At 44.5% G+C, this 71,864-nt stretch overlaps 3 protein-coding genes across 4 annotated transcripts; 1 reads left to right on the forward strand and 2 right to left on the reverse strand.

The window, feature by feature from the left end:
- Positions 1 to 14,565: 14,565 nt before the first annotated feature.
- On the reverse strand, positions 14,566 to 15,431 carry LOC103723370 (large ribosomal subunit protein bL12c-like). Its single transcript, XM_008814263.5, has one exon. It carries the CDS (start codon positions 15,338 to 15,340, stop codon positions 14,765 to 14,767), a length of 576 nt encoding a protein of 191 aa, XP_008812485.1. The 5' UTR covers positions 15,341 to 15,431; the 3' UTR covers positions 14,566 to 14,764.
- Positions 15,432 to 15,881: 450 nt separating this feature from the next.
- LOC103723369 (OBP32pep, putative (DUF220)) lies at positions 15,882 to 27,494 on the forward strand. Of its 2 annotated transcripts, XM_008814261.5 has the most exons (8): positions 15,882 to 16,152; positions 16,572 to 16,632; positions 16,747 to 16,768; positions 19,494 to 19,628; positions 19,704 to 19,868; positions 20,183 to 20,305; positions 26,568 to 26,711; positions 26,856 to 27,494. In XM_008814261.5, the coding sequence occupies exons 3-8, from the start codon at positions 16,751 to 16,753 to the stop codon at positions 27,294 to 27,296; spliced, it is 1,026 nt and encodes a 341-aa protein (XP_008812483.1). In that variant the 5' UTR covers positions 15,882 to 16,152; positions 16,572 to 16,632; positions 16,747 to 16,750; the 3' UTR covers positions 27,297 to 27,494. The 2 variants fall into 2 exon arrangements, with proteins under 2 accessions (XP_008812483.1, XP_008812484.1); XM_008814262.5 differs by lacking the exon at positions 16,747 to 16,768.
- Positions 27,495 to 32,632: 5,138 nt separating this feature from the next.
- On the reverse strand, positions 32,633 to 35,130 carry LOC103723368 (MYB-like transcription factor EOBII). The gene is made up of 3 exons (XM_008814260.5): positions 34,550 to 35,130; positions 34,320 to 34,449; positions 32,633 to 33,133 (listed from the first exon to the last, which is right to left on the reverse strand). Exons 1-3 carry the CDS (start codon positions 34,704 to 34,706, stop codon positions 32,815 to 32,817), a joined length of 606 nt encoding a protein of 201 aa, XP_008812482.1. The 5' UTR covers positions 34,707 to 35,130; the 3' UTR covers positions 32,633 to 32,814.
- Positions 35,131 to 71,864: the final 36,734 nt, after the last annotated feature.

The following is a 71,864-nucleotide window of genomic DNA, read 5'->3' on the forward strand; positions in this document are numbered from 1 at the left end:
GGATCGGATCCGGGTGGTCGACCAGGAGGTAGACAAACTCTTGGAGGCAGGTTTCATAAGAGAGGTGAGCTACCCCGAGTGGCTGGCAAACGTCGTACTTGTCCGGAAGGCGAGCGGGAAGTGGAGGATGTGCGTCGACTACACCGACCTGAACAAGGCGTGCCCCAAGGATAGCTTTCCGCTTCCACGGATAGACCAACTGGTCGACGCGACTTCCGGATATCAGCTACTGTCTTTTATGGACGCCTTCTCCGGCTACAACCAAATAATGATGGCTCCACAGGACGAGGAGAAAACTGCCTTCATAACAGACCGGGGGCTGTACTGTTACAAGGTAATGCCCTTCGGTCTGAAGAACGCTGGCGCCACTTACCAGCGCCTCGTCAATAAAATCTTCAAGGAGCAGATCGGCCGGAATATGGAGGTGTACGTGGACGATATGCTGGTAAAAAGCCGCCATGCAGACCAGCACATTGCAGATCTGGAGGAGACTTTCACCACCTTGCGAAAGTTTCGCATGAAGCTAAACCCAGCGAAGTGCGCTTTTGGTGCTTCGGCCGGGAGGTTCCTCGGTTTCATTGTCAACCAGCGCGGGATCGAGGCCAACCCGGACAAGATCAAAGCCATCCAAGATATGTCCCCTCCGACCAAAGTGAAGGAGGTTCAGGAGCTCGCTGGAAGGGTCGCCGCGCTCGGACGATTTGTGGCAAAGTCGGCCGAACGCTGCCAACCATTCTTCAAGGTGTTGAAGCGCCCAAAAGACTTCCTCTGGACGGCCGAATGTCATGCGGCGTTCGACCAGCTCAAGGAGTACATGGCGTCTCCTCCCCTGCTGTCCAAGCCGCAAGAGGGGGAGATGCTCTACCTTTACCTGGCGGTCTCCCCAACCGCAGTCAGCGCAGTACTGGTTCGGGAAGAGGCAAGACTTCAGAAGCCTGTATACTACATCAGCCGAGTCCTCCGGGATGCCGAGACGCGGTACACGAAGGCTGAGAAGATCGCCTTCGCGCTGCTGACTGCGACCAGGAGGCTTCGCCCCTATTTCCAGGCTCATTCTGTCACCCTTTTGACCGATCAACCACTGCGGCAGATTCTCAGCAATCCAGAGAATGCGGGACGGCTGGTGAAGTGGGCAGTAGAACTTGGTGAGTTCGACATCCGCTACCAGCCCCGACCAGCCATCAAGGCCCAGGTGCTCGCGGACTTTCTCGCTGAGTGCACTGTGCAGGAGGCGGAACCTAAGCCGCCGGAGACACCCAGCCTCGATCTCCCGATCTGGACGCTCCACATTGACGGGTCGTCGAACCCTGAAGGTGGAGGGGCTGGGCTGGTCCTCACCAATCCCGATGGAGTGATAGCCGAGTATGCCTTGAGGTTCGGATTTCCAGTGACCAACAATGAGGCGGAGTACGAGGCCCTAGTCGCGGGACTCAAACTCGCCAAGGAGCTCGGCATCCGGCGTCTGAAAGTCTTCACCGACTCCCAGCTGGTGGTCGGGCAGGTTCGAGGGGAGTTCGAGGCGCGGAGCCCGACCATGCAGAGCTACGTCCGGAAGGTGCAAACACTCATTCCCGACCTCGGCAGTGTTGACATTCAGCAGGTCCCGAGGAGCGAAAATGCCAGGGCCGACAGGTTGTCCCGCCTAGTGGACGCAGACGCGCACAACTTGTCGAGGGCAATCTACCTGGAGACCCTGGATGCCCCGAGCATTGACGGGGCTGGAGCGGTGATGGCAATTGATCCGGAGCCGTCTTGGATGGACCCGCTCGTCGCCTACCTCGCCGAAGGAATCCTCCCTGAAGACGAAGATCAGGCCCGGCGGCTTGTAAAGAAGTCCGCCCACTACGTACTTTATGAAGGGAGGCTGTATCGGACCTCGTTTACCGCCCCCCTCTTAAAGTGCCTCCGCCCCGCGGAAGCGGCCTACGCCCTCGGCGAAGTCCACGAAGGCATCTGCGGATCGCACTTGGGGGCTAGGTCCTTGGCGCATAAGATCATGAGGCAAGGCTACTATTGGCCGACCTTGTTGGAGGACTCGAAGGACCACGTGCGGAAATGCGACGCCTGCCAGCGCCACGCCAACGTCCAGAGAGTCCCCTCTGTCCCCTTGGCGCCAATCACCGCGCCCTGGCCCTTCGCACAGTGGGGAATGGATATCCTCGGACCATTCCCCGTCGCTTCGGCCCAGCGGAATGATTGTCGCCATCGACTACTTCACCAAGTGGGTGGAGGCAGAGCCACTGGCCACCATCACGGAGGCACAAGTCCGGAAGTTCGTGAAGAAAAACATCATTGTCCGATTTGGAGTACCTCGGGTCCTCATCTCGGATAACGGTCGACAGTTTGATAACAAGCACTTCCGGGACTTCTGCGAGGAATTCGGGATCGAGCATCGGTTCACATCCGTGTCGCATCCCCAAACCAACGGCGAGGCCGAGGTCACAAATCGGACAATCCTCCAAGGTATCAAAGCGCGGATCGGCCGGACGGGGCAAGCTTGGGTCGAGGAACTCGAGAATGTCCTTTGGGCGTATCGGACCACACAACGGACTCCTACTGGAGAGACGCCTTTCAGCCTAACCTATGGCACGGAAGCCGTTGCCCCCGTGGAGCTCGGACTCCCCTCGCCTCGGGTGGCCGCGCACCGACCCGAGGCCAATTCAGAGCAACTCCGAGGGAACTTGGATCTCTTGGAAGAGGCAAGGGAAATGGCTCAGGTACGGATGGCAATGTATCAGCAGAGGGTGGCCCGATATTACAACTCCAAAGTCCGACCGAAGCTTTTCAGAATTGGAGATCTGGTGCTGAGGCGAGCTAAGGCATCTCAACCTACGGAAGGTGGGAAGCTAGCGCCAAATTGGGAAGGCCCGTATAAAGTTCGTTGGGTAAACCGACCTGGCTCCTACCAGTTGGAAGCCCTAGATGGCCGAGGAATTCCAAGGGGCTGGAATTCCGCTAACCTGCGGATGTATTACCAGTAGAACAACAAGGCCAGAAAGACAATTTAAAAAGGTGCAATACTTTTCATTTCAATAATTTCTGGTTACAGTGGCGTGCTCGTGTGATTACAAGGAATTCCCAGAGGGGAATTAGGGAGTAAAGAAAGTAAAGAAGAGGTGGGGACCCAAACCCTCAACCCAGGGCGGCTGCAGTCCCACCAGAAGTGGGTGCTTCTAACCGGAGGCGCCATCCAGCACCTCACCAAAAAGAGGAGGAGCCGCCGCAGAAGAAGCTCCCGCTGCCCCCAGGGGAACGCCGCCTCCAAAGGATATTCCCATCTTCCCCAGTGGTAGGGAAGAGAAGGGATTCAAGGGGGAAGAGTATATGGAGGCGCGGTCCCGGATTGAGCGTCCGGCGCAGAGCTCAACCGGGAGGCTGAACTTCAAGGAGGGGAGATGTGATCCCGGATGAAACGCCTAGAGCGGAGTTCCGCCGGGGAGACCCTCCTTGTTGATCCCAGATGAAACGGCTAGTTGGCTGAAGTTGTAAGGGGAGCGCCTCCCCTTTCCTTCGACAGGAGTCTCTCAGTCATATGCCAAGGAGGAGGTCCGCGATCCATGGCAACCTGCAGCTCCGGCTTGGCAAATTCCATCGTACCTGCACCTGTATTTATAGCCAAGCTGCGGCCCCCTGGTAGTTCCGATACGGGTGGCTCCAATAAATGCAGGCGCACTGAATCCGGAGCCGTTCCGGCTCCCGAGGCGTATCTCCCCGCGATTTCCTAAGCGTCATTCTCCTTAAATCGCATTCTTTGTGCAGGACGATCCGGGTGACGTATACCCCTAGGTCCACGTGTCTCCGCTCGCGCCCAGGCCGCATCCTCCTCGAAGAACCCGCGTATCGCGGCCGCTCAACTAACACTCCTCACCAGCAGCAACTGGCGATCCGATTTCCCAGGTAACGCATTAATTAGCGTTTAATACCCTTCTCGTGTTCCCCCCAGGCAACGCTTGGAGGAGAGGAGAAACACGGTCGCGGCTGGGCACAGAGAAACCCCGATGGGCGGCGAGCGACAAGTGGCCGACCAACGAGTGGAATGTCCCGAGGCTCGGCCCTCGGATGCCTGGCTAACCCGATGATCATCCCGGGAGCAGACTAGCCGGAAGCCCCGACCGGTCGCCTCGGCTTGCGCCAGCCTTGGCCGACCAACGAGCGGAATTTCCCTGAGGCTTGACAACCCTCAGATGCCTGGCTAACCCGATGATCATCCCGGGAGCAGACTAGCCGGAAGCCCCGACCGGTCGCCTCGGCTTGCGCCAGCCTTGGCCGACCAACGAGCGGAATTTCCCTGAGGCTTGACAACCCTCAGATGCCTGGCTAACCCGATGATCATCCCGGGAGCAAACTAGCCGGAAGCCCCGACCGGTCGCCTCGGCTTGCGCCAGCCTAGGCCGACCAACGAGTGGAATCTCCCGAGGCTCGGCCCTCGGATGCCTGGCTAACCCGATGATCATCCCGGGAGCAGACTAGCCGGAAGCCCCGACCGGTCGCCTCGGCTTGCGCCAGCCTTGGCCGACCAACGAGCGGAATTTCCCTGAGGCTTGACAACCCTCAGATGCCTGGCTAACCCGATGATCATCCCGGGAGCAGACTAGCCGGAAGCCCCGACCAGTCGCCTCGGCTTGCGCCAGCCTTGGCCGACCAACGAGCGGAATTTCCCTGAGGCTTGACAACCCTCAGATGCCTGGCTAACCCGATGATCATCCCGGGAGCAGACTAGCCGGAAGCCCCGACCGGTCGCCTCGGCTTGCGCCAGCCTAGGCCGACCAACGAGTGGAATCTCCCGAGGCTCGGCCCTCGGATGCCTGGCTAACCCGATGATCATCCCGGGAGCAGACTAGCCGGAAGCCCCGACCGGTCGCCTCGGCTTGCGCCAGCCTTGGCCGACCAACGAGCGGAATTTCCCTGAGGCTTGACAACCCTCAGATGCCTGGCTAACCCGATGATCATCCCGGGAGCAGACTAGCCGGAAGCCCCGACCGGTCGCTTCGGCTTGCGCCAGCCTTGGCCGACCAGCGAGCGGAAGAATTTCCTGAGGCCTAACCCTCGGATGCCTGGCTTAGCGCCGGAAGAATTTCCTGAGGCCTAACCCTCGGATGCCTGGCTTAGCGCCGGAAGAATTTCCTGAGGCCTAACCCTCGGATGCCTGGCCTAGCGCCGGAAGAATTTCCTGAGGCCTAACCCTCGGATGCCTGGCTTAGCGCCGGAAGAATTTCCCGAGGCTCGGCCCTCGGATGCCTGGCTAACCCGATGATCATCCCGGGAGCAGACTAGCCGGAAGCCCCGACCGGTCGCCTCGGCTTGCGCCAGCCTTGGCCGACCAACGAGCGGAATTTCCCTGAGGCTTGACAACCCTCAGATGCCTGACTAACCCGATGATCATCCCGGGAGCAGACTAGCCGGAAGCCCCGACCGGTCGCCTCGGCTTGCGCCAGCCTAGGCCGACCAACGAGTGGAATCTCCCGAGGCTCGGCCCTCGGATGCCTGGCTAACCCGATGATCATCCCGGGAGCAGACTAGCCGGAAGCCCCGACCGGTCGCCTCGGCTTGCGCCAGCCTTGGCCGACCAACGAGCGGAATTTCCCTGAGGCTTGACAACCCTCAGATGCCTGGCTAACCCGATGATCATCCCGGGAGCAGACTAGCCGGAAGCCCCGACCGGTCGCTTCGGCTTGCGCCAGCCTTGGCCGACCAGCGAGCGGAAGAATTTTCTGAGGCCTAACCCTCGGATGCCTGGCTTAGCGCCGGAAGAATTTCCTGAGGCCTAACCCTCGGATGCCTGGCTTAGCGCCGGAAGAATTTCCTGAGGCCTAACCCTCGGATGCCTGGCTTAGCGCCGGAAGAATTTCCTGAGGCCTAACCCTCGGATGCCTGGCCTAGCGCCGGAAGAATTTCCTGAGGCCTAACCCTCGGATGCCTGGCTTAGCGCCGAAAGAATTTCCCGAGGCTCGGCCCTCGGATGCCTGGCTAACCCGATGATCATCCCGGGAGCAGACTAGCCGGAAGCCCCGACCGGTCGCCTCGGCTTGCGCCAGCCTTGGCCGACCAACGAGCGGAATTTCCCTGAGGCTTGACAACCCTCAGATGCCTGGCTAACCCGATGATCATCCCGGGAGCAGACTAGCCGGAAGCCCCGACCGGTCGCTTCGGCTTGCGCCAGCCTTGGCCGACCAGCGAGCGGAAGAATTTCCTGAGGCCTAACCCTCGGATGCCTGGCTTAGCGCCGGAAGAATTTCCTGAGGCCTAACCCTCGGATGCCTGGCTTAGCGCCGGAAGAATTTCCTGAGGCCTAACCCTCGGATGCCTGGCCTAGCGCCGGAAGAATTTCCTGAGGCCTAACCCTCGGATGCCTGGCTTAGCGCCGGAAGAATTTCCTGAGGACTAACCCTCGGATGCCTGGCTTAGCGCCGGAAGAATTTCCTGAGGCCTAACCCTCGGATGCCTGGCCTAGCGCCGGAAGAATTTCCTGAGGCCTAACCCTCGGATGCCTGGCTTAGCGCCGGAAGAATTTCCTGAGGACTAACCCTCGGATGCCTGGCCTAGCGCCGGAAGAGTTTCCTGAGGCCTAACCCTCGGATGCCTGGCTCAGCGCCGGAAGAGTTTCCTGAGGCCTAACCCTCGGATGCCTGGCTTAGCGCCGGAAGAATTTCCTGAGGCCTAACCCTCGGATGCCTGGCTTAGCGCCGGAAGAGTTTCCTGAGGCCTAACCCTCGGATGCCTGGCCTAGCGCCGGAAGAGTTTCCTGAGGCCTAACCCTCGGATGCCTGGCTCAGCGCCGGAAGAGTTTCCTGAGGCCTAACCCTCGGATGCCTGGCTTAGCGCCGGAAGAATTTCCTGAGGCCTAACCCTCGGATGCCTGGCTTAGCGCCGGAAGAATTTCCTGAGGCCTAACCCTCGGATGCCTGGCTTAGCGCCGGAAGAGTTTCCTGAGGTTTAACCCTCGGATGCCTGGCCTAGCGCCGGAAGAACTTCGGGAATCAAAAGTCAGCAAGAAGCAACCAAGAGTTTCCTGAGGTTTAACCCTCGGATGCCTGGCCTAACCCTCGGATGCCTGGCTTAGGTCTGAAGGGGGAAAGCGGAACCCGGCCTGGAGGATGCCCTCATTGATGGCGATCTTCCCTCGAGGAGGATGAGACATCCTCTCCTCAGGCCCTGGGAGCGTGACATTGCAGGCCTCGGGAAGGTGGTACCGAGCCACAAATCCGTCTAAGTCCTCGGCGACCAGTTTTGACTTGATGCTATCTGCTCCCACTTCGCCCATCCCTAATGGCCAATCTACGGTCAGGACGGGGTCAAGAAGGAGGGAAAGGCCGGAACGACTGGGGTGCACTAGTACAAAAAAAAAAAGTATGAAGAGCTCAAAGTAGAAGAGTGGAAACTCACTTGAAGAGGAGGAAGAACGGCTCCGAGAGCGTCAAAGGAAAAGCAAGCGAACGTTTCGGCGGCAACAATGGTAGCGCAAAGGAGAAACTCGAAAATGTCCGTAAAGAAGAAGACGGACGGGGGAGGGCCCCCGATTAAATAGGCGAAAGGGCAAGTGACACCTCGATGACGCCAGAAGACGCCTGGCCGCCGAAGGGTCGCTCGCACCCCAAAGGCGAATCGACACCATTAAGGAAGGATGTCCGCCGAAATCCTCAGGTTGCCAGGTCAGCAGCAACCGCCATACGCCATAAAGAAGGCGGGAAGCTTGAAGCGCGCGCGCCTCTCCGAAGGATGGCGGCAATCTCGAAACATCACTCCCTTCACCTGTTCCCCTTCTGGTTCCAGGCTCGGAAGCGGGGGGCTACTGTTATGGGGGAATTGAGCCGCCATGCCCCACGTGATCGGCACGCGTATCCAGGAAAGCTACAGCTGCCCTATGATCCAGCACTCCGACCCCGAGTCGGACCTCCTCGGCTCCGCAGCCCGACCCCGGGTCGGCTGCCCTATGATCCAGCACTCCGACCCCGAGTCGGACCTCCTCGGCTCCGCAGCCCGACCCCGGGTCGGCTGCCCTATGATCCAGCACTCCGACCCCGAGTCGGACCTCCTCGGCTCCGCAGCCCGACCCCGGGTCGGCTGCCCTATGATCCAGCACTCCGACCCCGAGTCGGACCTCCTCGGCTTCGCAGCCCGACCCCGGGTCGGCTGCCCTATGATCCAGCATTCCGACCCCGAGTCGGAGATCTTTTGATAACGACAGGCTATTCTCCAGAGGCACGCCGCGGCCTCCTGCTCCACTACTCCCTGCAACGGCTGTACCCGATGCTGCCCACGATCTCCTGTATCGACCGTACAAAGCGGAGCTCCACTACGCCCTGCCATGACCGTATCCAGCGCTGCTCCACGACGCCCCGTAACGGCCATGTCAGTGGCCATTCTATCGTGCCCCACGACGACAAACCCCCCTGAGAGACCTCCCAGCCAGGTATATATGCGGCTGGGGGGAGAAGGGGGGGTAAGCAATACCTCCCAGAGCACTCTCTCCCACTTGTGATTATCATCTCTCCTCCTCCAATCTCCTCTGACTTGACCGTCGGAGGGCCATCACCACCCTGGTCGTGGTGCAAGGCTTGTTTGCAGGTTCCTTGGCGGAAGGTGGAGCGCAACCAGCACCAACCAAGACAACTCAGGCGGAACCCCGTTCACACCGTCGTGTCAATCGTTCTCGGTTTGGACCACCAGCAACAATAAACATCTTAAAATAGATCTCATCAATTGGATAGACTTTATCCAAGACAACGATTTTAATCTCAAAAGATCAAGATAAACTAAAAATATGAATTAACTTCAATATTAGAAACATTAGAAACATGAATGCATTTTTCTTCAAAAAGCTTTATGAACAAGTAGACGTTATTGGACTGGCACTTGGCTTGACACAATGTCCCCTGTTGTGTCTCTGAAGAGAAGGAAAATTAAACGGCAAGCTAAGCTTTCGGTTCCGCACTTCATCTTAGACCATGGTACTTTTGGACTCCACAGTAGGCGCTTGTGTGCTGGTATTCTAGGGTTTTATTTTATTTTATTTTATTTTGACTACGGTCGCCTTACATAGTCCCGGTATAGATACATCCGGGACAGAGTCCATGTGCTCTGTTTCCTACATTAGAGATGACCCAGTCTGCTGCCTTACTGGCCTTTTATCGGTATTCCAAATTCAGAAAAAAACGCACAAGAAAAGAAATAGAGCAGTCATCTTACTTATTGGCGGACCCAGGCTCTAGGCCACGGACGAGCGGACCATCTTGGAATTTGAAACATGGAAATTATTAGGATGGATGCAAATTGAATGGTTCAAGGACTTGTGGCAATGTTGCTCGGAATCATGGTGGAGGGCTAAATTTAGGTACATGGATGGTTATCTACCAAGCCTATTTCTTTGAGAACTTAATATTTGATCCCCAAGGTGCTAGCGAATAGAAAATGGGCGGCCACACATGGACCCAAGACTGTCATGATGCACGCGAGCATGAGTTTGGTTCATCGGAGACGAGGTGAGCAAGAGACTGGAGGATCTGTAAAGCAAGAATTTTCCATCACCATTGATCATTCTATGTTCGGGACGACTCCGTCAAAAAGCTAAATTGCCTAGCAAATCAGTGAGGGAAATAGCTTTCCTTATGAACATCAGTGCATCACGTATACAAAAAATCTACTTTCCTTGGTATGTCTTAAATTTTGTGATAATGGCTGAGTGTATACAAAACGATCTGGCGTAGATACTCTTTTACTAGAAGAGTGGGATATTTATGAGTAATAACATGGCATCTTAAGTTGCGGAGTCAAATCATTATCCCCATCTTTCTCGCCCCTCTTTGGGCTACGAGGACTGGTTTCATATGCTCTGCAGTTCTAGTACAATGGGTCAATCAGAAAGCTGCCTAAACGATGTTGCATCCATACTAAAAGTATGTGAATCATCTGTCGTAGCAAGCAAAAAAAAAAAAAAAATCTTCCAAATTATCTAAGATTTGGTAGGTGATTGCGTCACCCGAACGACCATTCTTTTGCCAAGGGCCATTTCACAAGTTACATGAAGTCACGAAGGTTTATACTCTTTTCTTTTCGTTCTTCATTAGCAGCAGTGAGAATATACTCAGCCACATGGAAGAGGTTGCCACGTTGGTGGGGCTCCCCCGCGGATGGAGAGGGTATGAGTAAAATTTATCTGCCCGTATCGAACATTCTCCAGCGGGAAGGAGACCCAGTAGGAGTTGCCACGCGGGTGAGGTCCTCCTCACCCCCCCCCCCCTTTTCTTTTCCAAAGCAAAAAATAAAAATAAATAAAAATAAAAAAATCCAATTTCAGCCTGCAATTAGTGGCTTCACTATAAACATCTGCCGGTGCCTCTCCGCAAGGGCTGAATTCTGAGCAACCCAAGGGGTTGCCCAGGAGCATAATGCTAAGTTCTTTCTCCTTAAACCATACTATAATGGATAAAAAGAACTTAATCGAAGGGGTTGCCCCAGGCCGTCGAGTTAGCGACTTGATAGTCCCGGGCTGGAGCAGGTGGGATGAGCCACTGGTTCATGATGTCTTTGGGACACAACTGGCCGAGATGATCCTTGCTATTCCGCTATCCACAGTGGAGGTGACGGACAAGCTGGTCTAGGCGGCCACAGGCAGGTCCAGGATACGTACCACGGACATCCAAGAGGCTACGGGAGGAGAGATTGTTAGGCAGATGGATGGTAGATGGATCTGGAGGTTGCAGGTTCATCCACGTGTTACCCTGTTTATATGGAAAGTGGCGTGGGGCTGAATACCTACAAGAGGCGTGCTAATAGGGAGGGGTGTTCGGATCACTCCGTGCTGTGCCTGGTGTCCGAATGTGGAGGAATACATCAGTCATGTGTTGCTTGGATGCGAGGGGGCAGCACAGATCTTGAACAGTGCTGACCTTCTTCAGCACCGGGCTACCTGATCTGTAGATGACCTACTACACCAGCTGAGGAGACTATACGAAGCCCGAGGATGATGGCGTGGGGGGTCCGATTAGCCTATGTAGCATACCATATATGCTTGGAAAGAAATGCCCGGATCTTCAACGACAGACGAAGTCTTCGTGGAGTGTCGTCGAGAGAGCCCGTATCCAGGTAGTTGAGATCATCAGGGCTACTACAACAAGTTCATTTGGGATGGCCAGGGATATCTAGGACCCCAGCTCGACTGCTTCAACGCCCAGATTCCTCCTTATCTCCTGAGAGCCCCCACCCCTCGGCTATCTAAAGGTGAATTTCGATGGTAGTCGTCCTGAAGATGGTGGTAGGGTCGGTGTGGGGTTTATGATCAGAGGTCATGACTCACAAATGATTGATGCGGACGGGCGGAGTACCGATAGGCTATCAGCCATATGGGCGGAGCTCAGGGCAGCATGGAAGGCATCTCCTACACGAAGCGGAAGCTGGAGGCTAAGCGCATCATCCTTGAGGGAGACTCAGCCATAGTGATCGACTAGATATGGAAGGAGAGATTGAGAGAGGGTGGGAATCCCCTACTATGCGACATTCGTTTGATGCTGAAAGACTGTAGTGCCTTCCAGATAGTGTACGTATATCAGGAGGCGAATATAACTACAAACTGGATGGCTTCTATGCTATGCAGCACTCCAGAGAGGTTTTTTGGCTACATCAAGGAGCACCTCCTCGCATTTGCATCGGATTGTAGTCCTTAATTTTGCTGGCTGCACCTATACTAGAGTAAGGTGAGCAACCGCTGTACTAAAAAAAAAAAAAAAAAAAAAAAAAAGGGGTTGTCCTGATCAGATCATATGTGATATGGTTTTTAGTTATACTATCATGCATCGCCAAAATCATGCGGTGATTGACTTGGTTGTTTTCTATTGGCCGTGCCCCGCGGCTCCCAATGGAAACCCCTCTTTATGCCTGACAGATAGGATATCACTTTCTCTTTTTTTATTTTCAAGTGGCCTCCACTAAAGTTCTGTCAAGACTTTGAGCAGATTACTCTGATTTTATCTTTTCATTTTTTTATTTCTAATTTTATTAGAGGAGAGTCATTGGACTCCACCATAGGTTAACCTCAAAATCTAACCTAACCCAAAAGTTTCAATGGGTTTGACTTTGGTTCCACGCCCCACGCATTCATGATTGGGTTGGCTGTGTCAGGGTTATGTACCAGTTTGTGGATTGGAGTGAGAGTCCCAAATCCAAAAAAATGCTCAAGAAACTTTTGCATCCAAGCATCCTCCTCCCAAAAGCCTTATTTGCCGCCAAAGGAGAAGAAACCATAGAGATGATGAGAAAACCCATTTGTATCCCACCTCCATTGTTTGGTAGAGATATAATCTCAGTTACAATCAAGAAACTCATGCGAACACGGTCAAAAGGTACTAAGTACAACATAAAAGTTTCTTCAAAAAGATAGATTTTTTTCAGCACTCCCCCAACCTCACCCTCATCTGATGATCCGGACTTCCATAAAATTAGAATCACTAATTATTGAGGGGCTTGGGAGACACAAGTACAAAGGTGATCTCCCATTACGTAAAGACCAAATATATCTCAATCTCCCTACCTATGATAAAGAAAACTGGTTCAATATAATCCCTTGCCCTCACCAAATCACTCCAATTCCTAAATTTGATCTAATGTACTCCACCATTTGTTCACATCTTCAACAATAACAGATATTCAAAACCATTTTCCTGAATCATCTTCTACAGCCTCCATAATATGCAGCCTTATTCATATTTTCCGGACTTAGGCTCTGTTTGGTCGCTAAGATGATGAAAGATAGTAATAATGCTACAGAATAAGGTGTAAATAAAGTGGCCTATGGTATGGGAATCGTTCATTTGCCTTTCTTTAATTTAACAACAAATAGTTTAGACATCTTTAAGAAAAGTTTGGCCCTTCCTCTTCTACTTCTTTCCCTTGAATATTCTTTTTCCATCAAACAAAAAGAAATTTCGGCACCAATTTCTTTCTACATCACTACCTAAACATGGTGTTAATCCCAGACCTCTCACACATTCAACTAACAGATAATATCCCAACTAAACAAATAAATCTATGAAGGTTAGGGAGGCCCTTCCTATATATCATAACAACACTCAACTTACTCCTTACTAAAAAGAAAGCCTTTAGCACATACAGATAACAGATTAGTATATTGTCACATATTATGCAATAGTAACTCCTACTGGAGAAAACACTTTGTCCAGCCAAACAATCGACCTCTTATAAGAACACTTAATGATGATGATGATTAACTATGGTACCCAAACTCATCCCACATCAGGATGAGCCAAATGCATTAAAAGGTAATGTTTAGCCACGCTAGAGACAAACAAATCAATGCCACTTGCCTATCAAGCATTCATACATACAATTTCAACAAAAGCTATTACTAAAGTCAACTCTCAAAACCAGCAATAATAACATCAAAGGAAGAAATGATATGAGCAACTTCTTAAGGTTAGCCTCACAAGAGAATGGCTTCATTTCTAAAGCGAAGATATATCAAATCAAATCTTCAAGCCCCTTATGAGATCACACCTTCCCTTCCCCCTCTTAAACAATGTAGAAATGGACAATTGGGAACCCCTTCCCCCTCACAACTTAGTGATTTAAAAGAGCCCCTTAGGCAAACCATTATTGGAAAGGAAAAAGCATTCATCCAACCAATTCAGCGACCAGCCGAAAACAGCATCCTAAACAAAACCCTAAGCGACCAGCCAAAACAGTTTCCTAACCAAAAACCAACAGCAAACATCATTTACATTATAAAAAGCTTTTTCCAAGTCCACTTAATGCACAAGGACACCTAGATTCAGTTTTGAGAATTCATGCACCTATACATTCACAAGCAGATCAATATTACAAAAATTACATTATCCACTATCGAAGGAATTTCTATTTTCTGATCATAACCTGTAAATCTCTTACCTAACAAAATTCATTCCAACCCAAATGGTTATTGTTATCCGGAATGCAGCTAGAGGTTACCAAAGATATTACCTACCTAAGTTATTACCATTACAACTTAATATAAGCTAATTCCACTATTTATCTTTTAGCATTCCCATGAATTAATACCAACTTATTCCTTTATGTATCCTCATTATACATCACATACAAAGCACTCCTGTAAACAACCAATGGTATTGGCCCATGGAAAGGATGAGAATTCTCAAAAAATTAGTAGCAAACTATCAAGTGGTAGAGCTGACAGAAGAAAACCACGTAACCATATCAGAAAAAAAATTAACAACAACAAAATATATTAACAGAAAGATACTACAATCCTCCAGGACCTCCAATTCTTCCTACAAGTCTGATAACAAAGCCAGTTTATTTCTTATCAGCTAAAAACATGCAAAAGCAAAACAATAATAACAACAACATCAAGAATCATAAATTAACTACACTGGTCACAAATCACAAAACCCCACATAAACATTCTGATGAATTTTCACAGCCAACTTAACTACATAAACAAATTGCAAGGACTAAATCAGTAACCCCAAATAATAAGATGAAGCAATCACTATCAAATCTAATGACGCTATAATAAACACATAGCTTTCAAGACCATAACAGAAGCAATGACTCGAGTGGAAACAAAATTAATATCTCATGCTGAAACTATTGAAAGGAAAATAAATAAGTAAAACTACAATACAATGCATAGGTTATCCGCACGATTTTACAAACAAGAAAATTGAACTTATAGAGTAAAAAGAACAGATTTCGAAAACCTTGACAATGGCTTCTTGTCATTCTCTCTGCATTCCTCACCCAATCCAGAGTAAACTCAGACGATGGAGACCTTCGCTCCGACCTCCTCGATTTTCTTCTTCGCCTCCTCGGCCTCCTCCTTCGTCACAGCCTCCCTGAACTTCTTCGGCAGCCCCTCGATCAAATCCTTGGCCTCCTTGAGCGCCAGATTCGTCAGACCCCGAATCACTTTAATCGTAGCAATCCGGGCGTTGCTGGGAACGTCTTCGATCACCACGTCGAACTCGGTCTTCTCCTCCACGGCCGCGGCTCCACCAGCGGCGGCGGAGGCGTCGGCAGGGGCGCCGGAGGAGGCGACGGCGGCGGGGGCGAAGGCGGCGGCGGAGACGCCGAGGCGCTCCTGAAGGAAGTCGACGAGGCCGCGGGCCTCCTCGAGGGTAAGCTTCTCAATCTGGGAGGCGAGCTCCTCGATCTTGGGGGAGACGGCGGCGGCCGAGATGGGTGCGACGAAGGCGGCGCGGCGGGAGGGGAAGCTGACGAGGGGTTGGAAGGGGAATTTTAGGGTTTGGGGAGGGACGCGGAGGGGGGACGCGGAGGAGGTGGAAGAGCAAGGGGAGAAGAGAGAGAGGGCGGAGGACAACGTTGCGGTCATTTTCTCCTCTTTTCTCTCTCTTCCGTGCAAGCGGAGGAACGAAAGAGGGAGGGAGGAGGATAAGGCAGCGCCAAGATACGTTGGAAGAAGCGAGCGATATATCAGGAAAAAGAACGTATATCAAGTGGCACGAATCATAAAGTATCTTAGATTTGCACCTAACGCTGTTAGCGGGCTCTGAATTTTTCAGATTTTTTGGCCGTTTGATCACGGAGAGCTACATTTCACAATCCGCAAGTTAATTATCACAGATTCACCGCATTTTTTTTCTTTTACATGTTTTTTTTAGTTTATAAGTTTAATATATAACAATTTAATTTATTAAAAAATAACTACTAAAAACTATAAATGGACACCGTCATGGCCATAAGAGCACAAGTCTGGACATTATCATGTTTACATGGTAGGTTAATCAATATATGAACGGTCAAGAATCGTGACTTAAGCACTCTTGAAACCAAAATATCAATTTAGACTAAGAACTTAAAACCGAATCTTAAATTGTCTTTAAATGGCACCCGGCTGGGCATGCCTCCCAACTGAAACAAATCCGAACGGCTCTTCGTCGGGCTGGACGCGGTCCAATTCTGTCCACCCGCGCCGTTCGGACCGGGCGACCCGACCGCTAACCCCAAGCAATTTCCAACCCAGCCCTTCCTCTCACTTTCCACTTTCCAGTATGCCGCTGAGAGAGAGAGAGAGAGAGAGAGACGCGATCGCTTGGTAGAAATTTCTGCATTCCTGTTTTAATTGTTCGACCTCTTCGAGATGCTCCACCTCTTCTCCTTCTTTTACCGGTGGCCGCTGGCGAGGTGCTTGATGGCTAAACTTATTTATTTATCGTTCTGTTCGCTGATTCTCTTTCCAATGTGATCTATTGAATCCCATGCCCTTTGGGTTAGATTTCGTAAGCTTTAATTTGACTCAGGAATCAAGATTTCTTTCCTTTTTTTCCTGAGGAAAAAAAGTGATAAAACCATTTGATTTGGTATCCTTTTTGTCATATAAAATAAATCAGCGATTTTTCTACTTTTGTATGTTCTTTACTGGGCAATTTCTGCCTTTGTGATTTTTGGGGATGATGGCTTGTCTTTTAATGGGCTCCAGTAGGGATATTTTTGGGGATGATGGCGCGTCGCGGTTTCTTTTTTCTTTGAATTATTTTGGAGATTACTATGTCCAATCTCGTACTGTAAGAATGTTCTGTAGTTATGGTTGTTATATGGTGCAGAGATGTTTGTAACTTGGAGCAGGGAGGTACTTTAAGCCAAGGGTGAAGTTGAAGAAAATAGGTAATCATAAATTGCTTTTAGATTTTGATTGGGTTATAGCTTTGCTCTTTTATGCCCTTGTTACGTTAAATTGCATACATATTATAACGGTCCTGCTATTTTATCCATCTGTAGGTGGATGTTGCCCTTTTCGCAGGTAAGAAGGTTTTTCCCTCTCAGGTTTCTTGCTGATGTTGTTTCTAGCTTTGAAGTGGTTCCACATTTTAGCACATTTACTTCACCAATTGCATAAGAAGTATGGTATACTTGAATTAGTAATGCTTTTGCTCCGATTCGTGTTTGGGGTCTGATATGGTTGATTTTGGCGCTGTCAAATGAGCAAGCTGTTCATGTGCAATTCATGTTTATCTTGAAATTTGGCTTGAATCGGCTCTTTAAATTAGTAGACAAGCCAAGTTAGAGTGAGGTCTGGATTGCTCAAACTTTGCTCCATTAAGCTCCCAATATAAATAAATAAATGGATAGATGGGTAATATGATATTATTTTAGTTATTAATTACTGATAAAAATAATTATATTTATTTATGGAAGACTAATACAGCATATGTAAACAAGAGTGCATTGAGATATAATTCTGGAAATTAGCTCAAAGCCTCAAGGGACCTCAGGCTCTTTGTACATCTCTTAGATGAGTTGCTCATGAACAGCTTGCATTTGCTCAAAAATAAATGGTCTTAAGCCCAGCTCAATTAGAAAATGAGCTAGTGAAGGATATGGTTGCTTGAGCTTGGGCATGTTTACATCCCTAGTTGATGATCATGCTCATTTTGGGTGTCAATGATGCTATGTTGACATAGGGACATCCAATTATGCAAGTTCACATTAGTTTGAGTTTGTTACAAATATGACTATCTAGGTGTTGAGGTTGTAGTCAAAGAGAAAAGCCGGAGCTTCCAGAGGAATAAGCAATTTTTTATCTCAACAGTAGCTGATCTTGATGAAAGTTTTGATTTTGGTGCACTTCCAATTAAGAGCACTAAACCTGTTGGGTAATCACCAAATTCCTGATTTCTTTAGAAATTTCCTGATCTCATCATCTCTTTCCAATTCAAAAGGATATTATTGGCGCATTTCTATTCTTTCTTTTTGTCATATAGGTACTGTAGCCCGACTCTTTGTTCCTTTATGCAAGTCCTCCTGGTCATCGAACCTTTTGAATAGTATAGGTTGTCTAGTCTTTGTGTCCTTTTACATTACGTGGCTTTTGCAGCAGAGAAGGGTTATGCCTCTCAGCTGCATTGAAGTTTTTGGATGTCAGCTGGTTTGTCATCTTATGAGCACCTGAAGGGCATCCTTTGGCTTCATTATACATTATTTTTGAGAGGGTCAGTATCCATTGCATTATACATATCGGCTGCATTGTATTGTTCTTCTGCTTCTATCCACCAGCTGCGATGGGTCTCCTAACCATTGTTGCATCATCATGCTATAGAATAGCAAACATATTGTTTTTGTCTACTCCTTAGTTTTTCCCTGATGATCCTTCAGTTTGATATTTCTATTGCAACTCATATTGCTCGTTGGTTCGCTGGCTTGTGGGGATTATCTTTCCTTAATTAATACAATAGTAAGAGCACAGCTATGTTCCCCCAAAAGCAACACAAAAAAGGTGAAAACCTTTTTCTTTTCCCCTCACTATTTATAGTTGTTGGTGAATTTTTCAGGGCCAAAATTGATATTTTGTCCCAAGCACTTCTAAAGAATTGGATTTACACACCCTATTTTGGTAAGCTTATGGGGAACATCTATCACTTTTCTACAAATATTCGCATCTTCACTATTATTTGACTAAGTCAGATGCTTCGTCTGGTGAAAAGCTTGGTCTGTCTCATTTGCTGCCTCAAATTTATTAATGTGACATGCACTTTTTACGGATGCTTATAGATTGGTCCTGAACTAGACTACATGTGTACTAGTTTTTTCTATTCGAGAACTCCCTCTCCAATCACCTTCACGGTCTCATATGGAGAAAATGATTTGGCGTTCACCCCTAGCCATACTTTTGACATTTGCATTCCTGCCATTTTTCAAGTTCAATATCTAAGAAAGGAGTTCCACTCACACTGGGGAAAGTAATTAATGGATCGACTTAGCCAGTTATGCTGCTTTTGAAGATGGAAATCTGATCCAAAAAGGAAAAGATTTTTGGAAGTCATTGATGCTCTCCTTATGTTTCCTGAAGGCTCCCACAAACAAGTTTCTATGATATTTATGTAATGTCCCAGATCAGGAAAAGGAAAAGTTTGCTAGAGACTCCTTTTTGGTTTTGTATTCTGGCCTTTTTTAAAGGATATAAGCTGCCACAAATGACCACGTGTTGGTCCATTGTACGTCAAGTTCCATCATGCTGTCCTACCTCATATGTATTTAAGTAGGAGAGCATGATAACATCATTGTATCGTCCATATTAACATTTCCACAATGTGACTTAACTAAATCAAAGCCCTCGGTGAGAGTTTGAAAGGCCTAGGAGGCAAAAGACTTTGAGTTCAGTTGGGTGGCACTACCTTCCTTCCTTCCTCATGAGACTTCCTTATCTTACCTGTATCATTTTCGGATACAGAAAACCTGGTGGTTTGGACTATAGCAATTGTTCTTATAAGTAACTCCTTCATAGTAGACTGTTTTTATGACAGTCAAACAATAATCCAAATTGCTCAATTAGTAAAAACCAGATATAGACATTTAACATGAATTATTACATTTCCAATCTTAGATTCAATTTTATTCTCTTCAGAGTGTTTTTCTTTTGGTTTGGCTCGTATACTAAGATGCATGATACTATTTCAGAGGGTAGTATAATTCTTGAACAACTCATTTTGAATGTTTTCTGGTTTTTGACAAGTCATGGTCTACTGCAGGCCTTGATGGATGATAATAAAGTGGGAACAAGCTTTGACAACCATGCTGGCAAAAGAGAAGGGCGCAAATCAACCCTTAATCCAGCATTTGATTTTTTTGTGCAGATGCCTCAGAAAATTCAAAACTGTCTGAAGGTCAGTCCCATAGGATTCTTAAAATATTATGGTTGGTTCATGCTAACAAGATAACTTACTTTTTCTTATTTACAGACACATCTCAAGCACATCAGTAAGAATGAACAGAAATTTGACATTGCAAAACCTCTGATGCTTACTGAGAAAGAACCATGTACTGCTTTGGACGTTAACTTGGACAAGCAACTAGAAGCTTGGAGAGAAAATCCTAAATGGATTGATCCACCACCAGAAATCAAGGTGCTAAGAACAGTAATTCTCTGATGAATTTTTTCATCTCTCATGCTTTTGGTCTTTGTAAATCGTGGTATACTTTTTTATTATAAGAAGAAATATGGAACCTAATTCTTCATTTCATTGTTTTTGTATAAATAAATAACCAGAATAAAGACCTATTCATAAAGATAAACATACTTGTGTATGGATCAAGGAATATACTTATCCAATTTTATAGAGTTTGTGAAGAAGGATGTCTATTAAGAGAGTAATACCTTAGTTATATCAAAATGATATAGAAATTTTTAGTTTCTGAATCCCATGCATATTCCATGCAGGTTAGCGTACCAAAAGGCTCTCTTTGCAAGTTGCACGTGAAGTTCAAGGTTGGATTACCCCCAGATGCAATCTATAACATTATTGTTGACCCAGATAACAAAAGAGTGTTTAAAAACATCAAGGTATAATTTTCATTAATTACATGAGCTCTTAAAACTATTTCATACTGATGATGTAATTAGCTCTCTTGTTATATTGTTATTAAAATCATTATCAAATGCTTTTTACTTCTTATGCCACTATCACTGGTGGTCTCACTGAGAATAATCGTTAATAGTTGACAGAGAACAGCTGGTTGATAAACAAAATCATAATATGAAATACTTCTCTTTCTTTCTTCATAATAAGTTAATCAATAAGCATCTTCTTGTCTTGATTTCCATGCTGATATCTAGAATCCTTGTATGTTGACTTAGCAATAACCATACATGTTGGCATGCATTAATGAATGCATTGCAATACTTGAACAGTGGTACATTTGTAGAATCCTGGATCTCATGTATCTACTGATTAATCAAATTCTCAAGATTTGGGTGCTAGCCGTCAATGTTTATATATCTCTAAAGCCAGGCTGAACATAAACTAACAAATAATGAGAATAAGTTCTTTTCTTCTGTTTAGTAGCAATTATTGGACACATATAAAGACACATATCTAGTGGTATCTTGAGGAAAAAACACTTACTTATTGGCACAGTGATTTTATTATGGAGACTTTCAGATAGCTTCATGAATCATACTTATTCTAATACTGCATGTTCTCTCCTCTTTTCTCTTAGGCCTAGACATCATACAACTTCATATGCTTTATCTGTGACTTTTTGCTTGTGTTCCTCTCACTTAGACCTAAACTATAAAGAGTCCTCTTTAGCTATCTTGCATGGTGGGTTCGTGATAATTTATACATTTTTCTTCAGGCATGGTTATGATAACTCCTTACTTGTAAAACTTTGCTTAAGTAATCCTTTCTGATCTGCCATATGTTATATAATCATCTAAACCCTTCACATAGGCCAAAGAATAGGTAAAAGCTGTAAACTTGGGTTATTTACTGGCTCAAACATATGTATGTTCTCATATCTCGAGTGTTCCATTCATTGTACCACCATCTAGTCTGCAAAATATTTGGTACTTGCCATATATTTAGCCCTAGGCCAAAAATCTTGTTTTGTATGATTGTTGCACTTGCAGTGTTATGTGTCATTCTGGATGGTTATACAAGCTTAGATTGGCTGATAACTTGGCTTAACCTCTTCCAATAACTGTTACTATTTCTTGTGCCATATGACTTAGATTGTGTTGAATTTTTGACAATTGCTACTATACATTTAAGTTCTTACTTGAGTCTGTAATATGGCTTACCAATTTGACATCTACTATGATGCCTTTTTGATGATTCTTGAGATTTTCTATTATTCAATACTATGGCAGCGGTTACTTCTGAAATAGATGGAATTTGCTGGTATAACATGTTCTTGTGATATAGGAGGGGCCTTAACATCTCTTCTGGTGATGGCAGATTACCATGGCTTAGGAACTTTAGGTTCTTCACTTAAATTTTATTATATTTGACAGTGTTGCCTGGACTCTCGCATCTATCTCAAGAACTTCTATTTTCGTCTTTTCTTGTAGCTATATCTTGTCATTCAGAACATTAGGAATAGTTATATAGGAGCGGCCTTAACATCTTTTCTGGTGATGGCAGATTCCCATGGCATAGGAACTTTAGGTTCTTCACTTATATTTGATTATATTTGACTGTGTCATGTGGACTCTTGCATCTATCTCAAGAACTTCTATGTCAAAACAGTTAGTTGGATGCGCATGAGGCACATTACATACTTATAGGTTCTTTGATTGTAGATTTCCAAGATTGGTGGAGTTGAACCTACAAAATACTTGTGACACTTTGAGTCTCTGTGGAAGCAACTTCAGTTTAGCAGTGTATACCTTTCAATAGGCATATCAAAGAAGTCATAATCACTGGAAGTTCTGAAATCAAGTCTGATATTATGAATTAGTCAAATCTCTAATGTGTTAGCAAATAACAACACTTTTTAATCTTATGTTAAAGTTCTAGGAGTGTAACAAATATCATGTTTTAATAGTTTCATTTTTAGATACTTAAAAATAATTTGATTTATTATTTTTACCTAAATGTCCCTGTATCTTCTCTCTCTCTCTCTCCCCCCCCCTTCCTCTCCCTCTCCCTCTCCCTCTCCCTCTCCCTCTCTCTATATATATAAACCATTGTGCCTATATCTGTGTAACATTCATAACTAGGCCTAGTCTTCCTTCTAGTGACAAAGATTCTTATAGAAAATGTGGATGTATCATGGCAAATTTGCTGCAATGGCTCAATTGAGTGAGAAAAGGCTTGTTAGTTTATGTAGGGTTCACCTGGAGTAGACATTTACTTCAGAATGTCCTTTGCACATCCAGAATGGTGCTTGGTTATCATATTCTGTGGGTGAGCAGTTTGACATATGGCATGACCGGTGCTTTTCTAGATGGTGTTCTAAATTATTAGGTCCATTTACACGCTCATTTGGACTTTCATACCACCCCCTATGGTGTTTGCATCTTCAGCTTTCCATTTGCGAGCTCCCTGTTTCACCTATTTTTAATGATTTTGTTTCATATGTTGAAGCTATTATAATAATGTTTTCTTCGCCTGCTGTTCAAGTATATATGTTTAACGATCTCCTTTCAACCTCAGAAACATCTGTGGCACTATTACTTGCTTCCGTTTATCTTTCTTTAGGTTTGAAGTTTTGCGCCTAAGCGTTTGTGGATTAAGATGTTCCACATTTGTTTCTCCATCTTTTCTAGAGGAAAAAATTTTACTGCTTTAGCATATGGAGGTTGAGGATCATTGGGTTATTTAAGTATAAGCAAAGATGGTTTGCTTCATTATCTTCTCACGGACTTGCTTATTCTGCCTTGTCTTCTACCCTCTATGACATTATTGATGTTTTACTTGAATGGCTAGCGAAGCATTTTTTAGGAGCAAGTGAAGGCATAATGAGCTCTAGTTCAAGTTGGCAACTTCTTGTTCTGCTATTCATCATAAGATTATAACCTCTTTTTGAGTTTATATATTAGGCTATTGCTTTTGAACAATTTACATGTTGCATCAATGGGGTTTTGATGAGAATGGTAAACTCAAGCTTTCTGATGTTAGTTGTTGGTATTTCTAGCAAACCCCCTAGACATCCCTATGTCCCAACCCCCCCTTCTTCCTTTCCCCTTCTTCCTTTTCCAGAAATTCCCTTATTCTGTTTTTTCTTAATATTTTCACTTTATCTCTTCCTCCACTTTCTTCTTTTTCCATCTCTCTTTCCCCTACTATTTGGAAAATTGTATGTTGTTTTTGAGAAACTAATTTCAGATTTAGAGCTGATATTTGAACATCTCTGAAAGCCTAATTTCAGACCTAGCCTTGAAGGAACTCTCTGAATATCTCTTTTTGGGCTGTTAATTATTATCTTATGAATGTAGGTTTTTGCTCTCTTTTTTTAAAGAAGGCAATATCACACATTGACGCGGGCAAAGTGACAATGGGTATTTGTGAATTATGTGACATGTAGTGAATTTAATGAAATATGCAGTTGGAATCCTCTTATTTACCCATTAGGATCTGTGAGCCAATGGTAGAAATGGAGAAAAAGCCTTCTCTTGAAATGTATTCTGAGTGGTCGAATTGCATTTGTATAGTTACACTCTTTAGCTCTATTAAAAATGTCAAAGGAACTAAGGAGTTCCAATTGCTGTAATCAAATATACAAGCATGGATCACTTTTCTAAGATACAAAATGACTGCCTTTGGGAGTATTCGATGGTCAACACTTAGTTTCAGGAATCCACTACCTAGAGTAAGTTGCTCAATTTGGAAAATCCTTATCTTGAACAGACACCTGCTTCTCAAGTTCTTCCTTGAAGTGTTTTTTCAATATCCATTTCCCTGCTCCTGCACCTGAGTCTGCTCCCAATTCTAGCAACTAAGGATCAACCATACAAGTACCACTTGCTAGATTGAAAATTTGACTCTGAAATTAGGAGAGTAAATTTGTATTTTGAAAGCACTAGAGGTAAAAGTATGGCTTTGCTTCCTAAATGGCCGTGGCACTGAAGGTGGAAAGATACCACCATTGGAGGAAGGTCAAACTGGCCATGTGGAGGTTCCGGGTGGGTGGAGATGCAGATACATCAAGAAGTTTCTTGACACCATGGAAAGGTATTAATAGAAAAAGAGAATTTTTTGGTGATGGTGAATTTCTAACTCTTGGAATGTGAAGGTTTATAATTCTTGAGTGACCTTTAGGTGGTACTAGAATCTTCAGTATCTTTTTTCCATTCGCTGGAGGGTGGTCTATAATTCAGAATTTCTCTTTATAAACTCCTATGGGGAACTCTACATAATATAGTTCGGAATATTAAATTCTTATCAGAACTATGGTATTGTAATATACTCTTCACAATTCCCAAAAGGATCTTTATATATTTAGCTAGAGGAAGGATGAACTTGTTTGGGCTTTGATTCTACCTTAAAGCCAATCTTTTGTCAAATAATCTCAAAAAATGGAAGAAACATGTGGAACCCTTTTTGGCTTGGATTTGATGTGCACCACCTGAATTTTTCGTTTTATTACTTGTGGTCTCCAGGAAAAAAAATCTGCCAGAAGAGGGGATTTGTGTTTATAGCATGGTCTACAGTCATGGTGAATCTGTTGCTAATCTTCTTCAAATGGAGTCGCTTGAATCTTGTGATCTCAGTTGTATGTATTGATGGATGTGCATTGTCTATCTCCAGCATTACACTAAATTAGGAAGGATAGGAATGAAATTGATCATATGTGCGGTTGCTTGGTCTTTTAGAATTTTATTTCATGCAAAGATTTTTAGGGGAGCTAGGCACTTTGGTGCTTTTTTCAAAGAAAATTCAAGCTGATTGGTCTTTTTATCAAGAAGCTTAAAATGGATGTCACTTGGTAATTTCTAACACCTTCCAAAGAGTCATAGTTCATGAAATGTTACAGGCTCAAAATTTGACCATTAAGATCTTATCAGCAATCTCTCTCTGATAAAATTGTAGTCAGTTTCACGGACTCAAGTATGAGTGTCGGGTACAGGTGCTTGTTTAATTGTGCGATCGTTCCAATATATAAAAATTTCTCCTTACAAACCCATGTCTCATGTCATACTAAAGTTTGTTTTTGAGGTGTAGAACACTTACTGGCTCAACCAGAGTGTACAGGTAACATGGATGATAGTCAAGTTGTTCAGTTACTCCTGAAGTTAATATTGATGGTTCTATGGGCAAAATCTATGCGCATTCAGTATTGACGGGACATTAAGGGATTATTTGGGTCGATCTCATTAGCTGTGTCTTGTCTCATCAGTGTGATGCTATTCAGCAGATGACATTCAAAAAAGTGAAAGCCAGTAAAGAGTTTTGGAACACTAACACACAGATGCAAACACTCAATTCATTTTTGAATTAATGGTTTAGCCTCTGTGAAAGCATCTCTTTTTAGGATGAGCCTAGGGATGTGGCCTGTGAGGGAATTTGTTTTACCCATTTTCTTATGCATACCAAATATTTCATAATTCCTTGCTAGGGAAGTAGTAAGGTGGCCAGTTTTCCTATCAGGATGCATGTTTACCATCACGGGTCCATGTTTTAGAGCCAGATTAGTTTTTTATTTGTAACTCTATATTCCTTTCAATAAATTCATCTAAATTGAAGTCATCTTGTGTGAAGAATTGCTTGTCCATGTTGAACATGCTTGTGGCGGGGAGTGTCATAAGCATAGCAAAATCAAACTTCTGTCTTTCCTTGGCTTATCCATAATCAGTTATTATCAATTCTCTGCCCTTCTTGGGCTTAGAACCGATCTCTGCATTGCCACTTCTTGGTTTAACTAGCAGACCTCCACTATAATTAGAGGGCCCAATTCTGCAAAGCCAGAAAAGCACAATTTAAAGAAATTTTTCGATCTGTGTGATGCTGATAATTGTTGATGTAGATTTTAGATTGTGCCATGCACGTATCAAAACTTAGCTTGGAGGGGGTACTGTATATGATTATGCATGTGGTGCTGCCAATGCCATTCTTTTTTATAAAAAAAAAAAAAAAAAAAAAAATCTTGTCCTTGTGCAAGTAAATTCTAGTAGATAAGGCTAAACTGCAGTAAGTCCCTGGAATGGAGTTTGACATGTGGGTCTAGGCCTGCAAGTCTTCAATCTCTTAGCCTTACTAGTATTCCAGAAATGCGCTTTCAATTTAAGAAATGATGCTGGTAAAGCTTCTAATTACAGACATCCATGCATCCTTGATCTTCATGACTGGACAGCAAACATTTTAACTCACACCTTTTGTCAGGAAGTGATATCCAGAAAGGTCTTGGTTGATGAAGGCTTAAGGCAGGTGGTTGAGGTGGAGCAAGCTGCAATATGGAGATTCCTTTGGTGGTCCGGGACTATATCTGTGCATGTCTTAGTTGATCAAAACCGGGAAGATCATACGGTAAGAAAACTTTGGTTCGACCCACCAAAATTGTTCAGAATGCTAAAACCGTCATTATTGTAGTAAAGAAAAAAGGTTTTCAGAGCTATAGCCACCTAAAAATGCCATGCTTATGTGATTTGTTTCATGGTTTTCTGAGGGCAGGTGAGATTCAAGCAAGGTAAATCAGGATTTATGAAAAAATTTGAGGGTTGTTGGAAAGTAGAGCCACTGTTTGTTGATGAACAAATTTGCCTTCCTACCAAGTCAAAAACATGGGCCGACTATGATTTGTGCACTGGGAGCAAGGGGAGAGTGGGATCCTTTGTGAGCTTGGATCAACTGATCCAGCCAGCGCTTGTCCCACCACCACCTTTCTCATGGTATTTGAGGGGGATCACTGCAAGAACTACTGAGACGCTGATAACTGACCTTCTAGCAGAGGCTGCAAGGCTAAGGGGAGCTGGATATGCGGAGTCAAGGCAAGATATCGAAACAAGCTGTGATAATAGTGCAGAGTGTTTGGCACGCTGTATCAAAGAGAGATGGCGTCAGAGAAGAAGTAGAAAGGGACGGAGAAGTCGCAGAGCTCTGCTGGTTCATTAAACTCTTTTGGATCATGAAGATGAATGAGTGGACCCTGAACTTGAAGCCACTGTAACTGCTGGTTATCATGAGATGCCACTATTCATTTAATCCTAAAGTACATATTGAGTTAATGCTTCAGTTTGTGGCATACTTGAAATTACAGTCTGTTGTTTCTTTGATGAAGAAATGAGTAAATAAAGTGATCAGTTTCCATGATTTTTTGTTCTTTTCTCCATATCTATTGCAATGTCGCAGAATTTGTTTCATTATATTCCCTACAGACTGCAACATTTCATGATTGGAAAAATAAGGGTATTCTCTGACAATCAATGATCATGCATATCAAAGATTCTGTAGTTATATGAGTAGAAACATTTGTCATTTTGTTTGCTTTCTTTGATACCATTAATTTTGGATATTTAAGGTTTGCTTACTCTGGTTTTGTTTATACTAGCTATAGAGAACTTCAGCGAAGTGTTTTTAGCTAAAGATTGCATCATTTTTCTTCATAAGAAGCTCTCATTTCATCCTTTCTTGGTGTCATATTGATGTAGGGCGAGAAATGCTGGTCCTAGTCAGAATTGGGAGTTGATGAGTAAACTATAGAAGCAACTGGATTAATTTTCCGTGGTGGCAATAGAAAGCCATACATCCTCGCCACATATCTTCACCGAGTCCTAGGGTTCCTTCGCCTTCATCATGTGCTATATACCTCGTACAGCCGTTCTATCCTTCTGCCAAGCGCATGCCACATCCAATTGTGCCACAGACCAATGATGCTACTCACGAAAACCATGGAAGCCGAAGTGGTAGTATTATCTTATGAGGTTTCGAGCAAAAGATGACAGCCAGCAGAGCGGGCCAAGCACCAGTCAGTAAAGTTACATCGAGGAAAGAAGAATGCAGTCATTTAGCTCAGGCAATTAATTTCGGGGGGCTTGGAGAAGAATTAATATGAAGGAAAGCTTCATCCCAATATGGAAGAACGGATAAGACCATGTAGTAGGGAGCTCGTCATAGCTGGGTGGACATCTTTTCAGGGTTAGGAGGAGCATTTGGCCAGGGCGCTGCATTTTATTTTCATTTGCCCAGAAGAAATCTTTGTTGTCCTGCTGGGTTTAGAGAGCTTTCACTTTTGCAACCCCCCTCTCGCTAGCTCAGGAAAGCTATGAACTCGTGCTGCTTATCGTAACCTTTTGCATTCATCATCATCGTCGAGATCCTCATAAAACTTCCCAGCATTTAGGTCTCTTGATGTAACACTAGGAGGATTCATTTTGAATGTGGTACGAGTCTCAGAAGATTGAGTAAAATTTCATAGTTGAACAGAACAGAGCCGAGTGTCATAAGTAAATAAATATGTATACATGGTTAAAGTAAAATCCTACTTATAAGACAATCCCAAATCCTATGTCGTAAGTGGTGGCCTCTCCTACAGTTTTGCTCAGAGAAAAAAAAAAAAAAAATCTATATCATAAGAATTCTATTCATTCAAATCTAATCACAAGCACCACGTTTGGTCTATGGTCAGCCTCAATAAGCCTGTGCTGCAGTATCTCCTAGTCTACATGTACTATGGGCCCGATTCCCTCTGATACCATTTTATGTCACAATTCAGGACCTCAGCCAAAAAAGCTAGCTTAAAAATATTTTTTTGTTATTTAGTCTTAGGTAAATACTCAAGATCTTCTCAGCAAATAATCAATGTGGGACTAAACACACGCCCACAATGGTTCTCACATACTCTCCTTATTCAAGCCCTGATATTTTCATCGAGCTAAGGATTCAAATCCATTCAAATCTAATCACAAGCACCACGATCGGCTTTTAGTCAATCTTTATGAACTTGTGTTGCAGTGTTTCCTAGTTCATATAGGCTATGGACCGCGTTCGCTTTGATATCATTTGTAACAATCTAAAATTACGCCTAAAATAGCTAACCGAAAGGTATTATTTGGGCTTCTTAATCCTGTATAAGTATCCAAGATCTACTCAGTGAATCACCGATGTGGAACTAAACACACACCCGCACAGTCCTATTATTTCTTATTTTAGATACTGGTCTAATACTTTTACCCACAAGGCCTAGTATTCTCATCTGTTTTTATTTCATAAAACACAATGTGTCAATTCAACTCCATCTCGCTAAATAATAGTGAAAACCGAATCTCGGCAGGAATGTTTTGGGCATCTCATTCATAAAACACAATCCCTTTTTATTCCCATCTTCTCTCCTTACCACACGCATTGGGCATCTCATTCCAACTCTCAGTCCTTAAAGTTCCTCTCATTCACTCATGCGATGGGGACGTTTTACCCCTCCAACAAAACAGAAGGCCATGAGGCCCATGCTCTCGACCACTTTCTGACAACACTGGGCAGGTAACGAGCCCATCAACCAAAGGGATTATTATCCTTCCAGGAATAGCAACAACTCAACGTCACCTTCGTGAAAGACCCTACCTTCTGAGACGAAAGAGACGCCAAACCCTCCCTTAACTGCCCAAATAGAGCATGTGCACCCCTCACCCCTTTGCCTACCACCCCCCTCTACAACTTGTGGCTCATGACCACTCACTACAACAAGAAATTGGGAAAACTTTTCCTAGCGATTTTTTCAGCTGCTGCTATGCCGCTGGTAAATGTGCTGTTGCTGGGGAAAGCGAAGTTTCAGCAGAGGGGTTTCTCAGAATTGAGCAGCGTTTTTCCTCCGCTGCAAAAACTTTACTCAGTGGTCATAACCACCACCAAAGTTTTTTTTTTTATACTTTTAGCAGCGGTTCTGACCGCTGGGAATACATTTTAGTAGTGCTTTTGACCGCTGTGCATAATCTTCCAGTAGCTGTTAAACAGAGGACTGTGTGAAAAAAGAATGTCATTGAACAGAGGACTGTTCTTCCAGTAGAGGTTTCTGACTGTGACAGCAGAACTTGAAGAACTTATACAGTAAATTTTGAGCTAAAACACCTTACAGAATGGCTATAGAGGATGCATGAAGGAAACGCGGTTGGGGATGTTTCTTCGAACACATTGATACACAGCAGAAAGGCTTCCCGCTTGTGGCCACGGATCAGTGACTCATTATAATAAGTAAACCCTCATTTTTTCCTGTGGTTCGGATATCCTTTCACCTTAGAAATTCTCGACACTGGCTGCATTGGTTATACTAAAAAAGATTCTCAAGTAAGTGCAAAGTATTGCTTTAAGACATCCTCTGATCCTTTGGTTTCCTCTTATATATTTCTCATTTGTAATTATCGTTGGACCTACATGAATTCTGATTTACCTCTTAACGCAGTCAACCTAAGCGGCTCATATCTCATTTCTCATTTGTAAGTATATCCCCTTAGCTGCTCTCAGCGTACAACTGCCATCAAAAGTGAGGCAGGGCCAACTATTGCAATTCCTAACGTTCCATTACTTGTAGCATTAACTGAAATATAAAGCAAGAACGTAAAGCTAAAACACATAGCATAAATCATTTCATCTTTGCTTTTTCCAAAAGATAATGAAAAACAAAAGAGTCCATCTTCGTACCAAACGGTAAACCTCATCCCGTTTATCTCATTTAGATCGACCTACAAACATTTTTATCTGCCAAAACAGAGTAGAAGCTTCACCTTAGACGGTGGCCGGCCTTCTGGTGAGATCATGACTTGCAGTGCCAAAAGATTGGAAGGATGAGGAGATCATGACCTATAGGTGGATGGGGGTCCTTTGATTTCTTCTGTTATTCTTTCATGTGCGGTGGCCTTGGGCTGATAGTGAGGTTGGGACGCAGGAGGATGGATATTTGAGCCGTGAAGGGAAGGGTAAGTAGGTGTAACAACTTAGGACCTCATCCAAAATAGCTAGTCAAAAGATATTTTTTTAGCTCTTTAGTCCTGTATAAATATCCAAGATCTCTCCAGTGAATAACTGATATAGGACTAAACACATGCTCACATAGGTTCTTACAATAGAAGGCATACCAAAATAAGCGATAAGCAGTTTGGCTGCTAGAGGATGGATATTTGAGCAACTACGAGCTAGACCAGTTTGGCCACCGATGGTTTTTCTTCTTGGAGGCTTACTAGAGTAGGAGCAACGAAACATCCCTACGAACCGTTTTAGAAAATCCAAGGAAAGGAGGAAGGGAGACGAGAGAGGTTGGGAGTTTTAGGGTTTTCTTGGATACGGTTTGTTGGATGGTTTTTTTGGGTTTTGGGAGTTTTAGGCGAAAGAGGAGCTCAGCCACCTTTACTTCACCGTGGATAAGGATGATTTTCAACAAAACTCGGAGGTGATGATGGAGAAAAATTGCTGGAATAAATGTTGCCTAAAGTGTCTTGCAGTGGCGGTTTTATGGTAAAAATGTGCCGCTAATTCTCTAAATTGTTGCAGTGGATCTCAACTCCTCCACACCAATGTTCTAGATTGGCCGTATAAATATCTACAAGAGATCAAAGCCGCGTTATTATAGGACCTAATTAAATTAAGGTCCCCACAGATGGTGTTGGACAAGCACATGATCGATCAGGCCAGTCGGTGCAACCAACAATGTAATACCTAATAGTTAGGCTCCTTTCTTATATCTAAGTTCTCATGGCCGGGCACAAAAATGGCCAATGCTTAAAGGTGGGATCCGGTACGCTATGAATGGCTAGGTTGGCAGAGGTCTCAGTTGAGTGGTGGAAAATGTTTGAGAGAGGGGGCATGCGTGGGGGCATGCATGTGCATATGCGCGTGCATGTATGCTTTGATTCATGCCTGAGCTTGTCACGTAGGGGAAAAAAAAGTCTTTTGGGTAACTAAGTTTGAGATGCAGCAATAGTTTCTTATTAAGATAATAACATGATTTAGTGATTATGAAACGGGATAAAGATCGATCATCTATTCCTCTTTTCTTCTCAATATTTTTGTTTTTATATTCTCATCTTTCAATTTACTAGTTATTGTCATTTTTATTGACGAGCAATACTAATCAACACAATAACCATGCAAATGTAACTATAAGATTGATAGTGATTATTCTAAGAATCGAAATTTTTAAAATTCAAAGTGATGCAGGTGTCGAGATGATGCCAAATTTGCGTCCATGTTCTTAGCAGCCAGTAATGAGCAAACCCTTCAGTATCCACATGTGCTTAATTTTCAGGTGGGCCAATAATAAAAACTTAGACTTTACAACCATAGATGGTACGTATAAGCTCAATCTTAGTAACTGCAGGAACTGGCAATTTGCTCCAAAAAAAAAGGAGGGTGGTGAGGGAGAGGGGACTTGAATTCTACTTTATTCAAACATGCATGCATAAATATAATTTTTCACTAGAAATTAACCATCATATATTGTAATCATAACTAAAACCAATCGCTTACACCAAACTTATAACTAATAGAAGCCAAGCATGATCATTATATCTCACAATCCTTACATAATTAAGCTCAACCATAGCTATTTTGTACAGTAACCAAATACTTAGTGTAACAATATTACTTTTATGCTAGAGGATAATTACCATCATCAATATTATCCATAAGCATGATCTCTCTTTATTTAATCGCCATTGAATTGCTGCATTGACCAGAAATCCTCGACAGACCAGAAGTTATCGCTGGATTCAGTACTGGAGAAATGAGGTGGAAGTGCATCAGGATTGGTAACCTGGGTTTGAGCGTAACTCGGCTGAAGCCCAACATCTTCAACACTGTTTGTTTGGCTGGTGCTGTTACTGGTGCTAGTTTCATCGGTAACCATCGCTTGCTGGTAGTCAAAGGATTCGCCTTGCTTAACCTTCTTTTGTATTCTTGTCCTCCAGTAGTTCTTTATCTCGTTGTCGGTCCTCCCAGGCAGCTGTTTCGCAATTTTTGACCACCTCATTGCCAGAAAACAAAGACAGAAATTATCAGAGATGATTATAATTACCTCAAGTGCATGGATGATGCATGGATGATGCATGGTGATGTGCAAGAACCAATATGGTGCATATATGCAATTATGGGGATATTTTACAAGTATATTGGAAATGATTTGAGAGCTGATGCATGATAGATAATATCTTCTCATTTTTAGCATGTGATACCTGCAGCCATTCCTAATGAGGAAACATTTATTTAGTTTTCATTGTATTATCACCTCAACTGCATGGCCAATGCAAGTGTGATTTCAACATCCAAGTACTTTTTGTGATTTATTGCTAATAATAAGGGGGTGGAAATGTTTTAAGGCTAGCAAAATTTAAATTTTGAAGGCTACGGATTTTTTTATGTTTTAATGATTTTTTTTCTTTTTATTGGGATGGCAAACTATATTTTCTCGAAGTTACATAAATAATATACTAATATATCATCATTCATGCAGATGCACCTTGATTTATGCAACTTTTTCGCTCTTTTTTTTGATGTTAAGATTTATAAAACTTTCTCAATATAATTATCTTATGACTGCGAGAAGAAACTATATTATGAGACATACAATAAAGAAATATTTCGTGAATTATAGAAAGACAAGGAATAATGGCTAATTTTTCAAATGAAGTATTCATGATCATTGTACTACGGTAACAAAAAGGTGTTCTTTGTTGGAAATTTCTCTCCAAGCGGTTATTTTGATTGACATGGAAAATCCACATCCACATCCAAGTTCCAAAAGATAGATATTTTTCCATTGTGAGAAAAATAGTGAATTCGTGTTGTGAGCGAGAAGTAGCCCTTGCCAGTTTCTTTGGGTCCAAAATTCCATGCACGTGTTCTTTCAAATGAAAGTAGAGAGGGGAGGGGGGAGAGAGAGAGAGAGAGCTAGAGACCATGCACAAATCATTGAAATACAAACAAGTAATTAATAAGCTAAGCATCTTATCCGCATATATGTAGCCATGGCCATGCTTTTAGTTTCTTATGCACTAATTACTGGGTAATAGTATAATACAGACGAGTGATCAATAGGCCTATCATCCTGTCCACACATATATATGTTGCCATGGCCATGGCTCTTGCTCCTTATAAGAACCATGAATTCTTTCCAAACTGACAGACTTCCATTCCATTTGAACGTGGGCTCACCTATTTCCCCATCTGGCATGGAGATCCATGATCAGCAGCTGCTCCTCCGGCGTGATGTTCCCCCGCCGGACATCGGGCCTCAGATAGTTCAGCCACCGAAGCCGGCAGCTCTTCCCCGTGCGATTCAAACCTTCACAAGAAGTTAATAATGAAGAAAAGATAACAGAAAGTCGCCAGCAAGATGGAGAGAGGCCGAGATGAAGCAGAAGAGAAGAGAGAAGACGAGAAACCTGCAGACCGAGCGAGGTTGTTCCAAACACCCTCACCATGGTTTGCTATGTAGTTGATTAGGATGAGGTCTTCCTCCATGGTCCATGGGCCTTTCCTCACCTCAGTCTCTTGGCTGCTGTTTATGCTCTTATCCATCCTGTTAGCTTCTTCCACCATGGGAAAGAAGCGAGGAGAGAGCGGGGGGAGAGAGAGAGAGTGTGTGAGATAAATAGGAGTTTGGAAGGTGTGGATGGTTAGGAAGGTAAGAGGTTGTTGTAAGCTTTATAGACAAATAATTAGAGGTTTGTATCCTTATATCATCATTAATTAGACCGCAACAAGACTTAGCTTCCCCAGAGAAGAGCGGACCTATATTTTCTATATCCAAGTAAAAGATGTATTTCGTCTTTTTTTTTTTAAATGTGAGCTTGTAATGGTTTTCTACGTGCAAGAAATGCTTCATCACTCCATGTGGCATTACAAGAATTAATATCCATTTCCCAACATTCTGGCAAACTTCTATTAAAGAACAAAACCACCTTTAAAATAAATGTTACTAGAACTCTGTTTGGCACTGCCACTGAACTCAAGATTCAACCATTTAACCAAGTTAGGTACAGAGTGAGAACATACCACTACACCTAGACTACTGCTAAGAGGAGTGAATGTGATCTGTTCTCCTCTGAGAAGCTAAGAAGCTATTCTAGAAGATCATGGCGCTTGTATTTTTGATCAGTGGATAACAGCTATATTTTGTATTGAATGGTTTGTGTCACCGTTCAATCAACATCAACATATCAATGCTGTCTTCTATACATGCACATAGAGTATTCCATACAAATATGCTATCTTTTTGCTCTTCGGACCTACCATGCAATTTTTTAGGACTGGAAATTAACGGAAAATTTGCAAATGTTCTAGACAGGATATGCACAAGTCCCTCAAATGCACTCCATCTCTATCCGCCACAACATGCACAAGTCGACAGGATATGGATCTAGACACTAGTTTTGAAAATACAGTGAGAATGGGCACCACATAGGATTCAAACTTGGGTCCTCCACTCTGACTCTGAGAAGAGTCAGTGGAGACTCAAGTCCTATTGACAGGATGGCTTTAGACACCAATTTAAAGTTTATATATAGTTTTATTAATGGTGCGTTTAAAATGACGTGTTATTCTCTTCCACAACTATTAATTTTTTTGGTCCATGCATGGCATCATACATATGAAGTCATGACAATCCAAGAGTGATGCCAAAATGACTGAATAACATGGCAACAGTAACGACGAATAAATCCAACGCATTCATATATATAGAAATTTCCTTGCAAGCATCTCTTAATATAAGATGGCATGGACACAAATTTATTTGCAAATTGGTGGCTGGGAGGTTATGAAAAAAAAAAAAAAAAAAACTCGACTATTATGCACTCGGCTTTGTGGGTGGAAACTTCTCGATTGGCCTCATGCGTTTGAGAGAGAAAAAGTAGATCACGTTATGAGAGACACAAAGTAGCAACTATTAGCAGAACTCGAACGGGGTTTGCGGCATACTTTCACTCATCGATCATCATTCGCTTGCATGTGGACGTCAAGTCAATCCTCAATTTGATCTTGCGTTGCAAACATGTGGTTGTGGACCCATGCGTCCAATGTTTGCTCGGTGTCCATTCCCCTTTGCTTTACAAGGCTGTGGTTGTTGACATGAGAACAAGTTGACGGCAAATCCCTGTCTTGGTTTGCTGTCATTTCAGATATACGATAATCTTCGCTTGATCTATGATAAGAGGAGAGCTACGGTTATATATATATATATATATATATATATATATATATATATATATATATATATATATATATAAAGCTTGATCGAAGTGTTGGTGGAGAGAGCATGCTGAATAAATGACAATGATATGTGGCCAGCAAGGCTCCAAAGTAGTCTGAAAGAGATATGATGCATGCTGGATGATCATGAGTCTCTTTATTCAGTCAATGCTTTGTTGTATATATCGTTTTCAGGAGAGCAAATAATTGAGGAAGAGACCATTGATAGAAATGGCTTTCAGTTTTCCTAGTGATGTTATTCTTAGTGTTTAGAATCTTCAGATAAACATTCATCCTCTCTGTCTCTGTCTCTCCCAATTTTTTCTCTCTCCCTAGAGAACAAGTTATATGGAAGAGAACAACTTCTTATATACAATGCCTGGTCCACCTTCAACTTTGTTTGGTTTCTTGCACTCCTATTTTGGGCCCACGGGGATGGAAATATAGAGGTGTTGGATTCTATGCACCGAGTCTTCTATAGTACGTACATTGTATATATACACAATTTGAAACGTGCTATGTTAGTCCTAGTACGTCTTAATGCATAATTACGAGGGAGGAGATGGGAAGCAACAGAGTTCCGTTAGTTCCGCGAGCGGCCACCGCGCTCTTCGTCGCTTCGAGGCAATCCCACCGTCATGTACTCCGCCCCGCCCTTTCCGTCCTCCTCCCGGGCCGTCGCCATCCCCAACTGTCGGTCATGCGCGCCAACGTCAACGCTCCCCGGAGAGGGCTCGCCACCGGTAAAGGTGAAAGCTTTGGGGATATCGTCGAAGAGGGAATGGACGGTGTTGAGGTCGGAGGTAGCGGTGAGGCCCCGTAGAAGAGAAAGAGGAAGCTTTCTGGGGGTCAGCGGCGGGGAAGGGGAGGTGATGACCGAGGTGGCCAAGTAGTGCTTAAATCGAAACAATTATTCGTCTGGGCTGGGTTTAGGTTTGTAAATCTAAAACAAGTTTGGGCCAGGCTGAGGCTTCAATCTAAAACACCACAAAGATGTTTTCTAAGACCTAGGCAGGTCAGTGGACTAGCTCCTTTTTTTTTTTTTTTGACCAATTCTGGAGGAAATGAGACACTTCCCTCAGCTCTATTGATGCAAGGGTCTGTAGACTAGATCAACCACCTCAATTCATGACATGCAGATCTTTATATGTCTGGTCAACTCCAAAGCCTCAAAATCCAAGATTTCATGTAAACCTTTGATTTGGAATGATTAGTCGCCCATTCTGCTATTGTCAGTCCATTTCAACCCGATTAGATCAACAACTTCAATGGTGCTCAAATGCATACAGAAATAAAAGTTACTGTTTTACTATTTAATTTACCCTAAAGAATTAGATTTCAGTCCTAGCCCTAGTAACAATACTCATCAAGTTCTCATCTCGCACCATTTTTATTACTATCCTTAATTAGTTCTAGGATATGTCAATGCATATTCTTTTTATTTTCCCTTGCAAAAATAAGTTGTGAGTTTTTTATAACTCTCATGGTGTTAGATGCTACGTAAGTAAAAGAGTTATAATTATTATAAAATGTTTCATGTTTATACATCTTATTCAAATAAATTATTTATTAATTGGAATTCTTTTTGCATATATACACTCTTATTTATCTAAAATTGCTTCCATACTCTTGCACATTTGCTATTTATATGTATACCCTTATAAATTATTCTTTTTCCATATATACCATCATAAATTTCTGAATTTGCATATATACACTTGTAAATTTGTTATTTACATATATACTCTCACAGATTTACTATTTTGTGTATATTTTCTTGTAAATTATTTCTTTTTGCATGTTTGACTTTATTAAGTTAAGGGCACACGTGCCACGAGAAGTAATTTATAAGAGTGCACATATAAAAATAAAGAATTTATAAAGATATACATGCAAGTCATAAATTTGGAAGGGTATACACGTAATTTTAGAGTAATTAATAAGGGTATACATGTAAACAGCAAATTTGTGAGAAAGGATATTTATCCAATTTCAAATATATATAAGGGCATAAAGCAAAAAATATTTTTTAATTATATTCAGGTATTTATTTATGATGTTACAAGTCAATGAGTCAACTATGTTTGACCCATGGGTGAACTACTGACCCCTAATCCAAGCACCAAAATAGTTCAATATCCCGGCCAAGCTTCAAGCTCATTAACATCTCAGATCATCCAATATCAGTCTTGTTATTAGGATAGCTTTGGCATGAAGTTTTAAGTTGTGACCCCAGGCACCAACATTATGCCTAGACTCGGTTTGACCCGATAACACATCTAATAAGAGTAGATCCGTTCTTTTTATCTAAACATCCAAGGAATAAGGGTGCCCCCTCCCCAAGCCATTGTGAGGGCAAAATTTTGATGGCTCCATAGAGGAAAGATTACCCGGGGTTGGGACACGTCCTCTGGCTCCATATATTCATTTCCTTAGTGATACACCCCCTTGTTTTACTGAGTCCTTAGAGATAGAAATAAAGAGCAGTATACTTGTATAAGGTAGAATATTTTCATTGAACACATAAATAATGGAAATATATTGCAGAGAACTCATCTCAAAATTTCGGTAATTGATGTAATGACAAAAATCATCTTGCACCTCTTCTTCTTAACTTGATGATGTCCTATATATGCATATGCAGAATAACCTTATTCTACCCAACACCTAATTCTCCATTCTCATTTTATTTTTTCATTTGAAAATATCTGTAGTTGAAAATATGAAAAATATTTTACCTTCAAATTAATGATTATCTTTTACTCCATTAGGAAACCCCATCTCTCATACGAAAACAAAGGACCCTTGCCGCTTGTGATTTTACTTTTTTTTGCGACTAAATATAATTTTAGTTACTTATGCCAACTAAAAAAAGCAGTTAATAATCATGGTTGTATTTATTAGAGTTTTAACTTTAAAAAAAATAATTTTAAAAAAACAAATATACTAGCTTTATTTTCTAAATTTTAGATATTTTAAAATATAGGTCAAAGCTTTTATCCTTTTCTTTAAATGCCTCTTTCATAAGAGGTGCGACTATTCTGAAAATAACGTCTGAAAAAAGAACGTTGGTTCTGATTTCCGTAGCGATGTGGTGTTTCTAAAATATCGTATTTTCAAAAATGTTGTACCATATCAGTCTTCTAGATAGAGTCTATAAATAGACTCCTTCAGGATTAATTCTTTAAAAAGGGTAAAATCACTGGCATGCTAAGAGAACTCCCTTCACGTACAACGATAACGAGACTTTAGGGTCGATGGTTTTGAGTCTAAGAAAGGACAGAAAGATGATAACTTGACCTTTGTTAGTGCTTTGGTAGCAAAGATTTTGATGGAAGTCAGTTTGAACAGGAATTGTTAGTAAGCGAGATTAGATATCTATCTTTTAAAAAAAAATCCAATCTCTCTCTCTTTTTCATTGATACTCTGCCTCCCACGAGTTTCTTCCACGAATATAGTTCTTTTATTTTTCTAATTTCTAATTCCTATCTTTTTTTTATTTTTCGCACAACTGAAGGAGTCGATCGGGTCAAACCTCCCCAACGATCGTGCTCGTTAGAGGAGGATCGAGTTGAGCCGAATTGTTATACCTTGGGGATAAGATCGCCACAAACCCATACGTAGGGGATGAATCATATTTTTAGGGCAGTGTACATTACACGCCTCTATGCAGGCAAACTCTTTTCAATTTTCTAAATTCATTTTAATGATTTATTTTTATATAAAATAATAATATAGCAATTTTTATGCAATATTTCTCCAACAGTATTTACCTCCATAGCAAAATCAATAAAGTTCTAGATTTCCAACAATCATTTCAAGGTAGAGAGAAGTTGCTGTACAATTCCTATATTTTGATAAACAGAATCTCGAACGTAAGTCATGTCTTACATAACAAGTCACATTTTAAGATCAAATCAAACAACAACGCATCCACATGCCCACGTGTGCAGCTTCAAGCTTTTCTGGCTTTACATATTAAAAGAACCTCATATGTTGCTAGTTGTGTAATGGAAACAACCAACTCCTCGCCACAATATCTATGTCAAAACATGTAAAAGTTTGGAACTAGTCTATTCATGGGATCGTGACTTTATTTCATTGAAGGGTTTCATGTCTTTTTGTGATGGCTTATTGAATGAGCTTCAAAACAAAAAATTATCATTGCATGACAGCGAAAAATGGCAAACGCCAGTTAGCCCCATATCTTACTCCTATCAATATTCTGTTCTCCTTGAAAGGCTCGCAATGAAATGCATTTGAACTGATTCTTCTTCCAACGCAGGAGGAATGTTGACTTCAGGCATAAACTCTGTGGTATTTACTATATGATGCCCACTCTATATGTGTGTGTAAGTTGAGGACGGTAACATGTGTTGTGTATCGCATGATTTGGTCATTGCTATGTTGATTCCACACCAAAAGTCCCGTAACACCCACACAACTCCGAAATTTATGTGATACGTAGCACATGCACGTGTCATTCACGCATACATCCATTTAGATTAAGCACTACTTTTATAATCAGAAAGTTAATTATCATCACCTTCATCACCGTTGCATCAAATAAAAAAAATCATCATTGTCAACCAGAAAAAGGGGCAAAAAGAATGAAGAGTATTAGCCTATCCATATATAAACATGGAGGGCAAGATGGATTAAGGGAGGCTTAGAGACTGGAGTATTCATATATTATTAAAAGAATATATGGAAACCTTTTTTATAGAAAATGTTTTTTTTTTTGATTTTGAGATATTTAGAAATATTTTTAATATTAAATTAGCAATTTAATATTGTTTGCTTTTCCATTACAAGTGTACTGAATTGGTAATTTAGCCATAGATAACTAGAATGGTGTTGCGAATTACTGCATCTGCATGCCCTTCCCAGATGAAAAAAACGAGACATACAATGGTTACAATTAAATCAATATTACCTGCTAATGTTTTACTTTTGAGAGCTCGATTTCACGTGCCTGACTCCAAGAGTTTCCGCTACTAACATCCTGCATATGTGATACCCATAGGATACATGGATGTTTGTAATTTTTTTGATTGTAATGGAAATATTAAAAGATAGAAAAAAAGTGGGGCTCTTGAACTTTCACTTTTTTATTTTCTGGTCTTCAGAAATAAACTTAGCCCATTTTCATAGGGTTTTTGGGTTATAAAGAAAAATATGGTCAACAAAAGCTTCTCTCATAATAATACTAGCGATGTTATAAACTAATCATTATAGATAAACCCTCATACCTCGTACCATTCTCCACCTAGAGCCACGGCATTGGAGATCCCACCTTGTCTGTCGATGAAAATCTAACACACTGGCTCCAGAGTGTGTTTGCTATTTAGCCAAGATAGATGATCAACAAAGACCCTACATATTATCATTAAAAAAAAAAAAAAAAAAACCAAGGCCCTACATAAAGTAGAGCCCAGCACATGTGATGCACTAGATTCTATCAACTTTTGAGTCCAGCTTCCCACCTTGATCTAACATGCATGCTGAACTCTGCAACTTTTTCATGATCCACAGAGCAGATTGTAGGCAAGAAAACAAAGAACTTTTTGTGCCAATTATTCATCCTACAATTCTCTTTTTTTTATTAATTATTATATTAAATATTATTTTACTTTTTTCCTTTTTAGAACTGGGATGACTGGAAACCGGGTCAAATTCGGGTAAGGGCATGATTCAAATCCAGCTTCCTGGCATCAACACCCAGCTTTTTTTATTATTTTCTTTATCTGATTGTACGCAGCAAATGTCTTGGGTAGCAAAAAATCTCCCAGGAATGATTCTATATCCTCTTTTGCATGAACTTTTCATCCATATGAGAAAAAAACAAAGAAAAAAAAAGCTGCTTTCAAATTTCTTTGAGAAAGTCTCCATCTTTCTTTCCACCAGGATATTAAATAAATTTCAATTAGCTAGCAATTTTTCAAAAAATATGAAGATACCTGCCTTCCGAAAAGAGGAAATATATCCTAAGAGAAATGTTACCTTTCGAATTTGACACCAATGAGTTGAAGCTGCCTGGATTTCTATTACTGAAAAAAAAAGCCACTAGGGTTGTGAGAGGAATAATTTTATTGAAGTGGGACTTAAACGGCAATTTACATGTTTTTTAAGTTTACGCTCAAGGGCGGATGACGTGCCTGATGACGCTGTTGGTATTCCCGAGTTAAAATGTGTTCGATGATTTTTTAATAATTTGCTTTTCTACATGATACACGACTTAATTATGCAAATTTCCTTCATTAGCTCTGTCCCAGAAAAAGTCGAACAATTTGCAACGCAATTTCGGGATTGAGCATATTCAAACTGGGGTTAAATTCCCCTTGTTCAGGTCTACAAGAACAGTTCAAGTCAAGTTCCAGTCCAGTTCTATCAATCTTTAAATGAAGCCTAAAAAGAATCTTACAGTGTCTTCTTTCCCAGGAATGATGTCCATTATTCTTTTAACGAGAGAATAAGCAGCAGAAATTTTTTTGCTAAAACTCTTTTGTCGACTTAGATTCCGAAATTTAATATTAGTTTCATCACACTTGTAGTCCCACATGATTCTAATTTTTCAAACACAACAAGCCAATAGGAAAATTTTAATTGTTTATTATCTTATAATTTTTATCAATACTTTTTTGGTGCTTCCACATTCCTAAGAGCTGTTTTTTTTTTTTCTTCCAGTTCTAGCATTCAAATCTGCAAAATTTGCATCCATGGCCAGTTTTTAAGTGGGGCTTTAGTCAGTACACAACAGATTATTCAAGAAATTTATGAAGTACGAAAGGTGATTTAGATGCTTACATGGATCATCGACTATCAATTAGCTGAGAAACAGACATTATTTATGGTTTTACAAGAATGCAGATCAAAGGCATTAACTTCATTACTAAATAATTAAACATCCAAGATAAAATGAATGAAACCCATTTTTATAAGACGAAGTCTTCAACAAGTGATCCTACCCAAAAGAGGTATTTATAGAGACATACCAAGTCTCATTCTTATAAGTCAGATGCTGAAATTTGCAAATCCTGGTTTGCATCCTTCTGGAATTTGACAATCAGATGTAACTTGCATTTCCGCCATAATTGCAAGATAAGATAAAATGGTAGCAAAGAAAGAACCAGCCTAACAGATTCAAAATAGAGATGGAAGTAAAAAAAGATGTTGCTTGCGTGCACCTTTCTTGTGTAAATCAACAGTTGCAAAAATTCACCTTTGACTTACTTGTCCAGCAAAGGTGTAGCATCTTTACCGACCGAATCCAAGGTTATTGCTTTGATAAAATTAAATGGCAAGTCCTTGTACAAAAAATTTGATTCATTATCATCACATAAAGATGAACACAGAACAAAGTAGAAAATTGGCGGATACATTCAGCTACTAGAACATTAATTTTTTTTCCTCCTTTCTGTCAACATTGTGAATTGGGGGAAAAAAATCTCCTGTTGCATTTTGTAAGCTAGTTGTTCAGCCTTGCATATTTGTTTAATCCCTTCACTACTACTCTAGTGATTCTACTTCACTGGAATGGAGCTTATGTGTCAAAATAATGCACGTCATATGATGTACTACAACTCAATCTCCTCGTGTTGCAAGATCCCTGCATAGCTCGCTCCATATGTGGATTTCATGTAATATATGTGATATTACCGTCTTTTCCAATAAACCTCTATTTGGCAATTCTATCGGGTGCCTTTCTGACGTCAAATAAACTGACCATCTACTATATCTAATGCTAATAGAATGCCTTGGTACCTATTATTGTACATACACAAGGCAAGCAAAAGACACAGTTACAAGAAAACATTTTTCACTTATGAACTAACATTCAAGTTCTGCCTAACGTCTTTTGCATCTGTATCCCCCACTTATGTTCCAAAGCTCTTTCACAATTTTCCCTATCCGAGTAACTAGAAGTTTAAAACCATAAGCTAGCTGACCACATAAAATTTCTATAATATGACTGTGCATGCATTGCACATTGATCATTCTCAACAGCAAATAGATAATTAATTTTCAAACAAGAAATCCTGAAAATATTAAACAGTACTTTGCATATGTCAACATCATGCAATCTTAGTCTGCATAAATCACATAGTCCAGGAGGTACTCTTATTTCTCCAGAGTCGTACAAGTCTTTAGTAACAAGGAGTACAGACTTAGTCTCAATAGTGATAGTTGCTGGTTCATCACAGCCTTGTTGTGACAAACAAAACTGAGTTATCCCGTGTTTCATGGCACTTCACTTAGTAAATGTTCCTCATTTTTTTCTTAATTATTATCCTGGAGAATAAACCAGTGATACATGGTTATCGTGTCAGTCAGTTGTTAGCCAACTTTTCTTGAATGCATTTTGATAGACAGCTAAATTTAGAACGAATCATTTGTATATTTACTTTTTGACTTCTCAATACAATCTTAATCAAACAATATTGGTAGTGTGATGCTTACAGAATGAGCCTAATTCATCAATTCAAGGAACAGACTTATAGCAGATGCTACATGACTTGGAGGCAGAAGAAAGAATCTGAGTTTCCCTTCAAAAATTCTAGGATCTGACATGTTTCACTTCCTGAATAGCCACAATAATACTTGAAACGGAGTGTATTATTTAAACAGCTCATAGTATAGAAAAATCATAAGATACAAAACTAGATGGAGATGTCTAAAAAAGATGCAAAATTTATATCTTTTATAATGCAAATAACCTAGATCTTAGAATTTTATGAAATTAAAATATTATTGAGGAATAAGGAATAAAATGCATGGTTTCTTGCAAATTCAAAATCTTCAATAATTTCAGAAAGTCTACAATTTAATTTAGAGACAGTCTCTAGCACGAGAATGATGTCCCCAGACTGGGTCTGGGTGCAATTGGTCCTGGCCACATACTGTTTTGGGCTTGATCATCAGGTCTAGTCAATTGAAAATTTTTTATTATGCTTCTAGAAAGTATGGATACAGACAGGATATGGAAACGATACGATATGGATACATTGATACGACAAATATTGAAAAAAGTAGGTATGGCTACGATATGATATGGATAATACGATACGATATGTACATGTGTGTGCACATAAAAAAGAATCCAAAAGCAGTAGTGAGCAATTGAAATAATGTAGTCCATACTTACATGATAGCATCAATTTTTCCAAGCTTATCCTTTGTCATAATTCAAATCCATAGACCCAAATATTTACTTCTAATATTAACATTATAAACTCCAAAATTGACTATTCACCATTGAAAGGTTAACATGAAAAAAGAAATAAAAGCACTTCACCACATTTTTGGTAGTATCGGGAAAGTGTACTTGAGAAGTATTTGGATTGTTTTTTTAATTTTAAAAACAAAAAATGATACCTAATACAAGTATTGGACATAAAAGGCCTAATTGTGAAAATATTTGCTAGCTTTATACATACCTTTGGATAATGAGTTTAAGTTATTTGAAATCAAAAATTGCAAAAATTATTTATGCATAATTTTATTTATGTTCAAAATAATTATTGTGAATTTTCTGCATGAAAATTAATTTTAAAGGTTATGGATCAAGTATAAAAGGCCAACTTGAGCTTGACATTGAATTATACTGAATCAAAATTTGTGTTGATATATTTTGACATGACTATACCGTACGAAATGGTTGATTAATTATTGTTTGCAAAAACCATAGCTTTTGGATTGGTTATGTTACTAGACTATGGATATTGTATGGATCGCTCTCTAGTCTAACTATAATTCAAGCCTAGCCAACAGGGCCAATCATTGGCTATACGATGATTCAAGAGCTAGTTTCGTTTCGAGCCTAGCCATGCAGGACCGATCAGTAGCACATGCTATCATGTCCATGTTTTCCATGTGACTCAAAGCTAGTCTCCTTTCGGGCCTAACTAGTTGGGCCTGATCACTGGTACTTGCTGATTGAGAGCATGTTTTATGTTCAGGAACTAGTCTCTCTTGGACCTTATCACGAGGCTGATTGTGGTCGTAGCCGCATAGGCTAAGTGAGAGCAGGTGGATTTTACCTCTTTTATTTAGATATCTTTTCCTTGATCAGACGCATTGAGTACTTTAAAAATTGTGTTGGTATGCATATTTCTTTTAAATTTTATTCTGTTGACAAGATGTTTTATTAACAATTAAAAATTTTTATTCAAGGTTTGTTGTACTTGTCAATATCATACCGTACCGGATGTATCATATTATACTGGATGTATCGTACCATACCGAACATACCGTACCGTACCAGTACCGAACCAGTTCGCAATCTCATACCATACCAACACTCGGTATGCATATGCATCGTCATTTCGTACCATACCACATATCGACATTATAATAGGATGATACCAGTACGAGGTTCAGTACGAAGACGGCGAACCTTGTTTTTATACCATAAAAACAGTTAATATTTCTCGTATATCATATGCTTGATCCAATTAGAGATAAAAGGTGACTTATTGAACTTTAGCTCATTTATCTTTGATTTTTTTCATATACCGAGTAGTTGGACGAGATTCATGGGCTAGGCGGAGAGAAATTTAGGGTTTAGTTAATTTCCCATGTATCTTGTTTAAATAAATGACTTTATAAGATTTTCTTTGTCTTATGAGACTATTAGAACCAAGATATGCAATACCAGTACAAGTGGTGCGATATAGTACCTATGTTGTACCATTCTGATGCATATCGACAAAGGAAGAGCCGACGAGGAGGGGTGACGGAGACGGAAAGAAAGGGAGGGAGAGGGAGGAGGGGGGGCTAGAGGAGGCCAAAAGAGGGCCGAAGAGGGCTTCCATCCTCGATTCCCCTATTTCAAACAAAATAGGGGAAGAGAGGGAGAGGGAGGGACGGAGCTAGAGAGGGAGGGGGAGGGCCAGAGGAGGCCGAAAGAGAGCCAGAAGAGGGTTTCAGCCCTTGGTTCCCCCATTTCGAATGAAAAAAATGAGGGCCCCTATTTTGTTTGAAATGGGGGAATCAAGGATGGAAGCCCTCGTTCGACCCTCCTTCCATCTCTCCTCCTCCCTCCCTCTCCCTCCCTCCCTTCCTCCCCTCCCTCCCCCTCTCTCTCTTTTTCACTCTCTCCTTCACCCTCTCCACCTCCATCGTGGGTTTCTCGAACCAAGAAGCAAAACCGTGCCGGTCCATTATCAGTACAGCTTGGTACCAAACCAAACAGTTCGGGACAGTTTAGCATTCCATGGTTAGAACTATTAGAATTATTATGCTAGACTTAATGTTATTGTTGTTGTACCACTGTCTAAATTTTTGATATGTTAATTATATGTATAAAGGCAAGCCTTGCATATCCTATAGGGATAAAACCCAATGGATGGCAGTCTTTTGCCATGTGCTTGGCTCGTGCAATCGGGTTGGGGTGTGACATTGATCCACCAGTTGGTTTAATGACCCAAGGACCCAATGCCTTTAATAGGTCGATGCATGGGACGAATTTAATAACATTGCTATCCACATATAGGCCACTTGCTCACCGTAGATGTCCTTCGGGCCTGGAGGATCTACACCGGGACCAGCAGTTTGTATGGAAAAAATGGCAGACCTGTAGTACATATTGTCTGCCATATTCACTGGGATGTGGCTGAAGTAAAATCGGAATCTAATAGCTCGCCACATATTTTTCTTTTTATTTTTCTTCAGCATTGAGTCAACTCTCTACTACTTCGATTCTTTATTGGAGAGGGCATGCAGATCTAAATTATGGATTGCCGCTCCTAGTGGAATCCCTCTGAATGACTTCTTTCGGCTACCAAAAGCACCCAGAATAGATTCAATCCAACCACCGTCTCTGTTGACGCCCTTTCTGACTGAGGTCCTCTGCAACTCTGTATCTGGCCTACTTCTCGCATAACCGAAGCCCGACTCGTAGAACGAGGGTCCAAATCAAGCCCTATGCCCGACCATTTCCTCCTGTTGCCACTAATCATCCAAGCTCGCCTGCATGGCAGCCTGAATCTGTGCCTCCTCGTCATCTAAAGTGAAGGCCTCCTCTGACTTCCTGGAGTGATAGAAAGGTTGCTCTGCCACTCGGCGTTCCACCTCCGCCTGTTTTTTGGCAGCCCTCTCCTTCGCTTCTTTATAATCAGCGAGATTCTTCCTCATCAGCAATCGAACCTCCTTTGGACATGCGGGGCACGTAGATACTTCGCCAGAATTACCAGTTAAGTGTTGCTTCAACCTGGTTACCCCTCCTCCCTTGAACTTCGGTGGCACTAGTTCCACTGCCATTGGTGTCGGCCCTTAAGCATTCGCCCATGCTTCCAACCAATATCATGCTCTGCAAGATTTTTTCGTGGACGAGTCCATTCCTACAAGGACGATAAATTTTTTTACCTTAGAAACTACATGTAATTTATCTATTTTGCAATTTGGCATGATCTCCTTTTATTTTGCAATTTTTGAGCTATGTTTTGTTAGCCCCTAAAAAAATAAAAGAAAGAAAATACGAAATAGAAAGCACACCTTAATTATCCTTAGCCTGAATCAGCCTTTTCCGTCTAGCTTCTGCTGAATGAATATTCTTTAAGGCCTGAATCAGCCTTTTGCCTCTGGTACGCCTCAGCTGAATGAATTTTGGGATCCCTTGCGATGTTCAGCTTTTATAGCCGAACGATATTAGTGTGGCCAAAATGGCCACAAGGCCACAGCGCTCACGTGTTGTGCCGAAAAAGGCCACAGCGCGTGTGTTGTGGCTTTGGGCCAAAAGCCCAACTTAAACTGGAATCGTTGCAAACCAACCGATTCCTAGCCGGTACGCCTCTCGCACCAGCTGGTTCCGACCGGTTCAGGCCGGTTCCGGCTCGGTACCACTGTAATTCCAGCCCCATAGGGCTGGAACCGTTTTGTAATGCTGAACCAGACCGGTCGACTTTGGTACCAGTTCGGTACGAGCTGAACTGGCCGGTACTAGCCGATTCAACATTCCTTGAGCTTCTCAAATAAAGCCTAAATTTAAAGTATATTATTTTAAACATAAAAAAGGAACTCACAAAATCCTATTTTCTACTAAAAATAAAATAAAAAATCTTGAATATATATATATATATATAGATGTGCTAGTATAGTTCAATACAGTATGGTCATTAGCATACCATACTGGTCTCCTACCAATATGCAGTCAATACTAAGACTACAACCCTTGATTTGCATAGATCAAGTTTTGAAAGGTCAACTACTTTTGGATGGTAAGGAAAATCAAGTCACTAATCCCACTACAACGCAATGCAAATATTCTTAATGAAAACTCAACTTTTCATTTCTTTATATCACTAATAAATTGTGCTTTCCTTCATTTTAAAGGGTAACGAATTGTACATATCTGTATATCATTGACCTTAGGTAGAAGTTTGTATGTACACATGTAATAGATTCATAAATTATATTTGTGCTATAATAGCCCAAGAAAAGTGTAATTGTTGTATATGTTAGGTCATTGCTTCACTGTTGTACACCCATTGCATTACTGCAACTTTTCTATTCTTGCTCCACATATTACATAGCAAGATATTTAATTTTCATTAATTTCATGATATTTTTGTGATTTTATCATCAAGAATGGATTTTTGGTTTGTCAATTTTCATTTGGCTCAGTGCTTTTCCTAGCGGTGTCATAAATCAAGTTTTGCTGCATTCCCTTTGTTCAAGGTTCTTGGGAAATTTTGAAGGATACTTCTTGCATGAAAAACAATAAGTGTCCTTGCCTATGAACTGGCTACGGAATACCCATTTCATGCCCATATTTGGCTTATTTAGGAATTGAACTTAATTCAGAAAATTGAAAACAGGGTAGGGGCTGGTCACAAAACATTATCTAATCTGGATGGATTTTTACCTTAATCCTTGCGGTTAATCTTATATATACAGGATACAATTTGTTTGACTCGGCCAGTTGTTCATGGCTCTTATTGAAAGCATAGGCAACATCAGGCAACTATTCTAAAGTCAAGAAACCAAATGCTTTAAGTTTTGGGGGATGTAGAAGATTGATTCTCTCCTCCAAATTCCAATTGTGTCGAACTCAGGTTTGTCAACATTGCAAAAGAGGAAGATGAATTTGTGGAGGAAGCATTCCATAAAAAAAAAGAATTTGAGGTGGAAGCATGGAGCATCAAGTAAATTCTTTAATCTTAGTAAAAATAATAAGATTTACATATGGCAAAAACTATCAAGCTAAAAGTTTGTGTCCATTATACAAATACTTATGTACACTCTAAAGTTTAATAAGTCAGACTAGCGGAAAAAGAATTGCATCCACAAGCATGAAGAGACTTTTGATTGTTTAATATTCTGTCATGTTGCCTGTAAACTTTGGTAACTAGCAAAAGGTAGCAAAATACATGCAAAATATTGGACTTACTTATATCTGGAAATTTACCTATAAAATTTCTGACTAATTTCAATTTTTACAATTTATTAATATCTCAAATTGAATTTCCTTCCATGCACCCAGATGTATTATTTTCTCTAATAGCACATAACACTGACATATTACATAATTTGTTAGTCATAAATTTTCTTAAATGTTCATTGAAAAGGTTGGAGGTATGTATCACCGACTGTCTATAAAAATGCAGTTTGGTTAATAAAGGTCAGTGTATGATAATACTTTGTCGAATAAGTTACGTGATCTGTTACTGATTGAAAATCTAGTTCTAAAAATTTACATAATACATTTGACTTAGAAATGGACTTTTCATCTTAAAGTCTTCAGTTAGATGCCAAGAGCATTTTTCTACGTGTTTACATGATGCAAAAGGGTAAGGATCTTATGTTGGCAAACGCAAATTACAGCTATGGAGTCTGGAACAATTCCCTTTGACTGGTAGTTCCTAAAGGGTAAAAGTACAGATAAACTCAAGAAATGGAAGAAGGAAATACTTCATGAGGGATTGCATTTTGAGTATAGGTGCCCAAAAATAAGAAATTCTGAAAAGAATTTTCCTTTAAGGGTTTTAATAAAACAAGTAGAGAAGGCAGTTGTGCTGACATACGATTTTGGTTAAGCAACTGCGAGCCAATGAAACCTTTCCATCAACAACCCATCTTTTTTCCTATTACTTTTGTTCAGTTTATTTAACACATTACTGAAATCTCATTCAGATCTAAAGATGGGCTGGCGTAGGTGGTGTCTCTTTCTCTTATCTTTCTCAATACCACACTCCCATCTATCCCTCATCTTAATCTCACATCATTAATTCATTGATTCCTTCTTTATCTAGAATTCTTTTCTTGCATCTACACGTGTGCGGCGTGCACGCACACTCACATGTATGTACAATGTATTGACTTGATGAGAATTGCATGTCCTGGTAGACTAATCTATCTAGAACAATGACATGCAGGATTGTTGAACCGGTCTGTCTGTCGATATTAACCAAGCAACCTATTTTAGCAGATGCCCTCATATGCTTAGGCCTACTAGTTGTATAATTGTAAGAACTGTTCTACAAAATAGAGAATTTTGGATAGCAGATCCTGAGGTACTTAATTATGGAGTAAGCTGTGCTGGATGCATATTTGAATCGGATGCTTGTCAGACACATGGATACCAATAAACCTCTCTATTTGGAGCTTTTAGAGATTTGTCAAGAGCTTGACTCTACCAACAATGAGTTAGATCCTCCATTTTAATGTTAGAAGTGAGCAGGATAAGTCCTCCATTTAACGTTAGAAGTGAGTGGGATAAGAAATATAAATATAAAGGGACACGGTCTTCTAATTTAAAAAAATATAAATATATACTATTTAATTAAAACTATAATTCTATTCTATGTATCCCTGTATCTCCATTTTTCCTCTTATCAAGTGACACAAGTTCAATTCTGATTCCCGTGTCCATGTCCATGCAACAATGACTTCTGGACATCAGTTAAAATCAACATGTATCCAGAATAGAAAGAGATTAACTGAAAACAAAGCAACCGTTTCTCCTAAAATGCATATGAAGAGAAACTAAAGCAATGTCAAGAATCTCATCCGATTCGAAGGGAAGGACTAGAAAATCAAAAGAACATGATGGCTACAGAATTGAATAGCAACACCTCCTCAGAGGGTAGAAAATTTCAGAATATCAGAAGCTTGGAGATTTGGAGGACCAACATAGCCAGTGGTGGACAATTGAGATTGGGGTGCCAAGATCTAGGATTAGGCTTTGTGGGAGGGAAGGAACAGCTAGAGACAGCATCAGGTTTGGATAAAGATCTGAATTGGTGACATAGGACCAACTGAGGATGACCTGCAATATGTTATGGATCTAAGGAAGAGATCAAACTAGGATGGGGTTAAGAAATCTCCCTATTGTCCTGGCACAGAAACAGGGAAGGAACAATGTTGGTAATTGTAAATTCAAGGCAGCCAAAATATTTCTACTTTAGGTCTTAAAATGATATAGACCCAAGGAAAAAATTTATAAAGCAAACTTGTTAATTGCTGGTGGTCCATAGTAGTCCTAAGTCCTAACAAAACAATAGTGAAGTCAGGCTTGGACGAGTGTAGAAAGAGATCGAAGATAATAAAAGAGAGATTAAGTATGGAGGGAGAGCAAGCAAGCATGCGCTGGAGAGAGGGGGGGAGGGTGAATGACTAAACCTGGCCCCAGGAAATCCTTTCTTTCAGTCAAAACAAATCATGTGCAATGCCTCCAATGGCCAGCTATAAGACCCGATTGTAAATTTTACCTGATTGACTTAAACTAGGACTACTAACAACCATGTAGTCAATCTCTAAATACTTTCCTAAAAAAGCAAACTAGAATCCCACATAACTCTATGTAAAAAGATATCTACAACAGCTAATAAATGAATGCTAATAGCATTATGAATTGGACTTACTGACCAACTGATACCTCAAGTAAGACTTTCGCACTAATCCCAGCTAAAGGAAGACTCTAACACTCTAAAAATCAAACTCCAAGTCCAAAAGTACAATAAAATTTACCATCAACTAATTTTTATTTGCCATCAGTTAGGGGGATGGTTGCCATGAATTCAAGGAAGAGAAGGCCAAGAAGAGGCGGAGAAGATGAGACTGGAGAGAGAGAGAACGGGTTAAGGCAAAATTATACAGAGATCCTTTGCTGAGCCTTTAATTTCTTAGAAGTTTCTGAGTTACAAATTGTATATGGTAAAAAAAGTCAAACAATTTGTAGCTCTATACCTTATATTAAAAGATATTATAGAGCCAATGCAGATAGTTTATTATTTATCAGACCCTAGTCTATAAGTTCTAATGAGTCAGCAAAGCTAGCCAACTTTGCAAATCGGTTGACAAATAACTATTAATAGATTCCTAGTTGGATTTTTTATTATTTACCAGTTGCTGTCTTACAAGCTCCATGTAGAGACAGGTTAGTGGATGAAATATTATTTACTCGGTCCTTGATTTACAAGTTTCAGGTGTACATTGGTACTTGGTTGTTCTTCCTAACTTGAAACACGTTAAAATAAATTATTTGTAGGTCCTAAATGGATTTCTTATTATTTATCAATTTCTAGTTTGCAAAGTCCGCAGAAATCAGCATGAAATGCCAACTTTGGAATATTTGGAGAAGAAATTATTTGCAGGTTCCTCCATGGATGGTTATTATTATATTTTATTATAATATATTTTGCCATTTCAAGCCTTATCAAGCAAGGATCTTTACAAGCTTGACCCAATAGATTTTGAGCCTATGACCCACGTGCAATCTTGGGTTAATCACATCATAAGTGAACCTATTTTAGGCTGAGATCTACAGGCTAAAGTTGCTCGGATAAATTGACAACCCTATTGCAGGCCCTAGGATGTGCTAAAAAAGTAGTAATTACAAGTCCCAAGTAGATGTTTAAATATTTACCGATCCCTAACAAGCTTTTCCATAATTAAACAAAAGATGCAGCTAGATGAACCATGGCTAGCTATCATCTACTCTCTAATTAAACATTTTCCTCATTCTATAAATTGTTAGACAAATTCTCACTTTAGCTGCTGCAATTTCCATGCTTCTCTGCTTTACAGAAAGCAACATCTAAACCAAAAGAAGCATACTTATTAAATACGAGGTATTGTTTCCTAAGGCTATGTTTGGCCAAGAAATAAGAAGAGGTGAACCAAAAATAGCTATACCTTTGGAAATAGTTATTTCATAAATTATTTGTATTCTTGTCTGACTATAACTTTTGGAATAACTTTAGATCGAGGATCATTTCACCCATGTCAAAAAAGAAAGTACACAGGCATAAATGAAGAATAGGCTATGAAAGCTTTTCAAGCAAGGAATAGTTGTCTGGCATAAGCATATTCAACTGGAGTAATTTTTACTTATAGTTGTTGTGAGATTTGTTCCTTGGAATGGTTACACCATGAATGAGCTATGCAAGATCTGTTCGAATCAGGGTTATCTGTTCCACTAATACCTTTTCCACAACCATCATAAGCAAGGTCTGTCGTACCAGTACCGGTAGGCGTACCAGTCACCTACCGGACCGGTACGGTTCGGTTCGTACCGAAATCGGTCCGATACGAACCGGTAAGCATGTTTCTTTTTTTTCTGGTTTTCACGTCCGCACGGACGTACGGGATAAATGCCACTCTATGGCATTAATGAGCCCGCACGCAGACGCACGGGATAAATGCCACTCTGTGGTATTAATGAGCCCGCGTGGGCATGCAGGCGGGGGAAATGCCCGTGCGGCACTTCACAGCGCGGGGAACCGCGCCCATGGGCAGGGCGGGGAATTGAGCAGGCGGGGGAAATGCCCGTGGGCAGGGCGGGGAAACACGGACCCCCGCCCGCGCGACGCTTCACCGCGTAGGGAACTGCGCGAGCGCGCAGGGCGGAAAAACGCAGGCCCGCGTTTTCCCGCCTGATGGAGGGTGGCTTTCGGGGTCTTGGCCAAGTGTGAAAGGGTCTGGTCAAGGCTTGGCCAAGTGTGAAGGGGCTTGGCATGACCCTCCTTTGGCATCTTCCAGGCCTTGAATCTTCCTTGGTTGCGGGCCCAGATGGCAGTGTTTGTGGGGGGTCCTCAACATTCCCCCTCCCTTAAAAACTATCCTTGTCCTCAAGGATAAAGTGTGGACACCACCGGGTAGCTTTGGCATAGTCTTCTCAAGTAGTTTCTTCATTCCTCCCCATTGATTGAACACTTGCCATATCTTTCTTCTCTCTTTCCCCTTCCTCAAGACCCCTCGGTGGGCTTCAAGCAACCTTCGAATCTTTGGAGGTAACCCCTCCAACTCTTCTTCTTGTTGGTTGCCTTCATTATGGTGTTGGCCAGTCAACTCTAAGAATCTCCTCAATGCCGGCTCAACCTTGGGAAAAGGCCAATCTACCATGGCCTCGAACTTCCATTGATCATCCTCCAATTCTCCTCCCTAAATAATGTGGCCAAGACACTTAAATTCCGGTTAGGTAAGGGCACACATTGAAAGCTCGATGTGAAAGTGGTGTTTCTTCAGATTGGATAACATCACGCCCACAAGTTCCTTGTGCTTCTCCATGGGTCGGGAAGGGATCAAAACATTATCAAAGGAATCAATAGCAAACATCCCCAAGTAAGGCCTAGGTACCTCATTCAAGATTGAAGGGTGGATGATCTTTGAACCCCCGACAAGGCATGCAAAGTGAACACGGTTTCCTCCTTTTCAACACTATATCCGGCCTTCTCATCATGCTCCATCTCCTTGCTTTCTCCCTTTGAATTTGCAGGTCTAATGGCCTCATCTTCGCTGCTCACATCTAAAAGAAAGGCTTGACCGGTCTTGCAAGGGCACCCCGGTCTCCACTTACTCCCACACTTGAAGCATAGCTCTTTTTCGATGTAGTTTTGGAGCTCTTCTCTTGGCAACTTCTTGACTTCCTTGGGCCGGTCCTTGTTGTCACTTTTAGCCACTTCATTGACCTTCCAAGGTGCTCTCGTTGCAAGGATGAAGATGCATTGTTGCTGAAATTTTCTTTGGGCATGTGCTTCTCCGTCGGGTAGCTTTGATCTAGAATTTCCGCCATCCTTATTGCATCTTGTAGCCTTGCGGGTTGTTTGAGCTTCAACTCCTTGGTTAGCCATGGCCTCAACCCATCTAGGAAGGTGCCCAATAATGCCTCTGTGGACCACCCCTCACCATTGTTTGGAGGCGCCGAAATTCATCAATATATGCATGCACTTTTCCCTCTTGCCTCAACTTGGCTAGTTGCCCATGGTAGTTCACAACGGGTGAAGACTCCCATTGTGACATGAATTCCTTCACGAAGGCCGTCCAACCAAGCTTCCTTCTTCCTTCTCATAAAGTGCCCGGATCCATCTCCACCACCGACTTGCCCTTCCTTCAAGGTGGAAGCTAGCAATGGTGACCCGGTCGGCTCTTGAAACCTCATAGACTTCCAAGTATTGCTCTGCTTCATCTAGTCATTCATAGAGGTCGCCTCCTCCAAATAGGAGAAAATCAATCTTGGGCCTCCTTAGCCCTCTTTCATGTAGCCGAGGACTCTCTCCCATCTTTATCTTCAAAATCTTCTCCCATTCGGCTTCTCCTTCCATCCATGTTACCTCTTCGGCCAAAAGACCCTCGAGCATGAAATGGCTCCTCTTTGGCCTCATCTTCACTAAGGTTCTCCCTTCTAGTACTAGCCTATCATCCTCCGACCACCTATCTACTCCAACTCTTCGGGCTTCAACTCTTCCCCCTCTTCTCTCATTTTTATGATGCCCAAACTCTTCATACCGGTTAGCATGTAAGCTTCCGGCTTCACTCTCCCTTCTTCCCCTTGCTAGGCTTTGCCGAGAGGCATGTGACCATGGCTCTTCTTCACTATACCTCACATGCTTCCTCTCCCTTTCTCTTTCCCCTAGCCTCCTTCCCAACCTCTCAAGGCGGACTTTGTTCTTTCTCCTTATTTCGGCCCAGGTGTTGGAGAGATCTTCAATGGTTCGGCTAAGGTGTGCCGAACTTCCTTCTAAAGCTTCAAGCCTTCGTCACAAATCACAACTCCAAACCTCCTTTGGCCGTCACCCAAGGGATGATCCGGCCCTCCTTTTTTTAATATGAAAATGGGTTGTACACCACTCAATCTCCTCCAAATTTTCCAAGGGTGGGTTGATACAAAGAAAAGTTACAAGTTAGAAATCTCTCAACCCAAAGAGAGACATTTTGATGCTCTATTTGCCCCCTATCCGATGTAGTTGGAAAAGGGCACGAGGTACTACCACTAGCCTCCCTCTTGTGTCATCCCTAATATGCCCTACAACGAATAGTTAGGTCAAATAGTGCCGGGTACTACCATTAGCCTCTCCGTTGGCACCATCCCTATGATGAGCAATATAGGGGAATCAATCCGTTCCCTTTTCCTTACATAAAAAAAAATCTCTCAACTTCTTTGTTTTACCTCTCCCAAAGAAATGCTCACACAAGTCCCACAAATATGCTGAAATTTTAACACTACTTGCATGAATAATAAGTCTCTAATGTACACACCCCAAAGCTCAAAAGATAGTATGATAGAAGTAAGCACTTAACCTCACTTTCTAGGGCATGCAATGAAAAATAAAGCACTTAACTATCCCAAACCCCAAATCTGAAATTTTGTTATGGGTCTAAGGCGTCACCTCTTAGAAGAGATCTTCCCAATGAAGATCTCAATTAAAGCACCAATGATGGAGGGTGGCTTTCGGCCCCAAGCCTCCACACCAAGTCTTGCTCGTGCTTCTTGTGCGCACCTTGTGATCTTGACAATTTGGGCCAATGCGGGTAACGCCGGATAGTGTTTGGACACTCAAGTGCTCGTGGGAATCAAGCCAAGGGGTGGGTCTACTGGCTACAGCTTGGCCCGACCCTTGGCTTGAATGAAACAACAAAACAATGCAAGTGTTGGTAGAAGAAAGATTAAGGTTGATTTTATTTCCCAAAAGAAGCTTACAAGCACAATCTACTGGAACTATGATGGGTTCTCACTAGCCTAAGTCCTTAGATAAGCTCTAGGACCGAATACATAGGGACAAGTCCCTCCCAAGCCCTTAGGCCGAATACAAGATGAAAATACTCACTAGACAAAAGGTATTCCTAAGGTCCTCATTCCCTCTTATTTATAGTCCTCATGAGGTTGCCCAAGTGGCTAAGGCATGGGCCAACCTCATCATGACAAGTTAAGGCCTTGGCCAAGTGGCTAAGGCCAAGGCATGGCTAGGCACATGACAAGGCTACTGCATGGCTGCTGCAAGGCTGTTGCATGGCTGCCGCAAGGCTGCTACATGGCTATTGGCATGGTGGCTGCAGGGTTGTGGCATGGCTTGGCAAGACTGGCAGCATGGTTTGGCTGGGCTGGCAGCATGGTTTGGCTGGGCTGGCAGCAAGGCAAGGCATGGTTGCTGCTGACTTGGCTATGGCAGGGCTGTTGCAGGCCTAGCAGGGCATGGCAGTAGGCCATGGCATGGTTGGCAGGGGCCTGGGTGCTGGCAGAGGCATGGCCATGGCTTGGCAGGGCAGGCATGGCCTGGCAGGGGCTCCAGCATGGGCACTTTAGGTAGGCATGGGCGGGCACAGGCTTTGGCAGGTTGGGCGCATGGCCTAGCAAGCCAGGGCATATGGCCTGGCCGGCCTGGGCGCAGGACATGGCGCGGGCAGGCTCGGCCTGGAGCTGGGCGCGCGCAGGCCGCGCAGCATGGGCGCGTCGTACGGTCAGCCACGTGGGCGCGCATAGCCCTAACTAACGTGCAGCATGGCCGTGCGGTACGGCCGCACGGTACGTCCGTGCGGTACAGCCAGCCACGCGAGCACGGCCCTGCTACCAGCAAGGTTGGCCCGGCCAAACCTCGCCCGGTCGCGGGCACGCGGGGCGATGGGGGCGCGCGCGCGGCCGCGGTGATGAGAACCCCAGCCAACCAGTGGGCCAAATCCAATGCTTGGTGCCCAAGCAGTGGCCAACCTCACCAACAGCCAGCTCAGCCCCGCGCAGGCCTTGCCCAGCGCCTGCGAGAGTTTCAGGGCCATCACACCAACGCGCGGCCAACCGCGCACCAGCACGGCCACAGCAGTGCGAGGACCACCCCCTCCCCCGCGCGCGCCCAGCAGCACGCGGGCCACTGCGCGTCCATCCAGCCACAGGCACGCGCGGCCGACTGCGCGCACACCACAGTGTTGAGGACCTCCCATGAACACCGTCGGATCCCACAACCAAGGAGGAGCCCACGCCCGGATGATGCCAAAGGAGGGTCATGCAATGGTCAAACTCAAGATCATGGCCAATTACTTTGCTTGGAGGGGTGGCCGGACCTTAGCCAAACCCCTTCACACTTGGCCAAGCCTAGGCCAAGCCCATTCACACTTGGCCAAGCCTTGGCCAAGCCAAGGCTCCCAATGCTTGGCCAAGCATCTCCAAGGTTGGCCAAGACATGGCCAAGCATGCCAAAGGCACGGCGCACCCATTCGCGGCCAAAGACGCACGCGCCCGTGCACGCCCGCCGCCTGCACCCGCCCGCAAGCGCGCGCCCGCTACCGGGCGAGTTTCGGCCACCCGAACCTCACCAGCTGCAGGACTGCGCACGCCCGCTACCGGTCGAGGCTCGGCCGTCCGAACCTCGCCAGCCGCAGGACCGCTCGCGCGTACGGCCGCGCGGCGCCTATCAGCCCACGCGCACCCGCGCCCGCATGCGCGCGCCCGACAGCGGCCTGCCGCAGCCGCCCACGCGTGCCAGCGCCCTGCCGGGCGGCCTGCCACGCGCGGCGCGCGCCAGGCCCCTGCCGGCCCTGCCACGCCTCGGCGCCCGTGCCGCGCCCCTTGCCGCGCCCAGCCAACCATGCCGTACCTCGACGCCACTGCCGTGCCCCCTGCCGCACCTACAGCAACGCGACAGCGGCCTGCGCACGCTGCCTGCGCGCGCCGCCTGCCGCGGCCGGGATGGAGACCTCAGTCCGCCGAGCCCCAATCCGGCACAATTGGCCGCGCCCAACCTCAGCCAAGTCCAAGAAGCAACCAATATCCATTGCTTGGAGGTCTGCCCAAGCAGTGGACAGCAGTCGGCTCAGCCCCGCGCAGGCCATGCCCAGCGCCCGCGCGAGGTTCTGGGCCAACCACAGCCCAGCGCGCGGCCAACCGCGAGCCCAGCCCACAGCAGCCGTGCGCAGTGCCCTGCGCGCGCCCACAGCAACGCGCAAGCCACTGCGCGCCCATTCAGCAGCGCGCGGCCAACCGCGCGCGCAGCAGCCACAGCAGGTGCGCGTCCCAGCAGCGCGTGTCCCAGCAGCGCGCGTCCCAGCAGCGCGCGCCCGGCCAGCAGAGCGCGCCCAAGCAGCAGCACGCACCATTGCGTGCGCTCAGGTGCCAGCGCGCGGCCAACCGCGCGCTCAGCCTCCAGCCGGGCCAGCCAACACCCCAGCGCCAGGCCGACCCGAACCTCACCCGAACTGGATCCAGGCGAGCTTCTGGCACCAGAACCTCGCCCCAGCCAAAGAGACCCGGTGCACTGCCAGGACACCAGCCCACGCCGCGCCAGCATCCAGCACACACGCAGCACCCGGCTGCATGCATGCCACTGAAGGGCATGGACATGGGTGATGTCCAAGGGCACCAGCCCGTGCGCACGCACCTAAGCACGCGCGCACAAAAGAAGACCCGAGCGCGACAAGTCCAAGGACCGGCCAGCCGACCGAGTGGCCGAGCTCAATCCAAGCAAGCGGGTCAAGGGCGACAGCCAAGTTCAAGCCTGCGCACATTGCGCCCAAGTTAGCCAAGTGTGGGCCAAGCAGGCGCACAACATTTAGCACATGTGCGCCCAACAAATGAGGCACAGACCTGGCTGAAGTCCAAGTGGCGCCCGACCAAACACTGCAGCCATCAAGACAAGTGCGCCCGGCCTGAAGTGGCAGGCTGTGACACATGGCAGTGCGCCCAGCAGAAGCGCCCAGCAATGCGCACAGCCATAACTGGCTGTGGCACATGGCAACGCGCCCAGCAAGGCGCGCGGCCAGTTATGGCAGCAGCCCCAGCAGCGGCGCCCAAGCAACCGCCCGGCCAGATCCCATGCGCGCCAAGGCAAAACCAAAGGGGGAGCCCGCAGGCTCTCCCATAGAGATTTGGCGAGCAGATTCATGGGCGGCCAAGATGCAGCAGGCCGCCGAACCAATGGCCAACAGAATGCCATGTCAAGGATCCACGTGAAGGGGCAACAAGCACACCAACCGAAGGCATATCTTCAGCCCGACAGCAAGCCAAGCATTCAAACCACAGCGGACACATAGCAACCAGCGCAACCATCAACATAAAAACATTCCTTCCTTGATAGGTTGGAATTCAAATTCAAACCAAAGCCGGCCAAGCACCAACTCATGCAACACATGGCTAAATTAGTTTGAATTCAAATTCAAATTGATTCAGCCGAAGTAGGAAGATATTTGAATTTTGAAGGCATTCCGCCAATAAGGCATTAGGCCTATAAGAAGAGGCCATTAGGGCCGAGCCAAGCATCTTATCATCTATCATATTTTAAGTCTTTGTAAAGGGTTATCCCTTAGGTCCCTTAGGGGTCAGTCGGCCAAAAGGCTTGGGCTAAGGTGGAGAACATCACTCCCCTTAGATTGTTCTTAGGATAGGCAAGGACACTTCCTGTCCCTTGGCCAACTATTCCTTGTAATTCCGTTGTCCTCTTGGAATTGAATCTCAGTTTTTCCCCACATCATCGATTCATTTCCCTTGCCGAATCCCTTGTGTGGACTAGCTTAGGTAAGGGCCAAAGGCAACAAAAAGAGCTGCGTTCCCCACAAGTCGGTCCCAAGGCACAAGCCAACCGAACCACTTCAATATTTGGGGCGATTGGGCCGGGGATCGGGACTGCAAGTCCCTGGGTACCCAACACTGGTGCTTTCATTGAGAGAATTCTTCAAGGAGATCGTCGGGAGCTCGACTAGTTGAGACCCACAGAAGGTCGATCTCAAGAGGTAACGCATTCTCTTTCGGATCTATGTTGTTCATTGCAATTCTTATGAGATCTGAAAATTAGATCCTTATTCCTCATTGTTTATCTTGTGAGATCTAATTTTGGGGTTAGTATTTTTATCTTGTGGTGAGAGAAAGATTCTTGTAAAAGAGACCAGATTGTTCTTCACTTTGCTCAAAAACTAGGGACTTTGCCATATGGGGAGGCTGCTGGTAGTACCTGACAATATGCAACCCAACTATTCAGTGCTAGAGAACTAAAAGGCCGGCACGGGTGAGGCTACTGGTAGTAGCTCGTGTCGTAACCGCTCTACACTGGATAGGGAGCAAGTGATCCAACAAGACGAATCTCGTTGGGTTGAGTGCTTAAAAATTCTGTAATTTTTATCATCCTTGTACAACCCGCGAGGGTATTTGCATTTGCTTTGTAACACTACTGATATTGGAGGGCTGGATCATCCTTTGGGTGACAGCCATAGAAGGTTTGGAGTGGTTTTCACAAGGGAAAAAAATAGAAGAGTTGTGATGGAGTCGGGTGGAGATTCTAACAACCAAAAGTTGATGGAAGCCATAGAAGGGAGTAGTGCTAGGCTAAGCAATGTCTTGGAGAATGTGATGGAGACATTGGCCGCCATGAGGAGGGAGAGCAATGCTAATGCCGAAAGGTTAGAGAGAAGATAAGTAGAAAAAAAGAGTAATGGTAGTGATGGTCTTCAAAATGAGAGAAGAAGAAGAGGGAGTAGAATAGAAAGAGGAGAACAAGCATTTGAAAGATGGGCTGATGGTATCCAAGAGGAGGATCGGCCAAGAGAGTATGAAGGGGAGGAGAGTGAGCCCCAAAGAAGCCCTCTACATAGAAGGCCTTATGGCCGGAGAGATCGGGAGGAAAGGAGAAGAAGAGATGAAGATGATGATGTTAGGGTTTTGGATCATCATAAAAGGATCCGAAAACCGAAGATTGATTTCCCTACATTTGGAGGAGGAGATCCATATGAATGGCTAGACAAAGTGGAGCAATACTTCTTAGTGTATGAGAGCCCTAGAGAGAAGGTGACTTTAGCTAGCTACCACTTAGAGGGGAGAGCCAATAGGTGGTGGAGGTGGCTAAGGATCATCTATGCAAGAGAGGGGAATCGGTTGGGATGGATGGAGTTTGTAGATGAGTTCTTGAAGCAATGGGGACCATCTCCAACCATCAATCATCATGGCCGATTGGCCAAATTGAGGCAAGAAGGCAAAGTGCAAGACTACATTGACCAATTCCGCCAACTTCAAACAATGGTGGAAGGGTGGTCCGAAGAAGCACTCCTTGGCACTTTTGTTGATGGGCTCAAGTCATGGCTTTCCAAGGAGATCAAGCTCAAGCAGCCCACACGCCTTCAAGATGCAATGAGGATGGCCGAAATTCTAAACCAAAGTGGCTTCCATGATCGGCGGCCAACCAAAGAACCATCCAACCATAAGGACTCCAATTCCTTGCGGACGCAGCCTCAAAATTCTGCAGCAACTTCCTCCAAACCACAGCAACATGAAGTTAGAAAGCTCAACCGAGAGGAGTTGCAAGATTACATCAAGAAAGGCCTATGCTTCAAGTGTGGTTCCAAGTGGAAAAAGGGCACAAATGCAAGCCCGGCCAATCCTTCGCCATCCACCTTGTGAGCAGCGAAGATGAAGCCGATGAAGGTGCTACATCATCCTCCGAAGGTAGCACCATTGATGAAGAGAACAATGAAGCCGAAGCCACTAGATCCGCCCACGAAAATGCTGAAGTTTCCTTGCATGCACTATCCGGAGTGCAACGCCCATCTACTATGAGGATGATGGCATGGATCGGAAGACATGAGGTGTCCCTTCTTGTTGACAACGGGTCCTCGCATAACTTCATCAATCCGGATGCATTACAAAGGATTGGATTCAAGGGGGCAGCCACCGAACCCTTTGATGTGAAGGTTGCAAGTGGTGAGCGACTCCAATGTCAAGAAATTGTGAAGGATGTTCGGCTCAATGTCCAAGGAGTCCGCATAGTGGCTGATCTACATGTTCTACAACTAGTTGGCCTAGATGTGGTTCTAGGTAACGCATGGCTTCGAAGTGTGGGAAAGGTAGTCACCGACTACAACACAATGACAATGGAGTTCAAAATCGGCACCAAGAAGAAAGTTTGGACAGCACTTCATCCCAAGGAGGTCCGGCCTTGTAAGGCCAACATGCTAGAAAGGCTATGCCGTGGGGGAGCTTTATGCTTTGCCGTGGTTATGGCCAACCAAGGAGGGGCTGCAGGGGGACCTCAACTGTAGCCAATTGAAGACATGAGTGTCCTTCCACTTCAAGTGCGCCAACTCCTTGAAGCACACCAAGGAATCCTAGAGATGCCGACCAAGCTTCCCCCTCAACGTCCTTTTGATCATCCAATCCAGCTCAAGGATGAAAGCAAGCCCATCAACGTACCACCTTACCGGTATGCTCACTTCCAAAAGGGTGAGATCGAAAGGCAAGTTGAAGAGATGATGAAGCAAGGGTTGATCCGCCCAAGTACAAGTCCGTTTTCCTCACCGGTTCTCTTGGTAAGGAAGAAGGACGGATCTTTGAGGTTTTGCACGGATTATCGAGCCTTGAATGAAGCCACCATCAAGGATTGTTTTTCCATACCCACGGTGGATGAAATGTTAGACGAACTCCATGGCGCAAGTACTTTACAAGATTGGATCTAAGAGCCGATTACCATCAAATTAGAATGAGAGAGAAAGACATCCACAAGACGGCCTTCCGCACCCATTCCGGCCACTATGAGTACCTCGTCATGCCCTTTGGCCTATGCAACGCACCATCAACCTTTCAAGCGGCCATGAACAAGGTATTCAAGCTTCACCTCCGAAAATTTGTGATTGTTTTTTTTTGACGACATATTAGTCTATTCAAAGTCCATGGAGGAACATATGAAGCATTTAGATCTAGTCATGAGCATCTTGGAAAAGCACAACTTCTACATCAAGGCTTCCAAGTGCGCCTTCATGCAAGAAGAACTTGAGTATCTTGGGCACATAGTTTCCGGCCAAGGCGTGAGAGTGGATCCACGCAAGATAGAGGCTGACCGATTGGCCTTTGCCCAAGGATATTTCGGCTTTGAGAGGATTCCTAGGCCTCACCGGCTACTATAGAAGATTTGTGAGGGATTACGGCCTCATTGCCAAGCCCCTCACCAACATGCTAAAGAAAGATGGGTTTGAGTGGACTTCAGCCGCAAAGCAAGCATTTGAAGATCTCAAGAGAGCCATGACTCAAACCCTGGTGCTTGCCCTTCCAAACTTCAACCAACCATTCCAAGTCTATACGGATGCAAGCAATGAAGATATCGGTCGGTCCTAACACAAGACAAGAGGCCTTTGGCCTACATTTCTAAAGCCCTCGGGCCCCAAAAGAAGGCATGGAGTACCTACGCCCGGGAGATACTAGCCGTGGTCCATGCGGTCAAGATTTGGAGGCCATAATTGCTTGGGAGGTGCTTCACCATCGTGATCGATCAACAAGCTCTTCGGCATCTCCTCACACAAAAGATTGTCACGCCGGATCAGCAAAAATTCCTGGTAAAACTTCTTAGCCCTGAATATGATATTATTTACCAACCAGGAAAGAAAAACAAAGTGGCAGATGCATTGTCACACAAAGAAGGAAGTCCCGTCCTTGATGCTACCCTTGAGGACAAGGGTATTCTCCAAGGAGGGGGGAATGATGGAGACCTCAGTCCGCCGAGCCCCAATCCGGCACAATTGGTCGCGCCCAACCTCAGCCAAGTCCAAGAAGCAGCCAATATCCATTGCTTGGAGGTCTGCCCAAGCAGTGGACAGCAGTCGGCTCAGCCCCGCGCAGGCCATGCCCAGCGCCCGCGCGAGGTTCTGGGCCAACCATAGCAGCAGCGCGCGGCTAACCGCGCGCCCAACCCACAGCAGCCGTGCGAAGTGCCCTGCGCGCACCCACAGCAGCGCGCAGGCCACTGCGCGCCCATCCAGCAACGCGCGGCCAACCGCGCGCCAGCCATCCAGGTGTGCGGCCCTCCGCGCGCACGCCAGCAACGCGCGCGCCGGAGCCAGACCGCGTGCGCACCAGCCACAGCAGGCGCGCGGCCCTCCGCGCATGTCCCAGCAGCGCGCGCCCCTGCGCGCGCCCAAGCAGCAGCACGCACCACTGCGTGCGCCCAGGTGCCAGCGCGCGGCCAACCGCGCGCCCAACCTCCAGCCGGGCCAGCCAACGCCCCAGCGCCAGGCCGACTCAAACCTCACCCGGACTGGATCCAGGAGAGGTTCTGGCACCAGAACCTTGCCCTAGCCAAAGAGGCCCAGTGCACTGCCAGGACACCAGCCCACGCCGCGCCAGCATCCAGCACACGCGCAGCACCCGGCTACACGCATGCCACTGAAGGGCATGGACATGGGTGATGTCCAAGGTCACCAGCCCGTGCGCACGCACCTAAGCATGCACGCACAGAAGAAGACCCGAGCGCGACAAGTCCAAGGACCGGCCAGTCGACCGAGTGGCCGAGCTCAATCCAAGCAAGCGGGTCAAGGGTTATCCCTTAGGTCCCGTAGGGGTCATTCGGCCGAAAGGCTTGGGCTAGGGTGGAGAACATCACTCCCCTTAGATTGTTCTTAGGATAGAAAAGGACACTTTCTGTCCCTTGGCCAACCATTCCTTATAATTCTGTTGTCCTCTTGGAATTGAATCTCAGTTATTTTTTCCACATCATTGATTCATTTTTCTTGCCGAATCCCTTGTGTGGACTACCTTAGGTAAGGGCCAAAGGTAACACGAAGAGCTGCGTTACCCACAAGTCGGTCCCAAGGCACAAGCCAACCGAACCACTTCATCATTTGTGCGATTGGGCTGGGGATAGGGACCGCAAGTCCCCGGGTACCCAACAGCGTGGCAGCAGGCGCCTGTGCGCGGGCTTGAACTTCGCTGTCGCCCTTGACCTGCTTGCTTGGATTGAGCTCGGCCACTCGGTCGGCTGGCCGGTCCTTGGACTTGTCGCGCTCGGGTCTTCTTCTATGCGCGCGTGCTTAGGTGCGTGCGCACGGGCTGGTGCCCTTGGACATCACCCATGTCCATGCCCTTCAGTAGCATGCGTGCAGCCGGGTGCTGCGCGTGTGCTGGATGCTGGCGCGGCGTGGGCTGGTGTCCTGGCAGTGCACCGGGCCTCTTTGGCTGGGGCGAGGTTCTAGCACCAGAACCTCGCCTGGATCCAGTCCGAGTGAGGTTCGGCTCGGCCTGGCGCTGGGGCGTTGGCTGGCCCGGCTGGAGGCTGGGCGCGCAGTTGGCCGCGTGCTGGCACCTGGGCGTACGCAGTTGTGCGTGCTGCTGCTTGGGCACGCGCAGGGGCGCGCGCGCAAGGGCGCACGCTGCAGATCGGGCGCGCACAGGGGAGCGCGCTGTTGGGCTGGTGCGAGCAGGGGCTCGCACTGCTGGGACGCGCGCGAAAGGCCGCGCGCCTACTGTGGCTGGTGCGCGCGCAAGAGCCAGACCGCAGAGGGCCGTGCGCAGAGGGCCGTGCGCTACTGGATGGGCGCGCAGTGGCCTGCGCGCTGCTGTGGGCGCGCGCAGGGCACTGCACACGGCTGCTATGGGTTGGGCGCGCGGTTGGCCGCGCGCTGCTGCTGTGGTTGGCTCAGAACCTCGCACGGGTGCTGGGCATGGCCTGCGCGGGGCTGAGCCGATTGTTGTCTACTGCTTGGGCAAACCTCCAAGCAATGGATATTGGCTGCTTCTTAGACTTAGCTGAGGTTGGGCGCGGCCAATTGTGCCGGATTGAGGCTCGGCGGACTGAGGTCTCCATCACACAGCCCTGTCGCGCCCCAGCGCCCCCCTGCCGCGCCCCAGCGCCCCTGCCGCCCCAGCCCCTCGCCCAGCGCCCTGCCAGCGGCCCCTGCCGCGCGCCCCAGTGCCCAGGCCGGCGCCCCAGAGCCCTGCAGGGCCTGTGGCCGACCAGGCCACCCAGGCCAGCCGTGCTCAGGCCCTGCCAGCCACCTACCTGCTACTTCTGCCCACCAGCCCTGCTGCCAGCCATGCCAATGGCCATGCCACAGCCTCTAGCAAGCCAGCCAAAGACCTGCCAGCCACCAGCAGCCTTTGGACAGCCTTGGGCAGCCATGGCCAAGCTTTAGCCAGCCAAGGCCTTGGCCAACCTAGGCCAAGCCTTGGTCGGCCTATGCCACCCCTAGGCCAACCTAGGCCAAGCCTTGGCCAACCTAGGCCACACCATTAGCCACCTTTCCACTAGTTGTTTGTCCCCCATGAAGAGCCTATAAATATGTATTGTGCAAGCTTGAGAGGGATCTTTTTGAACACCTTAGAACCTTGTTGTATTTCGGCCTTAGGCTTGGGAGGGATTTGCCCTATTGTATTCGGTCCTTGAGCTTGCTCTTGGACTTGGGCTAGGGGAGACCAATCATAGTTTCCTCTAGATTTATGCTTGTAGCTTCATTTTGGGAATAGAATCAACCTTAATCTTTCCTCCACATATACTTGAATTGTTTGATTGTTTCATTCAAGCCAAGGATCGGGCCAAGCTGCAGCCAGTAGACCCGCCCCTTGCCTTGATTCCCTTGGTACTAAGTGCTCGGCACACAACCGGCGTTACCCGTTCGGCCCGCATCCGTACATCTTGAGGCATCCGAAAGGAGCATAAGGCAAAGGATTTGGTATGGCGACTTAGGGCCGAGAGCCGCCCTCCATCAATGGTGCTTTCGTTGAGAGAATTCATTAGGAAGATCTCTTCCTAAGAGGTAACGCCTACAACCCCAATAAAAAAATTTAGATTGCATATTGGGTTGAGTTTCATATTACTTGTTGATCTTGAGAGGGGGTAAAAGTAATTTTGCATACAACTAGTGCTCAAATTTCTGCATTTATCTTTCTTACTTGAAAAGGAGGTGAGAGCATTTTTTTGTAAGGAGGACGGATAGTTTTCTATTTTGCTCATCATAGGGATGGTGCCAACGGGAAGGCTACTGGTAATACCCGGCACTATTTGACCCAACTATTCGGTATTAGAGTATATGAGGGACGGCACAAGAGGGAGGCTGCTGGTAGTACCTCGTGCCCTTCTAACTACACCGGATAGGGAGCAAGTAGAGCAACAACACGTTTCTCTTGGGTTGTGAGGAATTTTATGTTGTAAACTTTTGATTATAATGTACAACCCATTTTCACATAAAAGAGGAGGGCCGGATCATCCCTTGGGTGACGACCAAAGGAGGTTTGGAGTGAGGATGTGGGATAAAAATGCACGGCTTGAGACCTTAGAGGGGCGATCTCAACTCCTAAACCAAACCCTTGAAAATCAAAACCAAGCCCTTGAGAATGTGTCCTCTACCTTAGCCGGTGTAAATGCCCATCTAGAGAGGTTGGAAAGGAGAGTAGAGGAGAGTGGAAAAAAGAGGGTGAATAGAAGGGTTGAGGGAGATGAGCATTGGTCGCACGCCTCTCGGCGGGGCCAAGTGAGGGATCAAGAAGAAAGGAAAAGAGAAGAAAAGAAAGAGAGTTGGTGAAGAGAAGAAGAAAGAAAAGGAGAGCATAGGAGAAGCCGGTGGGAGGAAGTCCAAGAAGATAAGTATGGGAGAAGTCCTCGGCTACATGAAAGAGGGCTAAGGAGGCCCAAGATCGACTTTCCCCAATTTGGAGGTGACCACCCATATGAATAGCTAGACGTAGTGGTGCTATACTTTAAGGTCTATGAGGTTCCAAGAGTCGATCGAGTCTCCCTCGCTAGCTCCCATCTTGAAGGGAAGGCGAGAAGGTGGTGAGATGGATCCGGGATCTCTATGATAAAGAAGGGGAAAGGATTGGTTGGAATACATTTGTGAGAAAATTCGTCTCAATGAAGACCCTCACCAGTAGTCAACCACCATTAGCATATAGTCAAGATGAAGCAAGAAGAGAAAGTGCAAACATGCATCAAAGAAAAATTCAGCAACCATGCATCTTCTTCCTTGCAACCGCAAACCCCTTGCAAAGACAAAGAAGAGGTTGAAAATGGAAATAAGGACCAACCCGAGGAAGTCAAGAGCTTGCCAAGAGAAGAGCCACAAGTCATTGAGGAAAGGGAGCTATGCTCCAAGCATGAGGACGAGTGGAAAATCGAGCACCAATACAAAACCGAGCAAGCATCCCTCTTAGAAGCGGATAGCAAAGAAGCCACCAAATCTGAAATTTTAGAAGGAACGGGAGAGCTTGAACATGATGATGAGGCCGGAAGTAGTTCAAAAGAGGAGGCCAAGCCCCCTTTGCATGCCTTGCAAAGATCGTCTATCCTTCAAGCTACAACAAATGAGGTACCTTGGCCTTGACAAATTTTGCTTCCTTTGATAACATTTTGGTCCCTTCTCAACCCATGGAGCAACACAAGGAACATGTGGAGGTTGTGTTGTCCATTTTGGATGAACACCACTCCCACATCAAGCTTGCAATACATACCCTCACCTAACCGGAGTTGAAGTGCTCTACCCTCATTACTTTGAGAAAAGAAATGAAGGATGATCAATCAAAGTTTGAGGCCATGATTAATTAGCCTTTGCCCAAGGTTGAGTCGGCATCAAAAAGATTCTTGAAGTTGACCGGCCAACAACATGATGAAGGCAACCGGCAAGAAAAGGAGTTGGAGGGGCTACCTCCAAAAGTTCAAAGGTTGCTTGAAGCTCACCGGGGGATATTGAAGGAGGAGAAAGAAAGAAGAAAGTTATGGCAAGTGTTCATGCAATGGAGAGGAACGATGCTACTTGAGGAGACTATGCCAAAATTTTCCGGCGGTATCCACGCTATATCCTTGAGGACAAGGATAATTTTCAAGAAAGGGGGAATGTTGAGGACCTCCCATGAACACCACCGTCGGATCCCACAACCAAGGAGGAGCCCATGCCCGGATGATGCCAAAGGAGGGTCGTGCAATGGCCAAACTCAAGATCCGGGCCAATTACTTTGCTTGGAGGGGTGGCCAGACCTTAGCCAAACCCCTTCACACTTGGCCAAGCCTAGGCCAAGCCCATTCACACTTGGCCAAGCCTTGGCCAAGCCAAGGCTCCCAATGCTTGGCCAAGCATCTCCAAGGTCGGCCAAGACATGGCCAAGCATGCCAAAGGCACGGCGCACCCATGCGCGGCCCAAGCCACGCCCGTGCACGCCCTGGCCGCGTGTTGGCCCGCGGGGCTTTGCGGTCCCAAACCCCGCGCCAAGGTTTGAATGTTCCCGTGCGTTGGGACCGACTTAATGTGGGTATCTCTCTTCCTTCTTGCTGCCTTGGAACCACGCCGTGTGCAGATGCCTTGCGGCTGCCGACGGTGGGAAGAATCAATGGTGGGGGCTCGACAATTTCGAAGAAATTGACTCTTGCATTCCAAAAGCAACGATTACAAGGACTCTTGGCAAGATCCGGAAGGAACCTGGCGATGTCTAAACAATCTAAGGGGAGTGATGTTCTCCACCTTAGCCCAAGCCTTTCGGCCGAAAGAAAAACAAAGGGATACAACCCTTGACTCAATGCTAGAATTCAAATGCTAAGTGATGCCGACTAAGGGCCCTAATGGCTCCTT

This window comes from Phoenix dactylifera, chromosome 1, assembly GCF_051530095.1.
Source record: "Phoenix dactylifera cultivar Ajwa chromosome 1, Ajwa_hap1_PhDact_Kaust_v1.1, whole genome shotgun sequence".
NCBI lineage: Eukaryota > Viridiplantae > Streptophyta > Magnoliopsida > Arecales > Arecaceae > Phoenix > Phoenix dactylifera.

What these genes read in the sequence shown, in the direction of transcription:
- LOC103723370 (XM_008814263.5), bottom strand. Translation starts at nt 15,340, where the DNA reads ATGACCGCAACGTTGTCCTCCGCCCTCTCTCTCTTCTCCCCTTGCTCT.
- LOC103723369 (XM_008814261.5), top strand. An exon ending in GAGTGTTTAAAAACATCAAG is followed by an intron (nt 20,306 to 26,567) that starts GTATAATTTTCA and finishes ACCTTTTGTCAG; the next exon opens with GAAGTGATATCCAGAAAGGT. An exon ending in AAAACCGGGAAGATCATACG is followed by an intron (nt 26,712 to 26,855) that starts GTAAGAAAACTT and finishes TTCTGAGGGCAG; the next exon opens with GTGAGATTCAAGCAAGGTAA.
- LOC103723368 (XM_008814260.5), bottom strand. Translation starts at nt 34,706, where the DNA reads ATGGTGGAAGAAGCTAACAGGATGGATAAGAGCATAAACAGCAGCCAA. An exon ending in CAACCTCGCTCGGTCTGCAG is followed by an intron (nt 34,450 to 34,549) that starts GTTTCTCGTCTT and finishes CTTCTTGTGAAG; the next exon opens with GTTTGAATCGCACGGGGAAG. An exon ending in CATGCCAGATGGGGAAATAG is followed by an intron (nt 33,134 to 34,319) that starts GTGAGCCCACGT and finishes TCTGGCAATGAG; the next exon opens with GTGGTCAAAAATTGCGAAAC.